Source organism: Callospermophilus lateralis, unplaced genomic scaffold (genome assembly GCF_048772815.1).
Source record: "Callospermophilus lateralis isolate mCalLat2 unplaced genomic scaffold, mCalLat2.hap1 Scaffold_550, whole genome shotgun sequence".
Lineage (NCBI taxonomy): Eukaryota > Metazoa > Chordata > Mammalia > Rodentia > Sciuridae > Callospermophilus > Callospermophilus lateralis.
Window position 1 is genome coordinate 458,824 of NW_027514478.1, and position 72,089 is coordinate 530,912.

General features: G+C 36.0%; 2 pseudogenes; both read left to right on the forward strand.

Annotated features, from left to right (window-relative positions):
- The first annotated feature begins 240 nt into the window (after positions 1-240).
- Positions 241-6,825, forward strand: LOC143389211 (leucine-rich repeat-containing G-protein coupled receptor 4-like; annotated as a pseudogene).
- A 4,862-nt stretch (positions 6,826-11,687) lies between these two features.
- On the forward strand, positions 11,688-36,078 carry LOC143389213 (coiled-coil domain-containing protein 34-like; annotated as a pseudogene).
- Positions 36,079-72,089: the final 36,011 nt, after the last annotated feature.

The window sequence follows — 72,089 nt, forward strand, 5'->3', positions numbered from 1 at the left end:
CTGCAGGTTCCCAGAAGGTGAAGAGCCAGAAGTCATTGGTGAGCAGTGCAAATGACTACCAGACTCTACAAAATTGGCACCATCAACTTTATTTCTCAGCAATACTTACAAGGTGTGTTCAAGGCCAAGTATAAAATATGGAGTGGGATTTCATTTTTTTTTTTTTTTTTTTTGGTTTGGCTCAGGGCCCTATTTTTTTGTTTTGCTTTTTTTTTTTAGTTTAATGAGGCTAGATGGTATATGGCATTAAACTTGGTGGTTAAAAGCCTGAATGTCCAAACCTTCAGCTCTGCCACTTACCAGATGTGTGAGCTGGACAAGTTAAAGACCATTTATACCCATCAAAGAGATAATCAAAGGATGTGAGAGGCCAATGAAGGAGGTTCTTTCTCAAATTGAGTGCTTAGAACAAGACAGCACTTAACTGAGTAGGACTGATGGGGAGAGGGCTATGTTAGGAGGTTTCACAGGAATTGGGGTGGCTCCAGATGGCAGGGAGGATGCGTTTATCCCTCATAAATTTCTGCCTCCCTGCTTGACCCAGTGTGAATGTTTGGGCTGAAGAATCAGAGAAGCCAACTGGAGTTGGTTTAACCACATGAATTAGCTAAGGAAAGGGAGTGTACAGGCTTCCTACAGATTCTCTCTCTCTCTCTCTCTCTCTCTCTCTCTCTCTCTCTCTCTATATATATATATATATATATATATATATATATATATATATATATATATATATATATATATATAATATATGAGTATGGGGATTGAACAAGGATCTTGCATGTGCAATCTACCACTAAGCTACATCTCCAGCCCTTTTAAAAAGGATTTATATTGAGATATGGTCTCACTAAGTTGTATAGGCTAACTTTAAGCTTGCCATCTTCCTAGCCTAGCCTTCCAAGTAGCTGGGAATACTGGCATGTGCCACCTCATCTGCCCGGGGCTCTCTCTTAAACCAGATAAATTTCTTGTACCACTGTCTCTAGCATGTTTCCCCAAAATATCCTGGGCTCTAATGGGCTTTGGCTTATGAGAAGCCAAAGCCAGTGTTTGGGGGTAGAAATACTACCTGCTTTAAGTAGAAATGGTATTTCATGAGAGGATGTCAGGCACCCCATAGAATCATTGTTAGGGCTGGAGAAATCATTGACCAAAAAAACTGTTTTAGATATGACAGTTTGGATTATAGGCCTGTGTCATTGCACCTGGCAACAGTTTTACTTTAAATTGCAGTATTATTATGAAACTTTATATATACTTGATTTGCATCCACCTTTCATAAGAGACACCTCATTGAAAGGGAGAAAGTTTGTGGTGTATATTTATGATCATTTTTATGAGCTTTACCAGAGTGTATAACATAGATAAGGTTCCTAGAGGATAAATTGTCAAGACTAAATTATATGATACTTAGACTTTTCTGACACGTAGGTTGGGGTTTTCAAAGATTAAAATGCTTTTTACAAAACAAAATTATGTCTATGAAGTTGCTACTCAGAGTGTATTTTACATTTTTCCCCCAGGTCTTTATCAGTATCATATGCTTATCAGTGCTGTGCATTTTGGGGCTGTGACTCTTATGCAAATTTAAACATAGAAGATAACAGCCTTCAAGATACCATAGTGTGACAAAGGAAAAAGGCAAGTACATGAACCTTTAGAAACAGAACACTCCCTAAGGCATTAATCAAAATGCATGTGTTGTAATCAGTTTGGGAAGGATCAATATGAGGTCTGTGAGAAAAATGGCCTTTCCTGTGTTACTGGCATATTTAATGTGTTATCAAGCCACATTTGTATACAATGAACTTTAACATCATGCAGGGGAGAGAAAATTGTGGGAACATTTGGTTCTTTTGAGCTGCCCACTTTTAATTCAACATACTTTGTTGTATATTCATGTACCACTGATGCAGCAAATGTCACCAGCACTGCTGAAAATGAAGAGCATAGTCAAATAATTATCCATTGTACACCCCCAACAGGTAATGATCAACCCATTTGGCTGTAATATTTTACTTTAAGTAAACATTGGGCAAATATATCTAATCTTCCTGGCGATGGATGTTATTTCTATTTTATAAGAGTGGGGCTAGATGATCCTGTAAGGCCTTCTGATTCATAGTGTGGTCAGTGTACCAGCATCTCTTGCAGAATCTCAAGCTCATACCACTGAATCAGAATCTGCATATTAACAAGCTCTTGCAGGGGAGGGTCATGTACATCAAGTTGGAGAGGGAATTTCTTGATGGTCCTTTAGGTCTAGAACTAGTTCTGAAGTAAGTCACAGGTCCATAATTTTTTTTTGTTTTTATATTATTCTTTATTTATTGTAGTGCCAGGGATTGAATCCAGGGCCTCCAAAATGCAAAGCTTGTGCTTTATTACTGAGCTTTGTCCCCAGTCTTCTTCTTCTTCTTCTTCTTCTTCTTCTTATTATTATTATTATTATTATTATTATTATTATTTCATTTTATTTTTGGGTATTGATTGAATCCAAGGTTTCTTAACCACTGAGCCACATCACCAACCTGTCTTACTTTTTCATTTTGAGGAAGGGTCTCATTAAGTTGTTTTGGGCCTCACTAAGTTGCTGAAGCTAGTTTTGAACTTGTGATCCTCCTGCCTTAGCATCCTGTGCCACTGGGATTATAAGCATGGACCTATAATTTTTTTAAATGCAATCTTGTCTATTATTTCTTATTTAATTCATTGAAGTTGTAGTTTTAGGAAAGTTATTAAATGATTACAATGTTTACTTGATTGTAATGTCATATTCTGCTTTGCCTACCAGAGAACTTTGATTTATACTTTTACCATAAAGGCAAGATTTTAAATATTTTTTGTTAAATCAGGTGCTACCAAATAGATTCCTATTAGTATGATGTCACAGGATGACCTGGCCATTAATTTTGGGGGTAGGGAGGGTGACGGGGTAACAGGGATTCAACTCAGGGGCACTCAGGCACTGAGCCACATCCCCAGCCCTATTTAATATTTTATTTAGAGACAGGGTCTCACTGAGTTGCTTAGCAACTCAGTGTTGCTGAGGCTGGCTTTGAACTCACAATCCTCTGGTCTCAGCTTCCTGAGCCACTCGGATTGCAGGTGTGTGCCACCATGCCTGGGTTGGCCATTAATTTTATAACTTAGAATCATCAGCGCTGTGAATTCACTAATAACTGATGCTGAATTGTGAGCTTCTTAAGGGTCTATGTATGTATGCTTTGAATATTTAACCCATTTCCTTGTGTGGAGAAGGAGAACAAACTTAATTTTAACAGATGAGTAAGTGCAACTAGCATGAATCATTTATGTAATTTATTTTATTGTGCAGATATTAATTTTTGACAGTTAGGAGTGCAGTTTACTCTTTTTCCCATGAATGATTCAAGTGTTGGAGATTTTACACAGAACTGATGATCAGTGAGAAGGAAACAACATACTTTTTGGAGGGGATGGTGGTACTGGGGATTGAACCCAGGGGTGCTTAACCATTGAGCCACAGTCTCAGCCCTTTTTTATATATATTATTTATAGAGGCAGGGTCCCACTGAGTTGCTTAAGGCCTTGCTAAGTTGCTGAGGCTGGCTTTAAATCCATGATCCTCCTGCCTCAGCCTCCAGAGCCTCTGGGATTATAGGTGTGTGCCATTTTGCCTGGCAGGAAACAGTATTTTTGTAGTACTGGACACACCTATAATCGGGTTCATTCTGGAGACTGAGGCAGGAGGACTGCAAGTGCAGGGCCAGTGTCAGCCACTTAATGAGACCCTTGCCAATTTAGAGAGATCCTGTCTCCAAATAAAAAGTGAAAAAGGTTGGGTATATACTTTAGTGGTAGAACACCCCTGGGGTTAGTCCCTATACTGCCCTCCCCGCAAATAAAATGTGAGAAAGAACTTTCATTCTAGCACTTCCTGACGGTTCAGAGTGAAAAGAAATTTGACTAAAAATTTTGTGTTCATTGAAAATCAGATAAATGATGCAGAACTGTAGTTCTATTGTATATGTCAAATTTCATGACAGTTCGAAAAGTTAAAACATCTTTTAGGCAATCATAATACATAGTTATCTTGCTCTTTATAGTCAAACATTTTCACTTCCTAATTATAAATGAAATATTTTTCATTTGCGACATTACCAGCATGTCAAAGTCAGTTATTAGAACCAGCAATTCAGCTACTAAGTGCATTCTTGCGATCCTATATATGTATGTATATAAGTATTAGTGTGTGTGTGTGTGTGTGTGTGTGTATATATATATATATATATATATATATATATATATATATATATATATATATGTTTTACTATTATATAGGGGTTTTGTTTTGTGCCAAGCTTTGTATGAATATTTAACATTGATTATCTACCATAACCAACTTCAGCAGTTTGCTGTTAAATGCCATAAGAAACTGGGTTTAAAATGTTACAAATCTGTGTATATACATACATATACAGTTATAAAATATATAGAGAGCTGGGGTTGTGGCTCAGTGGTAAATGGTAAAGTTTTTGCCATGTTGGAGGCACTGGGTTCAATTCTCAGCACCACATATAAACAAACAAACAAACAAATAAATGTTCATCAACAACTAATATGAATATTTTTTTTAAATGAAGTACATAGGGATAAGGAAGGAAGAAAAAAAAGCTAATATTTACTAAAGTTCCAGTATGTGCCCAGAAGCCTGCTTAAGTATTTATGTATACAAATTTACTTAAGCAGTCAACTGTATTAAGTAGGCATTATTATCTACATATCAGAAAATGCAACTTATTAGGCTTAAGTGGCTTTTTTAAGGTAAGAGTAGCAAGTTATGAACTATCTGATTCCAGACCCTCAATATTTTAAGTAACTTTATTTGGTAGATACTGTGCTTTGTATATTTAGTATAAGGAAAAGTAGAGGGCTGGGGTTATATCTCAGTGGTGGAGTGCTTGCTTGGCATGTGTGAGGCACTGGGTTCAATCCTCAGCACCACATAAAAAAAAGATATTGTGTCCATTTATAACTAAAAAAAATATTTAAAAAAAGAATAAAGTAAAAGAAAATGTAGAAAATTTCTTGGAAATATCTCTATATGGCCTTACCAAATAATAAAAGAAAGTTATCTGGTTATGTTTTGTTTCAGTACTGGTGATTGAACCCTGGGGAGCTTTACTACTAAGTACCCTCCCTGGAGCCCTTTTTATGTTTTTAGTTTGAGACAGGATCTTGCTTATTTGATGAAGCTGGCCTTGAACTTGCCATCCCCTCCTGCTTAAACCTCTTCAGTCCCTGGGATTATAGGTGTGTGCCAGCTACCCCAAGATATTAAGCTGCTTAATTTTTAAAGTAGCCTAGTCTGTGACTGAAATATCTTAAAAGCAATATTTTTTTTTCAGTTTGGTTCAATTCAATTAGGTAGCTGATTTATTCTAGATTCAACCATCATTAGTCATTCTATCAAGAATATTAAATAAAATATGGTATTTTCTAAATTGTCTTTCATGTTTCTGTTTCTTTTTAATGTTAGGTGCTTTTAAGCCCCGTGAATATTTACTGGGAAGCTGGATGATACGTCCCACCATGTGGTTCATTTTCTTAGTTGCATTGTTTTTCAACCTGCTAGTCATTTTAAAAACCTTCACATCTTGTACATCACTCCCTTCCTCCAAGTTGTTCATAGGCTTGATTTCTGTGTCTAACTTATTCATGGGAATCTATACTGGCATCTTAACTTTTCTTGATGTCGTATCCTGGGGCAGATTTGCTAAATTTGGCATTTGGTGGGAGACTGGCAGTGGCTGCAAAGCAGCTGTGTTCCTTACAGTTTTTTCCTCAGAAAGTGCCATATTTTTATTAATGTTAGCAGCTGTTAAAAGAAGGTTATCTGCAAAAAATATCATGAAAAATGGGAAAAGCAATCATCTCAAGCAGTTCCGGATTGCGGCCCATTTTGCTTTTCTGGGTGCTGAAGTATCAGGCTGTTTCCCCCTTTTCCATAGAGGGGAATATTCTGCATCACCCTTGTGCTTGCCATTTCCCACAGGAGAGACGCCATCATTAGGATTTACTGTGATTTTAGTGCTGTTAAACTCACTAGCATTTTTATTAATGGCCATCATCTACACTAAACTTTACTGCAACTTGGAAAAAGAAGACCTCTCAGAAAACTCACAATCTAGCATGATTAAGCATGTTGCTTGGCTAATTTTCATCAATTCCATCTTTTTTTGCCCTGTTGCATTTTTCTCATTTGCACCATTTACCACTACAATCTCTATCAGTCCTGAAATAATGTAGTCTGTTACTCTGATATTTTTCCCATTGCCTGCTTGCCTTAATCTGGTCCTGTATGTTTTCTTCAATCCAAAATTTAAAGAAGACTGGAAGTTACTGAAGTGACGCATTACCAAGAAAAGTGGATCAGTTTTAGTTTCCATCAGTAGCCAAGGTGGTTGTGTGGAACAGGATTTCTACTATGACTGTGGCATGTACTCACACTTGCAGGGTAACCTGACTGTATGTGACTGCTGTGAATCTTTTCTTTTGACAAAACCAGTATCATGCAAACACTTAATAAAATCACACAGCTGTCCTGCATTGGCAGTGGCTTCTTGCCAAAGACCAGTGAAATATTGGTCTGATTGTGGCACACAGTCAGCCCACTCTGACTATGCAGATGAAGAAGACTCCTTTATCTCAGACAGTTCTGACCAAGTGCAGGTGTGTGGACAAGCCTGCTTCTATCAGAGTCGAGGATTCCCTTTGGTGTGCTACACTTACAATCTAACAAGAGGCATAATCCACTTGAATCTAATGTATGAAATATGATATGTCAAGAGCTTTGTAATTTTTGAACAACCAATAAAAAATAAAAATAAAAATAAAACAATACCAATCAAAAAGAAAAACTAATTTAAGTGAACTTTATAAAATCTTGGTGAAATGGCAAAAAAAATTAAAAAAATAAAACAAACAAACAAAAAAAAGCGATCTACCAAGAGGTAAAGACTGAACTACTGTGTTTGTAACTGTTTCCCCCATCAACCAAATTCACAGTGTTTATAGAGTGAACCCTATTCTGTTCTTTCATCTGGGAAGCACTTCTGTAATCACTGCCTGGTGTCACATAGAAGGGAAGGTGGCAGTTTATTTCTCAAATCTGATATTTTTCAAAGAACAGGTGCCTAAATTATTAATTGGTGAAAAATGCAATGTCCAAGGAATGGTGGCCTATTTAAAACAGAACTTGAAAAGGATTTTGGGTGTGGTATAGCAATATAACTTTTAGGTTTTTTAGATCCATAAGGAGCAAATTTATACCTATTTCTGAATTAAGCACAAGATAAAGGACAGCTGTTAATATTTTTAAAAAAGGTAGTTCAAAATGTGACTTTATATAACTGACAAAAACGTCTTGCTAATTTTACCTAATATTTGATCATTAATCTCAGGACAACTTACTACAGGGCCAAAAAAGGGATTGTCTCCCAAGTAGAACTGTGAGAGTACTCATAGGTATCATTGTTTTCTATTTCCACTTTTACATGAGAATCACAAATTTTGTTCAATTGCTTTATAAATCTATATAAACCTGAAGATGTTTTAAAAACCATATTAACAGCTGTTAGAATAAAAAAATCAGTACATTTGTTTGGGGTCATTTTACATTGCTTTATTATGCTTACCATGATTTTCAGTGTTTTGCAATTATATTACTAGTACAAAATAAATGGCTAATTGATGTGTTAGTTTAAGTAGTTTTGGCTACACTACTTACTAATGAGATTTTAATAGTACCTAAGGGATTTGATGGCTCCATGTAATGTTCCCATTAATGAATGCTTCTTAATATCATTGGTTCTACTGATATTTTCCAGTTTTGTTCTTATGTCATCTATTTACAGTATGGATTATACAAAAAGTAAACTGGGGTCATTTTTTTTAATTGGAGGAAGCTGAAAATAAATATAACACAAAGCACTTAAATTTATTTCTTAGTGAACTGGATTCTCTTAAACTTATGTTATTACTTGGAAGCTTCTATAAAATTTTCCCATACCATGACTTACAAAAAAACCTATTCAATAGTTCATATGCTGAGTTCTTGTTACACTAGACAGACATATCATTAAGTGGGGGGGGAGGGGGAAGGATAAGGTTTAGTCCTATGTCTTTGAAAATTAAAAATTTTACCTGATTCTCATATAGGGTCTTCTGCCATGCTTTTTTGTGGAGTCTTAAAGTTATAATTGCTCAATATGTTTTTTGAACAATGTACTAAATAGCAAACCTACTGCCATATTATTATCCTGGATATACTAAAAAATTAAGCTAGATTACAGTTTAATAATTAAACTGTACATACTGTGCATATAAAAAAATTTTATCTTATGTAAATTATTTTTACAACACAAGTTGGGTAACATGGTTTCTGTTCATTTCATTTAATTAAAGCTACCTCTTATAGTGGCTGCCAGTAGCAGAATGTTAAATTGTGGTTTTTATACTTTTTTCATTGTAAATATTCTCGGTTGTACATTGTCAGTGTAAAAACAGAATCTTTGTATATCAAAATCATGTAGTTTGTATAAAATGTGGGAGGAACGTATTTACAGTGTGTTGTAATTTTGTAAGGCCAACTATTTACAAGTTTTAAAATTTTCTATCATGGTTTGTATATTTAAACATCTGATAAATATTAAATCATAACTTGGTAGTAATCTTAATTAAACTTGTTTTCTCAAAATTCAAGTTATTGAAAACTTTTCATTCATTTAAAAAATAGAAAGCAGATTTATAAAATCTGTGGTAAACTGTGCTATATATTGTATGAAATACAATACTCTACTCTATGTTTTGAATTATTAAAGTTTCTAGAGAGCAATATATTTTGCCTTAATTTGTAACTAAGTATGTTAATGCATTTATTAACTATTATGGAGACAAATTTAAAAAGTTTTAAATAGAAAAGACAGTATTAGGAAAAATGTTGGAAGTAACCATTAGAAAATATTGTTTGATAGTTATCTGTCAATATTTAAGAACACTTAAACTTAAAACTTTTATCCTGTCTTAAATCTGAACTATATTGTGGAAAACATATTTTGAAATATAAGTGAATACCACCAATTTAATCTTTATTTAAAAGCAAATGATTAAAAATATCTACATGATATTAATTGTAGTCAGTTGCCTAGAAATGCAGTATTACAATCTCCAAGCTCTCTTTGGACAAATGAGAAAACAAAGGGTTTAATGAAATTTAAGTGAATCCCTGAACCACAGCAAATTAGATCCCAATCAAAACTTAGTTCCTCTTAATTTTGGACACATTTTGTAGGTGTTAGTAAATGTGTATGCCTCTTCCTGTTTTAAAATTTATATGTGTTTGAAATTTTCACAATAAAAAGAATGGTTTAGGTACCCCTCTCCCTCTCCCTTTACCATACCCACCACCAAAACCACAACACACAATAAACCCTGTTTCATCTTCACCTTATTCACTAGCCCCTCAATCCTTCTGCCTCTTAGATTATTTGAAGCAATCCAAGACATATTGTTTCATCTGTAAATGTCTAGGAATAATTATTTTTAAAACTAATTGAAAATGGCATGATTTTTGTACAATGTCATACAGGAATTTGTAAGGAAAAGTCATTCTTCACTTACAGGTTACAGAACCAGTAAAAAAAAAAATCTCAAATATATCATGAAAGTGAAAATAAATGAGTACTAAGAAAAGACATTAGTAAGTAAAACTTATTGGGAAAATCTTTTAATGCTTTTAATACCCTTCTTTATGACTTCTTGGCCCCAATAATGTAAAGGCAGTATAAGAGACCACAAGACTTGACTACATTCAAATATGTGTACCTACAGTATGGAATTGCCCCATAGTCTTTGGGTCTCAAGTATTGTTAACATATAATGTAATTGTCATAATGATGACCCTGAAGCATGAAGGAAAGGGATTTTTTTATAAAGCATTTTTTAAAAAATAAAACATCTAAAGGAGGAAGGGAAGTATATAATATCTTAAATTCCCATACCAAAAAGTTACAGTGCAAAAGCTTTGGCATTCAGGTAATACAATTTACTTTTAAATCTGTCAGATCCTGAACTAGAAATTTTGAGGATTAATTAGACAGTATGACTGTGATGTAGATTATTTTCTTAATATTATAGAGGAGTAAATTAGGATCAGAAAGTTCAACAGCTTATTTATGGAAATTTATTAAGAGAAAAACCATTGGTTAATTTTTTTTCTTTCATAGATAAAACCTGTGAGTTTTCCACTATGCTTGCATTAGGTTTGTTGGGAAATTTCTCCTAAAGCTTTCTTCCTTGTGAAGTCCTAAAACAGTTTAGGGTCTTTTGATATTACTGATTCTCAAAATGTTCTAATGAAAGGTTTCAGCCAGACATGCCAATATTGAATTATTTGGGTAGAGAATGAAAAAAACTCTACTAAATAAGTTTTATTCTTTGATCAATTTATTACTCATTTGGATTGCTCTGATTTTCTTCATTTCACTGTTGTTACTAAAATTTAAAAATATTTCATTTAAGAAGTTTTAAGCATGCATATTTATTTATTTTTTTTTGTGGTAGGGGAATCAAACTCAGGGTCTCCCATGCTCCATGCCTCTAGCTGGCATATCATGTTTTATTATAGCTTCTACTTCCAGAATTGTCTTTGATTGTTAATATTTTTATCATATCTCATTGTCCTGTGTCAAATTTTGTAGATCTAAACTTCATCAAGGATGGTGTATTACTCTTTGATCAGTAACAACTTTATGTGCTATTTTTAGCCACTGTCCATTTTCACATTACCAGTTATACAAATTATGAACTAGACAGAGCTAAATTTACAACAGTATAAATAAAGCATCCAGCTTTATAATGTTTGTCATGTTTCTTGCTACCTTTATCCCCATCTCCAATCCCTGAGTTCCCACAAAATATTCTTTCCTCATAAAATACACATCACAGCATATTTTAATTAAATTTTTCGCCACCAAAAGATGAGGAATTTAGAGTAACAGCAGCTTTTACCCCAGTGCTTAGCAAAGGTTAGGGGCTTAGCACATAATAGAGGCTTAAAAAAGTAAAAACAATTCGCAGGTGTAGACAGACTAGTTGCCTTAAGACGCCAGGCAAACAAGATGTATCAAAACACTAAAAGATTGTCCTAAACCTGCATTATTTTTGGTAGCAAGGATGGAACCCAGGGCCCCATGCATGCTAGGCAAGCACTTTACCACTGAGCTACATCCCCATGCCACCTAAACCTGCTTTCTTGGATACACTTGTAAAGTTAAATTACCTCACCCTCAAAAAAGCATGACCTGTTCAAGGAAATCAAGACTGGTGCACATAATCCTGATTTTATGTGTGTGTTGGGGTGGGGGGTGGGGTGGGGGGGGTGGATGTTAGTCCTTAATTCTGCCTCTTTCCCTTTAAAAGGAGTTGCTTTATTCAGTAATAACGTATTTCAAATACCAAATGGTCTGCAACAACACCTCAAAAAAAGCCCAGGTCCCCGCGAAGGTGTCAGCTGGAAGAAAGGCAGAATTGAGTAAGTTCAAAAGCAACAGGCACCTTCCAGACACAGGAAGAAGGGCAGACAGAGAGGAAGCCACGCACTATAGGCCCAGACACAGCCGTCGCATCCTCCTTGCGTCGCCATGGCAACGCGGCACCTGGCCGGCCTGGATTGGCCAGGCCCAGCGCGTGGAGCCTGCTGGGAGAGCATGTCCCCACCTCAGCTCAGCAGGTTTGAACTTGACGGGCCAGACGCGGGCTGTGTGGCCGTGGAGTGTTGCTTCTTCCCCTCCTGGCATCCTGTTCTCTGCGGACTGCAGTTCCGAGTCTGAGGCCTCCGTGGCCTCCTTCTCCGCCTTCATGACGGGTCCCTGGGGGCGGTGGCGACGTCTATCTGTTGGTCGCCACTGCCTCAGAGCTGCAGCAATTCCACCATGTCACTGTTGTCTCCCCTCAGCCACCACAGCTTCTCCTTTGACGATGAACATGGTGAAGGAGAGAATGAGGAAGATGTGGACGAAGATGCCCATGACGTAGAGACCGAGGTGTTGAGCCTAAGAGGAACAGAGTTACCGGGGCGCGCCAGGTAAACCTGAGGCTGCCCGACCTATACAACCGGTCCCAAGGTTTCTTGGACCCTTCCAAGTACCTTCAGCAAACCAAAACCATCTCCTGTCTTCCACCTTAGAGGCTGAGCAGGCGCCTGCATCCTTAAATGCAGCCCTTTCTGCAGAGAGTCCTGGGCCATTTCTTACAGATGACATGTTTTCTGATTCTTACCTCTTTAATTGCTGCTATCTCAGTTTCCTTAAAAATGACCCGTATATAGTCTCAAACACACGAAACTGCTTCTATTTCAGGAGTTTTACGAATCCTCAGAAATCCAGATGGTGAACTGAAGAACTCTTGTCCATAATCTTAGTTCCAAAATGTGTTTTATGTAGTAGGTTGTAATAGTGTAAACAGCTGAAGCACAGATTTTAGTCCACGACAACATGCAGAGGCAGGGTTGTGTCTGATCTGAGGACAAACTTTCAGTGGAATAGTTATTGTTGTATCAAAGAATATTTGAAGCAAAGGGATTATTAAAAACCATCATAATGTTTATTTCTACAGTGATTCAGTCAGCAAACATCTATGTTTTGCCACATATTAGTTTAGGTACTGGGGATCATAAATAAAATATTCAAGATTTTATTAAATTAAAGCCCAGCTCGGTCCACTCTTTTACATGTGATAAAACTGCATCACAGAACACAAATAAAAAGTCTGACTCAAAGGCATACACCAATTTATTAGCAGACCTGGGCCTAGTAGTGAGGTAAACTGATCAGGTTCCCTCTTATACAGCATGACTATTTTAGGGTGTATAGAAATAGAAGCAAAAGGCCTATCACTGTAATAATGTAGGTCTATTTGGGGGTAAACGTCATCTTCAGAAGCCAATTTACAAGTTTCTGATCATCAAACTATATAAGGAACAATACAGGAGATCTAAAAAATGCAGACCAGAGAACCCATACTTTATGTGTGAGTGAAAAGATGGCCCCTCTCTGTATAAGGAATGAATGAATGGAATGTGGAACCATCTTAAATGACCCATACATGGTTACAAAAGTTACTCTTTTAAAGATGAGTGGTATGTTGGTGGAAATGTAAACCAGGAAGAGTAACCATGCAGGCTGTCCAGGCTGCTTGAAAAAACAAGAAAGAGGCCATCTCATATTAACCCCATAGACTCAGTGGTAAGAGTTAGGGTTTTAGGAGACCATTTTCATCTATGTTTTGTAGGGATTATTTAGGACTTAGTGGGTATTAGATATTTTTAAAATGAATTTTAAAGATGTGTGAAATACCTTCTGAACATAATTAACAGGACTAAACAAGGTGGACATAGTTTATCAGCCTGAGGAATAAATGACCATGAAAAACTGCAGCTCAACTACTGAGACCCTGCATTAGCTTCCACAAGCCAAAATGCTAATCAAATGGAACCTGTCAAGGGAGGAGCCAGACCTATCTATGTCTCACCCAAAGCCTGAATGAGCTAATAGGGCTAAGGCTGCCTAAGCACATTTCATTCCCCATGAGTCAAAAGAATGCTGAGGATGTGGGTCTAGAAAGATTGCAGAATTTGTTAGGTCTTGTGTGTGGCAAGTGTTAGATTTTTATTAGGTACTCAATAAATGTGTGTTGAATGAATTCCTGTTTCTCCTTCCTGGAGAATAGTTAGATACCATGATTATTTTCAAATGGTTCAGAAAAACTAGCACTTCTTTTCTTTTAGAAGATGACTGTGTTCCTTTAGTTGTTGTTCTGGATAGCTTGTATGGGATGAGATAAAGGAAGGCAGCCTGAGTCATAGCCCAGCCATTGTTTTGGGCTATCAGCATCCTCTGTAGAGTACAGAGAAACCAAGAGCTCTGGGATTTTATGCCTCTCTCTGCCCCTTACTAGCTACATCTGATTGTGGCATACTAGTAGAGTAAGGCTTCTTTGAGATAGACTCAGGCATTGGCTGCACATATCTATGTGCTCAGATTTGTGTGTGTGCTGGGCCTCATACATGCCAGGCAAGCATTATGCCACTCAGTTACACCCCAATCCCTCAAGATAATTTTCAGTACAAGTAGATTTATGCTTAAAAGAGGATTAACCTTCAAGTGTATTGGCTGGGATTGAGAAGATGATCAAAGATGACCTCAAGACAAGATGATGAAAAGTATTTTTCTGGAGTCTTTTATAATATGCTTTGGGCCTACTGCTTTTCTATTTAGTTCTTTTCTGTCTTTCATATAACTATATTTAGGAAAGTTATGCCTTAATAAGTTTCTTGTCATAAATAGCTAATTATGAAGCTTTTCTTTATTAGGAGTATATCTGTAGTTTATATGCTATACATTTTGAACACGTTTACTAAAAATGTTAAGGCAGGAAGTATTTAAAGTGTTATCTAAAAAAAAACTGATTTGACTAATTTCTTCTTTCAACAGTGTTTCATAATCTAGACCCTCAGTCAAGACATATTTGGTTTTCTTCCTTCCTTTTTTTTCCAGTCCTGGGGATTGAATCTAAGGTGCTTTAATCTACAGCCTACTAATCTACAGCCCTAAACCTTTATATTTTTCCGCCTCAAACATACAATCCTCCTATCTCAGCCTCCTACATTGCTGAGATTATAGGTCTATGCTATCACAACCAGCCATGTTCTTATTTATTTATTTATTTATTTATTCATTCATTCATTCATTCATGTACTTTTCTTTAAGGAACTCATGGCCGGTGGCAGAGGGAGACCAGTGACAGGAAGCTCAAGGCAGTTAATCCAGAAGTTTTTAGAAAGTTTCCCAGACAATATAGTATCAGAATAAATCTTGAAGGAAGAATAGGAGTTAGTTATAGTAATAATTATAATAAATGGCACAGCATGTACTTACTGAGGGTCCAGAACTATACTAAGTGCTTCACTTCTTCATGCAGCTACTACTGTCATCTCCATTTTACAGATGAGATCTCTTTTTTAGAGAAATTTTAATATGTGCAGAAACTAGGAAGAAGCAGATAGAGATTTTATCCCCAGGCTGTTTTACTCATGAAAGTAAGCTCTTAATCTGGCCATATGTGAAGGTAGAGGAAAGGCATTTCAGTTTTAGGCAAAAGCTGAAGAGTACAACACCATAGTGTATTTACCAACCCACAGAAGTTCAACATGACTGAAATGTAGAGTCTGGATCACCCATTTATGAAAAGAAAGGCAGGAGTCAATTTATGGATGTCAGGCTAAGGAGTTTGGATTTCATCCTGTGTGCAAATGGATCCTGAAGAACTTTGAGATGAGAAGTTACATGATAAAAGGATGCATTGGTAGGGGCAAATCTGGCAGCAGGTTTAGAGAATGATTTAAAAGGGAAGGCTAGGCACTGTTTATGTTTGGAGTGCTTGAAAGGTTTGAGAAGAGAATCACTTGAGAAAATTGAAGGATGTAGAACTGATATGACTAGTGATTGTATGGGCATGAGGGTAGCGGGAATCAGACATGGAGGGGTAACGGGTGGAGTCAGATCTGGATTTCTGGATTAGGTAACTGGGTGGATGGTGGTAACATTCATTTAGGATTATAAAAGGAGTAAAATTTTTCTTAGTGGGGAAGAAAGAGGGTGATGGATGCTGGAAAATGCTTAGAATTTTTTTTCAATGGACTGAGTTCAATATCCTGGAGCAGTCTATAAAATTGTTGGAAATAAGTCTGGAACTTAAGATAGAGATCTGGCCCAGAATAGCTGATCCAGATATCACCAGCATGTAGTGATAGTTGAAGCTGAGAACAGATGAGGTCATAATGCAAGACTGAAAAGGAAAGATGTGCCTAAGAAATAATATATTAACAATGTCTCTTTTCCACTTAGAATACAAGTTCTGAAAAGACATGAATGGATGATTAAATAACATAACCCCCCCAAAAAAAATTAGGGAAACTGAATCTATGAGGTATAAAAAGTGGTACAAAGCAGTTGTGAGGCAATTGTTTGTTAGAAGGAACAATGTTGAAGATACACATACCTGAGTCTATATAATAAACTTGCCCCTGGAGCTATGTTGGGTACTGAACAACCTTCCTATCTCTGAGTACTGTAAGTTTTCCATTAGTTTTGTGAGGCTTATGTATCCAGCCAAATCCTTCTGTTCTTTATTTACTCATATAGTTAATTTTCTGTGTACCCAGAAGAGTCACACTGATAGAAGGTACAAAGTGGAGATGAAGACAATGATTAGAGATAACCAGATTGGAGAGTCTTGTATATTCTAAGAACTGGCAAAAGGTCATCAAACAAAATATTAAATGTTGAAGGAGAGAAGGGCCACAGCAGTTGTGGGTGTAGCTCAGTTGATACAGAGTATACTTAACATGAATGAGGCTCTGGCTTTGATTCCCAGCACTGAAAAAGAGAAGGGTATATTTTTTTTCCATAGCTTTCTATTTCAAAATAATTTCAAATTTAAAGAAAAAGAATATAAAAAACTTTTATATTCTTTTTCTTTAAATCCTTTACCCAGAATTCCTAATTATTAAATTATTTGCTTTTCATCATTCTCTCAGTATATATGTACACATTACTTTTTTTCTATTCTATATAGTGGAGGGAAAGGAAAAGGTCTGCCCCAGGATCTGATTAACATTATGTGTATATGTGTATATGTGGTAGTGGAGCTGTAGATATAGTTCAGGAGCATGTCCAAGGCCCTGGGTTCAATGCCTGGTACCACACACACACACCTACAAAAGATTATGTGTACTAGTAGTAATTAGTGATTACTTGTATAGATAGAATTTTTATTAATAAAAAATAAAATTTTAGAAATAAATAATTTCCTCAAGTGACCTTGAGTTACATAGGTTGGGCTCAAGCTATTCCATTGGGTTTTTAAATAATTTGGTTTTTGAAGAGAGTGGCATAACTAAATGAGTAAAGTAATTCAAAATTAGATTTCCTTTTCCTGATTTTTCATTTTTTTTTGCTTTATATAATTGATTCATATGTTTTTAAAATAACAGTATTGAAATTATGTTGTTAGATTTTGTTTTCATTGTATAGTTAAATGATTTTTGACTAGTAAGAGAAGTATTTCGTGTACAAGTTCTACAGTATCCTTTCTTTCATAACAGTAAAGTTGAATCAGAAGATAACCAAGAAGAACAGAAACAGGTCCACTTAGGAGAAAGCAGCCTGACACCATGGGAGGTGTGGTTTGTTGGCAAAGAAAAAGAAGAACATGACCGGCTGCAACAGAAAGCTCTAGAGGTACAAGTAGACAGTATTCTTTCTATATGACAGTGAGCTCACAGAGTAGAGTTGCTGTTGTAAATTAAAATGTTAATCTTATTGTTCCTGAAAACAATGTGTGTGCATTTATTTGTATTTGTTTACTATATTAATCTTAATAAATCTAATTGTAGAAGCAGTATATTTATTAGAAGTACATTTAGAAAATATAGCTAAATATAATTAAGAAAATGAAAAGCTCTTTTAATTTCACCACCTAATAATAATCTTTGTTAAAATTATGGAATATAGCCTTCTAAACTTTCTTCTATGTAAGTTTTTTAAAAAATAAAAACAGTCATCTTAAGTATCCAAGAGGTTTGATTCCAAGACTTTCTTGGATTCCAAAATACTCAATGCTCAAGTCTTTCTATATAAAGGCATTTAACGTATATATCTCCCAATCTACTTTTAATCTTTTCTAATTACTTATATCACCTAATACAATGTGAACACTACCTAAGTAGTTATTATACTGAATTGCTCACAGCATAATGACAAGAAAACAATGTGTCCCTGCTCAGTATAGGCACAATTTTTTTGGCATATTTTCAATTTATGCTTGATTAAATCCATGGTTGCAGAACCCATGGATACAGAGGGCTGATTATATGTACAAATGTATATCTAGAGAGACATACAATAGAATTTTGCTCTTAGGTAAATTAAACTATATACTCAGGAAAAGTTCTAGGAAAGAAGAGAAAAATTGAAATAGAGACAGGAATCTATTCTACCTACCAAAGAGCATGTGCCCTGGCAAGTAAATAGATTTGTGTAACTTGCCATCACCTAAGCTCCCTATCCAGACTCACTCTCTGATTTCTTTTTATCACAGAAATGGTGAAAGATACTTCTTGTTTTTAGTGAAATAGTTTCAATCTTTTTAATCTGTTTTTTTGCCTGTTATATTATTAATATATTTCCATGTTATTTTAATTTTTTTTGTACTTTTTGGAGCTGCATTGGGGATCTAACCCAAGGCTTTGTGCTTGCTAGGAAAACATGTTACCACTGAGCTATATCCCAGCCCTCATTAAATATTTTTCAACATCACTATAAAATGATTGTTTATTATTAGCTGGGGATATAGCTCATTTGGTATAGTGCTTGCCTCTCATGCACAATGCTCTGGGTTCAATCCCTAGCACCACAAAAAAAGAAAAGCAAAGAAAAGAAAAAGATTGCTTATTATTAAAATATAATTAAAATGTATTAATGTGTATTAAAATATAGTAAACTGGTACACTATGGTTGGATATTTTAGTTTATTCTAGTCTGTTAGTAACCATGTTATTATAAAAAATCATGGGAACTAAAGCTTTGCACTTTCTTTGCCCTTTATGATCTTCCTTGAAATTTTTCATATTGGTTTTGAAATTAGTTGTTATTTTTGTGATGAGTTTATACCAGGTAGGCAATCATCTGTTCAGGAGACTTGGAATGATTCAAATGATTGTGTAAATTAGTATATTCTGGCATTTCCCTTTTACATGATACTTTGTATTCTAGAATACAAATTTATTCCTGGAAATGTACACTGTGACAGTAGTATTTATTTCCTCTTAGCAAGCACAGGGCTTGAAAAAGACTTTGTGGTTTGGTTTCAGCCAGGCTTAATAAAAGCTCTAGTTCTAGTCTTTTTACTTGCTGGATGATCTTAGCCAATTTATTTAGATTTCATACTTCAGTTTCCCCATCTGGACAAGGTGGGAAAAATAGTACCTGTCATGGGATTTTTGTGAGGATTAAATGAAACAAAGTATAAAGATGGCTGATTTGGTTTTTTATTGGTATTGGCATTTCTATCATTGCTAGTTTTAGCCTTTGGGGAAGATTTTTTTAAATTTGTTTTCATAATTAATGTTTATTTTTGAGACCCCAGTCTCTTCCCATTACCTCAACTTTAGATTTTAACATTACTAGTTCTTTTAACATTACTAGTTCCAATGTTTAGTGTGGCTTTTATTTTTCCTGCTTCTTTTTTTTTCTTAGACTGCTAGAGATCAAACCCAGAGCCCTGCACATGCTAGGCAAGGGTTCTACCACTGTTCATCCGTCCTTGGGTAGTGTTTTTGAAAAATATCTGTTCACAGTGAGAAATCTAATTTTTTCATGTTGAACATAACTATAAACCTATACATAGATGTATATACATATATATTTGAAAAAGTATCTTACTTTATTCAAAACATGGTATTCTTTTTTATGAAAGTCAATTATAATCTGTTAAATTGATTTTAGACTTACAACTTGGAAAACACTGGTAGAGTAAATTAGTGGTAAAGCACAGTTCATTTGTGTTTTCTTCTAGCTACTATAGAAGTCACTTGTAAGGAGAATCACTATCAGTAAAAGGGGGAGAATAATATTTACCTCTTATTGTTATTATGAGGTCTAAATGAATATCAGGATATGGTCTACTATATATAAAGAATTCAATACGAGTTAGTTATTACATATGAAAGTATATAATAACTACTCTGAAGATTTGTTTCAAGAACAGATTAAAATAATAAATATAAAGCCCTTACCACAACCATTAAGCATATCGCAAGGTGTAATTATTTGTATGTATTAAAGTCTTTTAATGTTTTGAGTAATTTGACATTTCTTATGGCAACTTCATTACTTAACTTTGAAGCAATTTAAGATATTTTTGAATGAACCTTGCCTGTTAGTTATGCCAAGGAATTGTACCTATCAACCATAACATACGGATCATATACTCAATGTTTTGTTAGCTTATTTTGAGCTATGATGGTCTTTATATTTTATTTCTTTTGAGTGAAAACTTTATTTATTTTTTTTCTTTTAAAGAATACTGCCTAAAACTATTATAGCTTTCTGCAGAAATAATATTTAACTTCTGTCATCCAGAAAGTGTAAATTGGAGGTACTTTCATTGGAAGTAGGATCAGTTTGCTTTGCAGGATATATGAGGGACATTTGGTGTTGGGGGACTGATGATATTGGTAGAAAACAATGCAGAATTAGAAGATGGCTTATCATCATAAATTTCAGCCAAAATCTATTTGGATTTTCATGCCTTTCTCTTTATTTCCTAAGTCCTGCTTTCCCTTATTTTTCTATTCCCTAATTTGCTTACAAACCATGTCATTAAAAGGACAGATTTTTGACCATAAGGAATTGTTTATTTCAGATCCTTATAAAAGCTAAGAAGCATGAAGGCGAGAGAAGTAACTTTGCCAAGGTTTCGGTTAGTAGCAGAGCTGGAACTGGTATTAAGTTCTTTAGATTTCCAATTTATGTGCTTTTTATTAAGAAACATTCTAGAAATAAATAGATCAGACTTAGTATTTGCTTTTTAACTTATTCTTGTTTTCTTATTTTCTTCCTTTAACATTTAAAGAAAATTTTTTTTCAGTACCACGCAGAGGTACTTAACCACTGAGTCACATCTCCAGTCCTTTTTTGTAGTTTATTTAGAAACAGGGTCTCACTAAATTACTGGGGGCCTCACTAAGTTGCTGATTGCTTTGAACTAGTAATCCTCCTGACTCAGCCTCTCAAACTGCTGGGATTACTGGCAAGTGCCACCATGCCCCACTTAAAGGAAAACTTAAAGGATAGTTGAATCAGTAAAAAGCTCATTTCATTCATGAATTTGTTTTCAGTAACAGACATTTAAATTTGTTTTAGACATCTCTGTGAGATTGAGTTTAAAAATCGTTTTAACCCTTTACAGTTACCCTATTAAAAATGTTATACATTTGTAATAATGTTGAAATGATAAACATGGTAAACACTGAAAATTAACATTGACATTATGCAAGCTAGCATATTGGTTTTGTAGGTTATTAAATATATTTACATTTTTATTATTTAAAATAATTCTTTAATTCTTCTAAGTTCTCTGTGGTCTTTGGCTAATTCTAATTTTTAACATTTGACTTAACATTTTAATGTAATCTGTTCAAAATTATAAAAATTATTTATTTTGTGACTAGTCCAGGTACTTTTTTTCCTGTTATTTTTCAACCTCACCATTTAATCTTCAGCTATTTAATTTATCAGCCATTAAGGAAGGAATAGGGTAGGATATAGAGTTGGTGAAACTCAAAATTGTCAGTTTGTTTTTTGTTTTTGTTTTTGTTTTTGTTACCTTCAATAGTAAAAAATCATTTGAAAATAGGCAAAGTGTATTGAAATAATGATGCATGTTTAGGACCCTCTTTGGAGTTTTGTTTTCCATTACCAAATGTTTATTCTAAGGGAAAATAGCTATAATCTTGTTGAAATTCAGTGGTGTGCCAGAAGAACACACATGGTCTTTTGGAAAGAAGACTCCTGCTGTATCCTGGAGGAGGCCTGCCTCAGTGGTGAATAGATGGAGCCATTCAGCATGGGAAATTTTAAGAGTAGCTAGCCTTGGAAGAGAGGGTAGTGTATGAGAATGTGATGTATATTCTGGGTAGGCAAATACTTAAATAGACATTATAAGAATACAGTACTATTCAGGTCAGTGGTAGCATTTTCTAGCTACTTTTGGATCTTTTATTTATTATCACCTATATCAACATTAACTAAAATTTGGTATTCATAAAATAGTAATGCAACATCTTAATTTTCCCCCTTTTGAGTTACTTGAAGACTGTTAAAAAGTATATAAATATAATCAATTATGCTTAATCATACACTTAAACTTTTTTTAAACAAAAATTTAGAACTGGTTTGGAAAATTTTGAATGTATAGTTGTCAGATTTATATCTAGCCTTTTACTATATGTAAATTTATACACATGTATATACACATACATACACACATGCGTATCAGCACACCCACACACACTCTGTGTTTTTCTCCTTTTACTTGTTTTCTGGCACAAGTCCAGAATGTCTTCCCCTTATAGGGTATATTGTCATAACCTTCTAGTCAATCTCCCTCAGAATAGTATTGATCATTTCAAACTCAGCCTTCAGTCTTAATAAGAGCTCTAAATCATCACTTTTGACTTTTATTCTTCATCATAGTGTTCAATTTACTGTCTTCAAAAAACCCCTTTCTATCTAAAGAGGAAATTAGTACCACACTTTAAATTAATCGTCATCCCCACCCACATCTTTCACTTCTTTTAAAGTCATCTTCTCTCACTATTTTAAGAAACTGCTCATTTCTGACTATCCTGGTTCAAACCATTTCTCTTTGTCTTCCCTTTTTGTTCTTTTCTCCAAACTCCTTTTTTTATACCCAGTAACTCACAGTGTAGCACTTTATTCTTTGGTATATATTGAAAAGATTAGATGAGAGACTTCTAAAATTTCATCTTTCTCTCTGTGTGTGTGTGTGTGTGTGTGTGTGTGTGTGTGTGGGTACATGCACAGTTCTTGTTAGATCAATAGCAGGCACTCAATTAGAGTGTATTGAGTGAGTAATGAAGGAATAACAGCTATGAGGTAGTGAAGAATCCTATCAAGGTGGATATTTGTTTTGTGGGATATGGTATTTCAAGGTTTGAAGATTTTCTAAGTGAGACAGGGCAACTATTTTCTTTGCAGTGGAATTTTAAGATCAGAAATCATAGTAAACAAGAATCTTTTGATTAGTCATTCTAAAATGCAAAAAAATATGTTCTTGGTGTAAAGTTTTATCTTCATTTAAGACCCTGGAATTAACCTGAGAGTTGGAAAATTGCCCATGGAGGTAAGTATTTGGAGAGAAAGGAAAGATGGGAAGGAGAAAGGGAGAACAATGGAAGATTCATAAATGTATCTGATTACTAGTATCTAAGGAAGAAAGAAAACTAACCAGTAATTATGATTGTAGAGTCCTAGAGAAGTCTAGTTTGAATAGCTTTCTCAACTAAAGCCATAATTTAGTTGATGAGTGACAGAGTGGTAGCATTCAACTTGTAGTTTTATTTGGCCGTACCTTCCACATTCTTTCTTCTAAGGAAATGCCCAGACGTGTACATTCTGGTGACAGCAAGACAGTTAAATAATCTGAGGTATGAATTTGGTTTTGTTTTATATCCCAGTAGCTATAAAATCTGTGAAGAAAACTGATTCTTTTTTTCTCTAAGGAAAACTGAATACCTTCTTTAGATTTCTTCTTGGGTGTAACTCTGATTTAAAATTTTAATTTAGGGATTACTTAATTCCTATTCTGTAGCTTCAGTAAGAATCTTGAACCTTTTTATAACAGTAAAAAAAAGTTGCAATTCTCTTGAGCCACTGCCAATAGCTTACAGTGGTGCCAAAATTTATGTATGGGAAAGTTGATTTCAATGAGGGTAATTTAGCTGAAATTTAGTCTAAGAAACTAGTGTTTTGCTGCCAAGCAATTATTTGCATTTCTAAAAAATGACTTATATTTTTACCAATGCTTTCTTTCATTGTAGACTAGTTACTTAAGTAAGTTATTATCAGTAGTGGTATATATTGTATAATGGAAACTATATTCTTGTTTAATTTGGTTAAGCTCAACCTTTTTTAAAATATGTGATTTGGGAACTTCCCTTAAACATTGCCTTTTGTTTAAATGAAATCCACAGGAATTAAATCAACAACTAGAAAAAAGAAAAAAATGGAAGAATGTGAAAAAAAAGATAATTGCTGAAGAAAAGCACAAGGAATGGGTTCAGAAAAAGAATGAACAGGTTAAAAGGAAAAAAATGCATACACAAATCCTAACATCTCTTTTCAAAGTCTTTCTTCCAATTAGTCCTTAGCTATATTTTTCTTATATTTCTCTTTGGTTCTTTCTCTTTTGGGGTTTTGCTTTTGTTTTTTACCCCTACCCTCATGAATATTTATCAAGTCTCTTGTCTTTTGCCCTTTGCCCTTTACTCTTCTTTTGTTTTTGGTACTAAGGATTGATCCCAGGCATGCTTTACCACTGAACTACATCTCTGCCCTTTTTATTTTGTTTTGAAACAGGGTCTCACTAAGTTGCTGAGACTGTCTCTAACTTGCCATCCTCCTGCCTTAGTCCCCTTGAGTCACTGGGATTAAAGGCATGCACTACAGAGCCTGGATGCCCTCTAATTTTATTCTTTTCTGTCCCTGTGAACTCTACTAGTGTCTGCCTGAATTCAGCAATTCTAAATATTTTAAAAATATTTTTAGTTGTATATGGACACAATATCTTTATTGTATTTATTTATTTTTATGTGGTGCTGAAGATGGAACCCGGCACCTCACATGTGCTAGGCAAGTGCTCTACCCCTGAGCTACAATGCCAGCCCCACCAAGTCTGAATCTTTAGACTTGAATTTTTTGAGTCTTGGATTTCTATCCATTAGATCATCAGGAAACTCCAAATGTGTACACCTAAAAAAAATACCTTTGCTCCATTCCTCTTCATAGACTTTTTCCTATTATTCCTTTATTTCTATTACTTCTACTGTGTCTTCAGCCACTTAATAATAATAATTATTATGTTGCTCCAAAACATCCCTTTCTTTACTATATATAATTGCTGCTTCTATTTTATTTTCTGAATGGTCTCATTACTTCCTTCAACTTTATTGTTTACTTCTTCACACTAGGATATAAGTTCTTATAAGATCAGGAATTTTGCTTCTTTTTTTCAGTTATCCAACAGCTTATTCATTACCACACATTAGAGGTACCCAGGAATATTTGTTAAATGAATAAACCCTTCCTGTATGTCTCTGCAAGATTAATCTTTGCTGCATAGATCTGACTGTCATTCCTTATGTCTATTTTTTTTATGTTCCACACCTGTACTGTCTTCTGACTGAGATTTTACCAACTCTAGACTGACTGGTTAAAGTGTCTCCACTCTATTCCCTGAGCCAAAGTAGCATTTCAGCCATGTCTACCATCTGTTTTCTCTTTATTCTATGCTGATTCTTTTTACTGAGATTATTTAGGGAGCTCACACAAGATAATCACAGCCGCCCCCAATCTTCTTGGAGTATTAGTTTTACTGGAAATGTTTTGAGAGGAAAATGTTATATTTTTATAGTAAAGCAAACATAGGTATATAAAGAAGTAGACTGTAAGTTTTATTTTTATTTTATTTTTCAAAGTGTTCATGATCAAACCCAGGGCCTTGCATATACTAAGAGAGCACTAAATTTTTTACATTATTTTAAAGATACAAATAAATTTCCTAGAAATCTTGAGCTTTTGGCTGTACTTCCCAGGCCTCAAGAGTATGTATTCTTGAGAAATTTTGAGAATACTTATCTTTTTACTATTTTTTATTTCCTAATTTTTACATATGGTATTTTATCAGGATGGAATCTCATCATATCCTCTGTTCTACTTTTCAATTTGTCATCTAACTCAGATTACTTTCTATATACAGATTGGCTGTTCACATGTTAGAGATTCTTCCCTGTGAATCTTTGTTCAATTTATATTAACTTTAATAGCACTTTATCATATGGTGCTTTGTATTTTCTATATGTTTTATAAAAAACGAAAAAAATGGCTGTTTTGTATTATGTACATCCCTTTGCTTTCCTTGTAATTTTAAGATCCTTAAGATCAAGAATTCTTTTTTATATTATTTTTTATCCATTACAAGGTTTATAATCCTTTGTATATAGTAAGCTTTTGTTAATTGAATGAGTGAATGAATTTTCTTTTTTCTTTTTTTTTTGCAGTGCTGGGGATCAAACCTAGGGTTTCACTCATGCTGGGTTTTACCACTGAGCTATATTCCTATTCTTCCTTTCAATTTTTGTTGTTGTTGTTGTTGTTGTTATTATTATTATTATTATTATTATTATTACTTTTTAACTTATGGTGCTAATTGAACCCATGGCCTTAAGCATGTTAGGCTAGCATGCAACCATTGAGCTATCCTTCATATCCCTACTTTCAATTTTAATACATTCTAATGTTGGATCACACATTAGAATTTTTTTAAAGGTCTTTATTTTGTTTATTAATTTTTATATGGTGCTGAGGATCGAACCCAGTGCCTCACATGTACAAGGCAAGTTCTCTGCCACTGAGCCACAACCCCAGCCTGATACATTAGAAATTTTAAAATAACTGGGCATAGTGGCACATGCCTGTTGACTCCAAGTACTTTAGAAGCTGAGATGGGAGAATCACAAAGTTGAGGCCAGTCTGGAGAATTTTCTGAGACCCTGACTCAAAATGAAATGAAAAAAGGTCTAGGATAGGGTGTAGCTCTGTGATAGACTGCTTATCTAGCATGCATGAGGGCTTGAGTGGAATCCCTAATACTGCCCCCCAACCTCCATTTAAAAAAATACTCTGCTATCACTTTGTTTTATATTGTGATTCTGTATGTTTCAAATTGATTTTATTATTAAAATATAACTATGAATTTAGATAAATTCTCAAATTATAGGACAAAGATTTAAATTTTTAATTATAGCTTTTGTCCTTACCTATTGTTGAATGTGATGCCAAGTGATATTATTATGAGTATCAAATAATTTCAGTAAGTTGAAGATAACATAATCTTCATCATCCAGGCATTAGAAGAAGGAAATTGGTTAGAGAGGTGTGTGTGTGTGTGTGTGTGTGTGTGTGTGTGTGTGTGTATTATAACCATAAAAGTATTCAATCCTTACTTAGATTGTGTTTGTTTAGAAATCAATTACTATGGATTGTGTTTGTTTACTTCATCCCCAAAAGAGTACTTTGAATAAATGTCACAATCAAAATAAGTCTATATGACCATTACAAAATTTTGGTTGACACATTTTTGAAGTTTATATAAAAATAGTTCTCCATGTATGGTGTGCTCTCTCCTCAAGAAGCTTCTCTTACCTTCTAACTTCATTAAGCTAATTTTACCATGCCAATCAAACATAATCGTTGTTTTTTCTAAGAATGTAAGATGCTGCTGAGGAATATCTGATATATATTCACTGTTTTAGTTAGTGGTAGTAGACCTCATCCAATTATTTTTGAGGTAAAAATTCTTTTGGAGTAAGTGGCTTGCCATGACATAAATCACTAATTATTGAAAGCAAGATTCCATAAGGTAGAAAATGATTCAGATATGAACCCTGAAAAATTAATTTACCTATTCTGCAGCATTCTTGTGCATGTTAAAAAATAATTGATCCCTCCTTTTTTTTCTTAAAAACTATCAGATTTCTTATTCAGCCTTAGTTACATTTACTTGTATTTGTAAAGACTGCTCTCCTGGTTCTTCTCTTCCTGTCTGCCATCTAGCTTTCTGTTTACATTTCATGGTGTGTGGTCCTCTGCTGCCTACAGCTTCATTTTAGTTTTATCTTGGGCTGCTATTTTCTCTAAATCATTTTCACTGTGTTTTATCAAAAAATCAGACAAAAGAATTTATGTACACATTAGTAAGATTGCTTTCTTCTAATATGACTGTAAATTGTGAAATTCTTTTAAAACAAATATCTTATCTCATTGAGTACACTTAATATTTGTGTTGCTATGCTAAATTATTTTCGAGATTAATGTTTTTACACATTAATACGAATTTTGAAAAAGACCTCTACTTTCAATGTTTTAAAAAGTTATTTAAAAATAAAATTGTTTTTAATTCTCAAAGCACACTGATATTTTATTTGAAAGACTTAATTCAAATCAACAAGGTGTATGATTGATAACACTGTTATCAGTGTATCATTCATGATTTCAACAAATGTTTACTTAGCTTTTTCTATGTGCCAAGTAGGCCCTATTAGAAGAATTAAAATAGAAAGTCAAAAACTTTAAGTATCCAGTTGTTAATTTCTTTTACTTGTAAGAAACAAAGGTTCTTTCAGGGCACCATTTTAGAAAAGAATGATTAATTATTGTCCTCTGTGATATAGAACCAGTGTGCTAGAAATTCCGAAACCACTTAATGGCAGACTGCTTTCTCAGTAGCAGTGACTATTCTGACTGCCTGCTGTGCAATAAAATACACCTATTTTAAGTTTATGAGTTTGACAGATGTGCATACCTGTATGATTAATAAGCACCACAGTCAAGAATACAAAATTTTCATCACTCCGGAAATTTCCCTTCACATCCAACCCCCATTCCCCTTCCCATAGCCAGCCACAGCTCCAAATATCTTGGTAATCTTTCTATTCTGTACATAAGATTGTACTGTCTATACTTTCTTAAAAGCAGAATGAAAGAATGTGTTGGACTTCTTTGTGTTGGACTTTTTTTGTTTTTAAATATATCCTGATATTTCATATATTGTTGATTCATTTTTATTGATGAGTAGTCTCCCATGGAATAGCACAAATTGTTTATCCATTCACTAGTTTATGGTCAGTGGATTGTTTTCCATTAGGAGATATTATGAATAAAATTCCATGACCATTTATATACAAGTCTTTTTTGGACATTTGTTTTCATTTGTTTTGGGTAAATGTTTAGGAGCTGAATTGCTGGGCTATGTGGTAAGAATGTGTTTATGAGAAATAGCCAAAGTATTTTCTCAGGTGCTTATGCCAATATATATTCCCATGACTATTTATAAAAGTTCCAGATATTTTACATCTTTGGCAAACCTTATAATGTCAGTCTTTCATTTTTGTTCTTCCAGTGTATGTGTAGTATATGCCATTGTTTTAATATTCATTTCCATGAGATCTAATGCTGTTTCACATCTTTTTATAAGCTCATTGTATTAGTCTTTCAGGGATGCCATAACCAAATACCACAGACTTTGGTGGTTTAAACAACAGAAAATTTTCTCACATCCCAGTGTCTGCAGGTTTGGACTCTATTTAGGCCTCTGGCCTGCAGATGGCTTGTCTTCTGGCTTTTTCTCTGTGCACACATATCTTTGGTGTATTTTCCTCTTTAAAGGACTTCAGTCTTATTGGATTAAGACCTCATTTAAGTTTGATTTACTCTTGGAAGGTTTTATCTCCTCACACTGGGAGATAGGCCTTCAACATAGGAGGTGAAGGGGCATAATTTAGTTTATTATACTTGTTGACCATGGTAGGCAGCATTCTACAACTGAGCTACATTTGTTGTTAGCTTCTTTTGGACTTGTTTTGTGTCAGTTTAAGTCTTTTGCCCATTTTTTTGAAGGGGTTACATGACTTCTTATTAAGATATAAGAATTTGTAAGAATTCACGGTTGAGTAAAACTTAGTGGCAGAGAGCATGCTTAGCAGGCTCTGGGTTCAGTCCTCAACAAGTCTCCTTTCTCCGTCAAAAGACATGTAGGAATTATTCTTTCTTTTCTTTTCTTTCTATCTTTCTTTCTTTCTTTTTTTGAGATGGGGATCTTGGTGACATCACTTTTTTACCCCAGTTGACCTCAAATTCCTGGGCTTGTCAGGTGATCCTCTTGTCTGAGTCTCCCAAGTAGCTGGGAATATAGGTACATGTGACACTGGGTGAATTTTGTACATTTCTCTTCAATTTTTCTTTTCTTTTTTTAATGTGGTGCTGGAGATTGAACTCAGGGCCTCACTCAGGCTACTCTAGCACCTATCAATGAGCTAATCCCCAGTCTATGAATTCTTTATATATTCAGACCACAAGTCCAATGTCAGATAAATGCATTGCAAATTTTTTCTCCCATTTATTTTTTTCTTCCTTTTTTTGCCAAGGACTAAATCCAGGGATGTTTAACTACTGAGTCACATCTCCAGCCAGTTTTTTTTTTATTTTTTGTTTTGAGACAGTTTCTTACTAAGTGGTGTAGGAGGGCCTTGCTAAGTTGCTGAGGCTGACTTTGAAATTGAAATCCTCCTGCCTCAGTCTGCTGAGTCATTGGGATTACAGGTGTGTGCCATCACTCATGGCCCATTTAATTTTTCTAAATACAATGTTTTAAAGAGCAAAATGATCTTCCTTCCTTCCTTCCTTCCTTCCTTCCTTCCTTCCTTCCTTCCTTCCTTCCCTCCTTCCTTCCCTGGGGATTTAACCCATGTAGTGTTTACCACTTAGATATATCCCCATCCTTTTTTTTGAGACACAATCTTGCTAAATTGTGTAGGGCCTCCCTAAGTTGCTGAGGCTGGCCTTGAACTTGTGATCCTCCTGCTTCAACCTCCCTATTCACTGGGATTATAGGCATGCACCTCTGTGCCCAACTTAAAGAATACAAGTTTTAAATTTTGACAATATTCCATATTTCAATTTTTTCCTTTTATGGTTATGGTTTGTATGTCTTTATTTAAGAAACATGGTGTAATTCAAGAGTATAAAATATTTATTGTTTTCTTCTAGAAGTTATAACTTCAGCTTTACCTGTATGTTTATTTTGAGTTCATTTTAATATCTTGTTGAGTTAAAGATTGGGGTTCATTCATTTGCATACATATATTCAATTGTTCCACTGTTAATTGAATAGATAATCCTTTCCCTTTCAAATTACCTTGGCACTTTGTTTAAAATCAATTGAACACACACACAGACACAAACACACACACACACACACACACACACACACACACACACATAGATCTATTTCTGAATTCTATTCTCTTCTATTGATTTTATATCCTGTGTCAGCAGTAATAACTTATTACTACACCTCTATAATTATTGAACTTATAGTTTTTAAAAAATAGACATATAAATCAACTTTTGTCTTCTTTTCCAAACTTATTTTAGTTCCTTTGCACCTTTCTATATGTAATTCAGCATCTGATTATCAGATTTGCTAATTATGCCTGCTTGAATAGTGCCTGGCACTATTGGGATTTTGTTAAATGTGTAGTTCTTTTTGGAGAAAATGGCTTTTAGTAATATCAAGTTTAAAATTTATGAATATGTTTTTTTCCATTTATTTGTCTTATTTCTCCTCAGTTTTATTTAGTTTTTGATGGTATTATGCCTCATTTGTACATGTATTTCTAATTATTTCACATTTTGGGCTATAGAGCAGTTATCTTGCCTTGTTTCTGATATTATCTTGAATCATAAAATTAATTTGTGTAGTCATTTGGTATTATTTCTTTCTTAAATGTACATTGCAAACTACCAATGAAGCTATCAGAAGCTAGAGTACTTTGTGGTAAATTTTTAAATTTTGATTTTTTTTTATAATAAATGGTTATCCAGATACTATTTCTTCTTAAATTAATTTTGAGAAGTAGTATGTTTTAAAAAGTTTTGACATTTCGCTTTGGTTTAAATTTTTTGGCATAACATTATTTTTAGCATTCCTCCATTTTGAAGTCTTTGTGGTCTATAGTGATCTACTACTTACTGTGTGATCTTAGACAAATTACTTACCCTCTTGTGCCTTCCTTTCCTCCTTTGTAAATAGGATAATAATAGTACCTACCTCATACTGGGATTGTAAGAATTAACTGATGGTCCATATGTATAATAAAGTACATAGAGTAGTGCGAGGTATAGATACCAATGAAGTGTTAGTTTCTGTCATTAAAAACATTGTAGGGACTGGATGATTTCTTGTTGGTGAGGTTAGGCAGGAGAGTCATAAATCACACAGATTAAGAGAGATATATTCCAAGACCATTTTCAGTTTGTAGATTTTCTGTCAGTGAGGAGTAATTAAAACCCATTATTGTTCCATTGGCTTTTGAGGTTTTGTTATGAAAGGATTCCTTTTCACAACTATTGACTGCAGAGCAAGAAAGATATAAATCAACTTGAGGAATGGTACAAGCCCTGATTTTCAAGACTTGCTTGTGCTGCTCAGCACTGAACAGGACATGTATTATATGTAACTGATGTTTATTAATTGGGTGTTAATTTATAATTCAGTATTTTACAAGATACTTTCAGGGAAGGAATTTCTCTTTTGGGATCATCTCTCTTTGCTCCATGAAAACTTACATGTATATATATATTTATATATATATACATATATACATATTTGTATTCCATATTCCTTTTATACCTTTCAGGTTAATTTCTAAAAGTTTGATAAAGAGAAATCTCCATGTCATTATTTATTTAAAATTTAACTACAGGTGGTAGGTTATCATTTGAGTAAGGAGAAGAAAAGCATTGAGTTATATTTTATGTCAAAAATTATTTTTTTTTTTTCTGAAAAGGGCAAGATCTTAAACATCTCAGGTTTTCTGCTCATGCAGTCTCTACGGCAACTATTCAACTTTGCTATTGTAGAATAAAAGAAACCATATGCAAATATATAAGCAAAATTAGTTAGCTGTACTTACATAGAATGTTGTTTACAAATACAGATGGCCTGTGGGCCGAATTTCACATTTAGCCTTGTTTGCAAATCTCTGATCTCTATAAAACAGTATACCTAAATATTTGCCCAATTATGTTCTTATATGCAATCTTCAGCAGGCATTATTCACTTAAATTCTATAACACACTTTTGGTGAATACTTATCCAAGTATTTGTATTGACATTCCTATCTAGGAAATGTGCATATATATGAGGGTAAACATCCATTAAAAATACTAGGATTCAGCAGTCTAACAGATAGAAATATTTATTCACTTATTTATTTAAAGAATATTTATTGAGAACCTGTTATTTACTCAGTACTATCCCAGTTGCAGGTATATGTTGGTGAGCAAGATCTTTGTCAGTGTCCTAATGAAACTTACAGCCAAGCAGTAACTATCTGTTATTGACATTGAACAGGTAATTGCAGTATGTTATATATTCTCATAAACCGCATTGTGCCAACCACTGTTACACCACTTATTTTAAGAATAATAGAAGTTTAGAAAATTATTGCATATAACAATCCTTCCTTATGTGAGAATAATTACAGGTATTTCAATTAAAATTTCTATTTTTATTTAAGAAAAGGAAAGAAAGGGAACAAAAAATGAATAAAGAAATGGAGAAGAAAGCAGCAAAAGAACTAGAGAAAGAACATTTGCAAGAAAAAGCAAAAAAAAAAAATATCAAGAATGTTTAAAGAAAAAAATTGCTGAAGAATGTGAGAAGAAGAAGAAAGAAAAGGTATTTTTATTAAAGTATCCAGTTAGAATATGTTTTTGGTGTTCATAGGTGCCAACTATATTTTAGAAAAAGTATAAGATTAGAAAATTGACCGTATCATAGCATAAAGATATGAAACTATCCTTACTTATATTATGCTGTCTTTAAGCTTCAAAATGAATATGTATTTTTGGTTTCCTTACATTGAGTAATTTCAATAAGCTTATATATTTTTCAGTCATATTCAAAATTGTTGTTAGTTGTTTTAAATATTTTTTCAATATACTTTTATCTAGTCATATTACTGTATAATAAATTACTTTAAAAAGAAGGTGGATTCCTTTTTCTTGGGTTTGATATCTTATTGTTTAGAGGAAGACACATTAATATCACATCCCTGATCATGTTCAATTTTACTCCCAAATTACAGAAATATAATTCAATATTATGGCCAGTAAGCCATTGAGAGAGGAAACAGCTGGGAGAAAAGACTCAGTAGAATTTGAATGGAAAGTTTAGTTATAGAATATCCTTGGGAATGCTTTGGTCTTGTCATTTTAAGGAAAAAGAAAAACAATGGCAAGCTGAATTGCAAGAGAAAAAGGAAATAGCAGATAAAAGTTTAAGGAATGGTTGGAAAATGCAAAAAGTAAAACCTTGTCCAGCTGTAAAGAGCTATGGGTATGCCAATGGAAAACTTACAGGTTAGTTTTAATGTTATGTGGCTTACGTAAGTATGGTTTGAAAAAGCAAATTTTATACATTTTGTTTCTTTTTCACAGAAATAGAAACATAAAATTTATTTTTCTTTCAAATTACTATCTTTTAGAAAATTATACTATGTTGGTAGGAATTTATTCATTCTCCATAAATGATATATAGAGGTAATGGTTGTAGAACTTCAAACTTACACTTTTAAGCAATGATTTCTAACATTTGGAAATAAGTTAAATTCTCAGGAATGGAATTGTAGTTCAGTCACAGAGAATGTTCTTAGCATGCATACAGCCCTGCGTTCAATTGTTAGCATCCCTGGTAGTGCTCTCACATTCTTGGATGAAAAAGCCTTACTCAGGATGTTTTTAATGGTTCATCTTGCCTACCCTTTTTCTAACCTTCTCTAAGGCAGAGCTTCCAGTGTCTTTGGCACATAATTTTTACAGGGTGGGTTATAAATAGCACATGATCAAACAAAACCAATTGGCCTTTAGGCTTGGTCTGATGATAAATGGCATTGCATATTTTTCGTTGTGTTTTATGTTGAAAGCTCATACCTTGATGACAGCTGCCTTCGCTTGTTTAAATGATTTATTTTTAAAAATACTCCCATTCTCTTTTGTTCACACAGTTTAACATATTCCAGACTTTGTTTTGACCATCTTGGTGAAGTGTGTGTTGACATATTATGCAGTCAAAGTGGGCTGCCAGGGTCTGAAAGAAACATTCCTTCTGTCAGGATTAGACCTCTCTTATATGTCATAGGGGTCATCCATTGTATCCATTAATCCATTTTAGCTACTGAGGATGGCTTCTTTGTTCTCCTTCTCCTCCTCCTCCTACCCCAACCTTCCTCCCTGCCACCCTCCCTTTCTTTCTTTCTCTCTTGCTTAAAAAAAGGGCAATAAGCAATGATTTTGACCTACTGATTAGATAGTAAAGCTAAGACTTTAGGTGGGAATATACATATTGACTAGAAATTATTTGCTAAAACAATGGACTATTTTATTAAATTACTTTGCTTTTTGAATGAGTTTAATTATTTTTTATTTGATTGGTTCTCTTTAGTCATACATGCTTGTAGAATTCATTTTGATATAACTAAACAAATATGGGACATACCATTCTTATGGATGTACATAATGGTGCAATTATATACATCATATGAAAATTATTTTAAATTCATTTCACTCTATTTTTTTCCTATCCCCATCCCTTCCCTTCATTCTAATAAGCAACATATTTGGCTGCATGCTGTACTTCTGTTAAGTCTTTATTCTTTATCCTATCATTTTTATAAATTATGAAATAAAGGAATTTGTGTGCCTATAATGACCAAAGGATTTGAAGATAATTTACAGAATGTTCTTCCTTCACATAGTTATTATTGTCAGGCATCACAATTTTTAAACAGTATGTTCATCAAAAGATGCTCTCTCTAATTAGTAATAAAATTTCACTGATTCTGTGAAATCTTATTAACTTGAATAACAATAAATCAAAATTCCCTTGTTCTAAAAAATCTGATTCACTTTAACTGTATAAGCAAAATAAATTTTCTGTAAATTTTAATCTCTGACAAGGGGAAACTAGTTCACAAATAAGTCATTTCCTAGACAGGGTTAAGAAAATGAAGGTTTTATTCAATATTATGGTTCTGAAATTAATTCCATATTAAAAACTTTGCAGGTGTTATTATTTGCATTGATTTTAACAATATTATTTGGGTTCTCAGCATTATTTTTTGTATATGTTTTAACTATTTTTTGGCTTCTCAGAATTATCTTTTACTACATTGCTATATTTGAAAGTGTTAGATTTTTAAAAGTATTCAGATTAGCTTGGTGTGTCAGTGATAGTTTGCCTTTTTGACAGTTTAATATTTTCTAGGAATTTTAAAATAAGTAATTATTGTCAAGAAGTTTAGTTGTTTTGTTTTGTTCTGATTTTTCAGTGATTGTAGGTTTTTACAGTGGAACTTCCTATCCAGAACCAGCCTTTTGTAATTCAATTCCATGGAAACCAATTCATATGCCACCTCCCAAAGAAGCTAAGGATCTATCAGGAAAGAAAAATACAAGACCTGTGATAGGTCAGCCACACAGGTAATCTCTGGTAATTCATAAAGCCAGAAGCAATCTCTGCCTGGGAACTCTGTGCAAAATGGAAAGATAGTATATGTGGAAAATACTATGCTTTTACCTAAAGCTACTTAATTTTGAAATCAAAAAGATTTTTTACCTCTCAATCAGCAAGTTAGTACTTGATGTGATTATTTTTGTATTTTATATAGAGTCTAAATGATTAATTGAGAAAGGTATTTTTTACATTTTGGTTTTTCTTCTAAGATTGATCTTGGCATATTGTTTTGCATGATAAATCTAACAATTTTGCTTATGTTTAGCTTATATTAAAACCACACTGTAATACTCATAAAACCAAAAATTTTTCCTATATTATTTCATACTCTATATTGTTTGCTGATGTTTATGTTCAAGAACATAACATTAAGATTAATTTGTCTAAATATGCATTTCTAAACTGCATGCTTTATTAAATGGGTTACAAACCAAGAATAATCAAAACAGTCTTTATTGATGTCTTTTAGTATACTTTTTCCATTTTTGATATTTTAAAAATAACTGAGTAAAAGTTTATTTTGTTACAGATATAAGAGTTGGGACTTCCAAAGGAAAATCTAAACACATTGTTTTATGCTCTGTGTCTTAGATTGATGTGTCATAATCTTGAGACCTTAGTAATATTGTGCTTTATTTTGTAAAAATAATTATACATTAATTGTACTTCTTTCTTAGCTTTGAAATTGGGATTGTCATTGCAATATTTTTTAATATTGAAAGGTTAATTGTCAAGTTTATGTTGCTGAGGTTAAAATCACAGATCTTATTCATAAACACATTTTAAGGATAAAAGTTGAAATGATTACTAAAATAGCACACAATTTTTATTAAATTTTATTAAATATGCTTTTTAGGAAAAGCCTGTTATCTTTTATAAGGCCTGAGAAAGAAATGAAAATTTATTCATTTGAAAGTGATTTCTATTTAGAATATATTCCATATTTTTGCCAGATTAGTCACCGGCCAAGTTTCTGGTGATCAGGTAATGTGTTGAACAATGCAAGAACACAATTTTTTAAGCATATTCATGTAATCACAACTTTAGAAAAATGCAATTCTAAGCATAGAACAATTTGTTAGCAATCAGTAGTGTTTGTTTAGTCAAAATGTTGGTGAGATTTAGGTTTAGTTTGTTTGTTTGTTTTCATGCAGTACTAAAGATTGAACCTAGAGCCTCACACTCATGAGCTATGCTGAGCTATGTTTTTGGCCCTTGTGACCCTTGACCATATTTCTTAGAACTCCTAAAATAGTGATACTTCCAGATAATCGTTCCATTTGTGTAAATTTGCCTTTATAGAAAAAATGTAGAATTTTTCAGGGTAGCAATATTTTTTTTCTGTTAAAAATATATGTGCATTTTCCCTATAAAAGCAATTTTGGCTTTATATAACTCTGTGTGTGTGTGTGTGTGTGTGTGTGTGTGTGTGAGAGAGAGAGAGAGAGAGAGAGAGAGAGAGAGAGAGAGAGAGATGTTTATCTGAAGTATCTGAATTTCTGAGGGTATCACATGTAGTTTTTATATCTAATAAACATTCTATTTCACAGCTGAGATTAACTGTTAACTATAACTATTGTAGCAAGACTTTTCATTCAGTCATTAATCATTTTAGTGTATATCCTGAGTTCAATAGATATCAGTAGTTTTAATTTAATTCTTTCTCTTTTTTTAGTACTGTGGATTGAACCTACAAGTGCTTTACTACTAAGACACATCCATAGCCCTTTTTATTTTTTTTTATTTTGAGACATTGTCTCACTAAGTTGCTTAGGGCCTCGTTAAATTGCAGAGGCTAGCCTCAAACTTGTGATGTCCTGCCTCAGCCTCCCTTGATGCTGGAATTATAGCTGTCCACCACTGTGACTGGATTTAATTATAATTGCCTCTGAATATTTTAAACAGGGAATTGATAAGGTGTGGTTTATTCTTTGAGATTACATTGGCTGCTCTGAAGAAAATTACTTAATTGGGAGGAGGGGAGAATGGGAGGAGGGAAATGTTTAGAAGATTTTTTATCATTTAGCAAAGAGATCATGATAACTTGGATTAAGATGGAAGCAGTAATAAGAAGTAGAGATGCATTTGAGGGGTTTTTTTCCAAGATGAAGCAAACAGGCCTGCTATTATTTGAATATCAGTTTGAGAAGAAGGAAGAATCAGATATGACTTCTAGTTATTTGGCCTGATAACTATGTAAATAATGATAATTATGACAGATATAGAAAGATTAATAGAGCAGATTTATGGGCTAAGATGAAGAAAGAGGGAGGTCTTTAAGAATTCAGTTCTGGATTTGTTAGATTTTCAGTACCAACTTAATATCCTAGTGGAGATGGTAGTTAATTATATGTGTCTGATGCTCAGAAGAAAGCCAGGATTGGAGATATGAATTTGAGCAACATCAGCACATAGATGATATTTAAAAACATGAAACTTGATCAGAATACCTAGGAAGAGTTTAGATAGTAAGAAGGGTGGGCTGAATATTCTAATTTTTAGACGTTAAACAGTCATCAAATCCTGAATCAGCAGCCAGTAGAGTAGAAGAAACCCAATAGAGTGTGATGTCACAGGATCCATGAATAGAAGTGAGTTGTGAACTCTATCTACTGCCTCTTAAGAACTAAGACAAAGAAGAGCCTTCATTATTGGATTTGGTAAGATGAAAAATGGTTCTTTGTTGAACATAATAGTGAACATGTATTGAATTATTTCTACAGTCCTGGTATTCTTCTGCTTTCATATGTGCTATTTAATCTTCACAATAATCTTATGAGATAGTTACTTTGATTATTTTCATTTTATACTTGAAGAAACCAAGATACAGAGAAGTTATATTGCATTTATTGATAGTAAATCACGGAACATTAATCAGAGCCCAAGAGGTTAAGGTTCAAGCTTAAAAATCAGATTTGTTTCCTTTCCTATATAATAAATATGAAGAAAAACTGGAATGAAACTATAATGAAATAGACTTCATAGAGAATCGGAGGTAACTTTTTGCAAAAGTTTTACAATGAAAGGAGAAGCTAAATGGGATATGAGCTGGAAGGAAACGTAAGGTCAAGGTCACTTTGTTTTGTATTAGATGAGTGATATTAAATGTGTTTCTGCTGATGGTAATGCTATAGTTGAAAGACGACTTGACGATTTAGGAGAGATTAGGGATGATTTGAGAAATGCCGTTCTTAAATAGCAAAAATGGTGGCCTATGTAGAAGTAAGGAAATTTCTTCTATTTTAATAGAAAGCACATTGTTGAGAGATTCAAATGTAGCTGGATTGAGAGTATTATAGGAAATTGATGTAGGTAATTCTTGTCATGTGGTTTCTTGTTTCTATAGAGAAATCAGAAGAGCTAATTGGCAATGATACTTTCCATTTGATATTTTTGGTTATAGGGTAAAACCAATTAGCATTTTTCTATCATGTTTTTCTCCCTTTCTGGAGAAGAGTTTAGCTATGTGGATTTAGGCCCAGAGTAAGGTTTATTTGGGATTATACAAGTAGACAGTTGGATGGAGAGAAAGAGGAACAAAGCAGTTAAAGTGTTTTCAGGGAGTGATTATAGTTCTGGAACATGATGTTTCACAAAGGATGGGTAAAGAGGGGTTAAAAAGAAGAGGAGATCTTTAATAGAAAGTTGTTTGTTAAGATGTCACAAAGGCTGGGTGAACTGGAAGGAGACTGGAGAGGCAAGGGCTTGTGGTAGAGAGTAGCAGTATATATATATATATATATATATATATATATATATATATATATATATATATATATATATATGAGAGAGAGAGAGAGAGAGAGAGAGAGAGAGAGAGAGAGTGTTGAGGAAATTAAGAATTTGGGAGGCCACAGTATGAGGAAGAGGATTATTATTTTTAAAGATGGGTACTAAAATTGCCGAGAATGTGACACAAGTAGTGGAAAAGAGGAAGACAGTAAGCCAGGTACTAGAATTTTAGTGAAATGAGGTCATGTCTTAGCCAAATGACAGTCAAGAGGAAAAGTATTGGCTAGTGTGGTCAGATAAAATAATCTTCAGAATATCTGGCAGTTTTGAAGGAAGAGGGGGGTTGAAGTTGTTTTGAAATAATATTGGAAACAAGGTAGGTGGGAAAACACCTATCTACCAGTATCAAGCCTCAAAGTTTCAGAGGGAAAACAGTATTTTCAGGAGGTTACTACAGGCATGAGCAACTTTCAAAAGCATGCCTGTAGTAGGATGGTTTGGATGGGTAGAGACCAAAGGTAGAGCCACCAGTAATAAGACTGTGGAACTATTTCAGGGAGAGGTGAGGATCAGACAAAGCCAATAGGGTTGGAGAGAGATGTTTGAAAGATCCATCAGAAGCATAACTTTCAGGACTGTTTTAGAAAAAAATGGTAAGATAATTGGTAATAATATTGGCAGAGAAAGAGAACACAGAAATGAGGGACAGATTTCAGGGGAGGAAACTGAAGGTCTTTTGGGGGGAGGGTACTAGGAACAGAACTCTCAGGAGTGCTCGGCCAATGAGGCACATCCCCAGCCCTATTTTGTATTTTATTTAGAGACAGGGTCTTGCTGAGTTGCTTAGAGCCTTGGTGTTGTTGAAGCTGGCTTTGAACTCTTGATTCTCCTGTCTGGGACCCCTCAGCTGCTGGCATTACAGGTGTGCACCACCGTGACCAGCTTTTTTTTTTAAGTCAAATAGTACTAAATTTTTTTTGTTAGGAAAGCAGCATTTTGTTTCACTTCTCACTATCTCTTAGTGCTTCTCTCAGGAGGATATTATATTTTTTTCTGTGGTAATTGTCTCCTATAATATTTTTTGTTCATTTCCCCCTTAGAATCCTGTTTGGCAGTTGTCGGCCTTTCTGACTTAATTCTGTATTTTAAATGTTGCTTTTCTTCTATCTTACTCCTACCACCATAAATCTCTACCTAGTGAGGAGACTATTTTCTGAGAGATTTCTTTAATATTATCTTCAAATTCTTAGATAACTTTTTATGGTACCTTATTTTTAAATTCCAAGCGTTCTTTTGCTTATTCCATTTTCATAGCATCCTATAGTTATTTATGGATATAACATCTTCTCATTTCTAAAGACATTAATTACAATTTTTCTTCTATTTTCATTGGCTCTGTTTGCTCTGTATACCTTTTTCCCTTTCATTTTATCATATTCAGAAGTTTCCCTCAATTGTTTATTAATCTCTGTCTGACTTTATATTCACAATACAAATCCCTATATGTTGGTATTTAGCAACAGGTCATTAAAGAGCTGAATAGAAGCAGTGTGGGCATAGGTAGGGCTTGTCAGTGGTGGATATTTTTGTTGTTTGTGGTGCCTCCAAACTTTGAGAAGTCATTCCCCCTGGGGCTGTCAAGTTTCTTGGAGAAGCAGCTTCTAATTTTCTAGGGGGACATAGGCCTTGTTCCAGGGCCTGGTTCCAGGTTCCAGATAAACTGACAGTTAAACTGAACGAGTTCATTATACGTTATGTACTGTCAGTTTATCTGGGTTTCTGTCTTGCCAGTACATAAACTGTGCTCTCCTTGGTTCTGTAGGCCAAATTAGTTGTTGTTCTCCTCCTTCTCCTCCTCCTCATCATCTTCCTTTCTTCTTTCCTTTAGTAATCAATGCTTAGAAAACTTTAGATGGTTAATGAGAAAAGCAAGGAAAAAAGCACCCTGTGGAAGCAACTAATTAAAAAGAAGAAAAAAAAATCAACTATTGTAAAGTCCTTAAAGATGAGAAAAAAATACTGCATTCATACTGACTTCTAATTCAGACATTTCACTTATATCTGCTTTCTTACAAAAGTTTGTTGGAATTTTTAGTTAACCACTGTATTCTCTTCTGTACTCTTTGTCCTTGTAAATTTGTATATATTTCCTTCAGGATATTTCTTAGCTATCATTCTAAGGAATGGGACAGATTAATCTGTGTGTGTGATTAATCTGCTATTTTTAATTGGAAATCTTAAGTTTCATTTTGAACATATTGCTATAGATATGCTTGTGGAGATAGAGGTTTGTTGCCAGAGTTGAGAAATTTCACTTAGTGATAGATATTTAGACCTAATCAGATTAATATCATTATTGAAGCATATCCCAAGGAGTCTGAAGCATGACATTATTTCATTTATTCACTCAACATGTAACTATCAAGCGTCCACTGTGTGCTGGCAAGAAGATGACAGACTTGGATGGAACGTGAGGAAGGAGCTAGAGGTAAGGCAGAGGCAAAGAAGCCATTGAAGAGCACCAAAAGTGGTGGGAGGAGGACACGAAGAGAGATATCCTATAGTGAGAGTGGGTACATTCAGTAAGGGTGAGCAGCAGGTGTTCTGTAGCACCAAGTAAAGCTAAGGTTCAGGGAGAATGAGTGAGAACTTCTGCTATTTACTGCATCCCTAACATGGTGCTAGATTCTGGGTGAACAAGATTGTCCTAATCTGAAAACTGTAAGAGCTTAATACATGCCATCAGAGATAACAACAATTAATCTTATACTTACCCTATGAGGAGGTGGCCCTAAGAGTTATTAAACAGACTCAGGATGAGCCACCAATCTAAACAGAACTTTGAAGAATTAATAATAGACTCAGAACTCAGGTGTATTTCCACATGTAATCTTTTTTTTTTCTTTCAAAGAACAACCTCAGATGATATGTAAGCTGTTGAACAACAAAGGGATTTTCAGAGGGTTTGCACACATTGACACATTAATACAAAATTACAAAGGAAATTTGAAAATTATTAATCATTTGTAAAGAAAATTTTAAGTATTTCATGGAAAAATATACTTTGAGGCTTTTAATGTTAAAAATAGTATATTTTGTAAATTATAAATACTATATTTCTGTGACCTCAAAGACTGAGGTGACAAAAATGGGCTATTTATTTGAAAAACAAATTTCCAGTGAACTAATTGGCAATTCAGTGTTTACACTCTCATTGACTTGCTTACTATGATACCCATGGCCCAGGGGAATAACAAAAGTATGGAGTAGTTTACAACAATTAGACTTTAAAACTAAAAACTAAATTTTCTTTATTCAAACAGAAAACAATATTTGTGTTCTTACTATTGCCCATTAATATCCTAAATTAAATCAAATGTTGGCTTGAGAAAAACATGCTCCACCCCAAAGCTACTTTACCTACCTACTGTTAATAATGGCAGTATGCCTGAGAGAAAATATTTTTCAGAAAGGACAGCAGTGTCATGGATTTCCTCTTAAAATTGAGAATACATATAATTATCTGTCAACCAAAAGAAAGCTGTGCTGTATGTGCAGGGACAAAAGTTGGCAAGGAACCCTACCTTATTTTTTTCCTAGAAACTGCAGAGCCCTTCCACCCACCCTGTTTCCCTTTTCTCCTTCATGTTCTTGTAGCTGATAGAATCATCACAGAACTTAGAAAAAGGAGAAGCCTCTCCAGCCTAGCTTTTACGACCCTGTGAAACACCTGAGGGCCAGAGGGAGATGGAATCTCTCATTGTTCCTTTTTAGTGGCAACAAAGGGTGGTGTGGGAGTGGAATGTTTTCTTAGTTTGATTAAATTTACCAAAACAACCACCTAACCCCTACCTGTCTACAGCTCCCACTTCCTCAGCAAAAGGCTTTCCTCCCTTGGTGTAGGCTGAGATGCAAAGTGCTCACACAGATAAATCTAAAAGGTGAATCAGAGAAAGTGTCTCTCAGTAAAATGCTCACCAATTTTATCTGTTCAATAAAGACCCTATCCTGGATGATCTCAAAACGTCTTTTGTATGCTAACACTTTATTATTCTGAGTGATTAATTTTTGTAATTTTAGGGTGCAGATGTTGGTTACTAATCTCTACTAAGGACAGAGAGAGCAGCAGCATTTCCTTTGTAGAAGGGTATGTGTGAAATAAAAACAGCTTCCTTCAGGGAGTCTTCCTATGGGCCATGCCCAGCTCCTGCTGGGAGGTAGCAGGACTCAGGAGAGCAGTAGCGACTCACCAGAGTTTGAGTACATGTTTTGTGGGGACTCAGACAAGTCTTAACCCCCTTAAGCCTCAGTTAATTCTTCTAAAAAATGGGCCCAATAAAGCTTAGTCCATAGTTGGATGCAAAGATTAATTATGTAAAGTACCTAATACAATGTTTGGCACATGGAATTGCTTATTATGTCATTTGATTGTACTTATTAATAACGGAAGTAGTATATGCCCTTCTTAGTTTGAATAAATTTACCAAAACAACCACCTAACACCTACCTGTCTATAGCTCCCACTCCCTCAGCCAAAGGCTTTCCTCCTTTGGTATAGGATGAGATGCAAATGCCCACACAGCTAAATCTAAAAGGTGAATCAGAGAAAGTATCTCTCAGTAAAATGCTCACCAGACATACCCATGTACAATTTTCCCAATATTTCGTGCAGTTACAGAGAATTCGCCATTTTTTCCTGATCCCAGAGTGGACCCAGCCTCAGTTTGCCATCACAAGTGCTTTTGAAATACTGTCAAGTATTTGACATTTTCTTCACTCAATTGTAGTGTCATTTTGCTGTTGTTTTGTAAAACATTGGGTCTTTGGAAGCTGCATGATCAGATATCTATCTGAAAATAGGTGATGCTTTAAGGATTGACTATCTTTTAATGATGTAGATAGAACATTTAGTATAACCAGTTTTTTTGTTTTTATTTTGTAGAACTCTTCCATTTGAATTTCATAAATTAATTCAGGAACATTTTGGTTTTCTCTGGCTGTTTTACCTCATTAAATTTGATGCTTGGTTAATATGTCTCTTGGAAACTTATGTAAGTTGTCTTTGGTGGAAATGATGGGAAATTATTCCTCACATTTCATAAGAATGAATTAAAAAAATTCTCAAAAGTTATCACTTTATTATGTCTGATTCGATACTCTAAGAAACAGACACTAAAATAATATTAATCATTCAAGAGGTTATTTGGGTCATCGTCTGGGGGTAAATGGGAATGAAGCCAATGAATCCCAAGAGATCATGATGCAAGTCTGGTCCCTGTGGAGGAGAGAAGAGAAGGATTACAGTTTGGTAGTAAGAGTCTTATTACAATGCAGTTCAAAGAAAAGTTCCACCAGTCTGATGAGTTTCCAACCAAAATTGCAGAGGTGTCCACTTGCAGTTATGGGCCTGCTTTAGAATCCCTTCTGTGCTGAACCACAAGCAAGAAGTAGGCCACTGGCAGGGTGGCCTCAGATAAAATCCTGCTTCTGCAGTAGATATGAGACTCCCATTTCCATGGCCACTACACTATTATTGATTGCCATAGCCTATGTTACAGTCTTATGTTCTTTGTAATTAATATATTCTCAGCTATTGGTTCACAAAATTATTGAGATACTTGACAGTATTTCAAAAGCACTTGTGATTGCAAACTGAAGCTGGGTCCACTCTGGGATCAGGAAATAAAGAGACAATTTCTGTGTAAAGAATTTGAAAATAATAAAGCTGACTAAAATATTCTGGTCTTTTTTTATCACCATGTGCTGGCAATTCTAAGTGATGTCACTGATAAATACTTCAACCCATCAGGACAGACGACTCCATCCATCACACCCCCAAACTTTAATGTCACTGCCAGGCTTTCTTTTTCTCTTCTTTTTAATTCCAGCCATGACAGTGTGCCAAAAAAAGTTGTACAGTTTTTCTCTCCAGATTCCTGATAGGAATGTACTTAAGAGCATCTTTGGGAATGCTAGATACTGAATGGCTTTAATGTTGCAGTACTATATGGTTTCAAAAAGTGAAGACATTACTTTATTTTATTTATTTATCTATTTATAGTTGTAGTTAGACACAATACCTTTATTTATTTATTTATTTATTTATTTATTTATTTATTTATTTATTTTTATGTGGTGCTGAGAATCAAACCCAGCTAGATGAGGGCTTTCATTACTGAGCCACAACCCCAACTCCAAAAGTTTCTTAAAGAGTGGCCAAGGAAGCCCTCAGGTGCCAGGCCTAGATTTTGAAAGATGGTAGATTTTGGCTTGGCAGAAAAAGGCACATTGTAGGCTTGTAGGGTATAGGTAGAGTATTCAGGGCTCAGAGGATAAGGAAGTATAAAATATATTTGGGAAATCATCAAAAAAATTGGTGTCATACTGGGTATGAATAGAAAGTAGGACTACAAAAGTAAGTTAGAATCAGAATGTTAAGATGTTTGAATGCCAGTTTGAGTAGTATGTGCAGACAAGTTTAGAAACCACTGTCTTAATTTTTTTCAAATATGACTTTTCTCTCCATACCCACTACTATGACACTAGTCACAGGTCACTTGAATTACTTCCTTTTCAGTTATCCTCCCCAAGGGAAACCTGGTGATCTTCCAGCAATACAAATATGACCATGTCAAATGCTTCTGCCTTTATCTTTTCCAACATCTTCAATCCTTTTTTACCTCCTTGCTCCAAAACTTTTACCACTATAACACAGGCAGGTCCTTCGATGAGTATTCTACATGGTGATTTTCAGCCTATATATTCCCCTTGGAACAGTGTTTAGAATCTTGGGAAAGAAACTCTTTGTTCTCTCCACCATTTCTTTTTTCCCTGACCCCTTTTCTCCATTCTGAGATATATTCTTCTACCAAAGGGCTTGACCCTTAATATGGTATACAAAGCCACTTTATGAAGTATCCCTGTTTCTCTAATCTCGTCTTTCACCAAGCTCTATTTTGTTACTTTAACTTCTTATACTCCAAACTTCTGAAAATTTCCAGAAGAGACCAATTATTCCTAAATTGTGTGCCTATGCTTAGTTTTCTCCTGTCTTTTTAGAATGCCTCGCCATTTTACCTTCTCCAGTGCGCTCTCTCTCTCTCTCTCTCTCTCTCTCTCTCTCTCTCTCTCTCTCTCTCTCTCTCTCTCTCTCTCTCTCTCTCTCTCTCTCTCTCTCTCTCTCTGTTGTAAATGGACCTTTTATTTAATTTATATGTGGTGCTGAGAATTGAACCGAAGGTCTCACACATGCTAGGCCAGTGCTCTACCACTGAGCCACAACCCAGCCCACTCTAGTGCTCTCTCTTAAAAAAAAAAAAACTTGAAGTTTTGAAAGCAATCAGCAAATCTCTCAATGTGGGGATTATCTCTTTGGAGATTACTCTGACTCCTTACTCTGCTGGGTTTGGACTCTTTTTTTATTATCAAGGTTGCTATGTATTTTTCTTACTAAGCTTGCTGTGTTATACTATAATTAATTGTTTTAATAGGTCTATAATTGTTACCTATGTCCTCTAGATTTTAAAATTTTATAATACTTTGATTTAATTTAGTTTTTTGACTTCAAGAAATTCAGAGAATTATTCTTAACAGAAGCTAACATCAAAATACGTCAATATTGAAAAATATATATATTTTTAAAGAAACTTTAACTGCTACATAAAACCATATATATTTATGGGGTACCATGTGATGTTTTTGTACACACACACACACACACACACACACACATACACTCTTTGTGTCATGTTCAAATGGAGGTAAACATATCTATTTCTTCAAATATTTACTATTCCTTTATGGTGAAAACATTTAAATCTTCTAGCTTTTTAAAATATATAGTACATTATTGTATAGTCACACTATTATACAGTAGCTCATGAGAATATCTTTCTCTTATCAAATGGCACTTAATATCCCCATCCTTTCTTCTCCCCTACTCTCCCTGGCCTCTGGTAACCTCAAACCTACTATGAATTTCTATGAGATTAGCTGTTTTAGGTTAGACAGACCTAAAACAAAAGTAATTTATTTTGTTTAATCACAAAAGTGTGTTTTATACTTGCTGAATTTGGGGAGGGTGCCATCTATCCAAATGGAAACATTGCAACATGTTTTAAAAATATGAAATTACACTACATGCTGGAAAACTTAATTAAAAAAAGGTAGGTGAAACTCCAAAAATAAAGTATATATAGGAAGAACAAAGGACTGAAGACCAATCATTAGGGCAACATCTGCCTTCAAAAAGCAGACATTCAGGAGTTAAGTAGACAAAAGATTTGTAGAAGGAGAGCCAGCATAATGTATAAAAACCAGAAAAAGGAGTGTTTTGAAAGCAGAGATGTGATGGAACTAGTATTCCAGGTGGCAAGGGGTCTTGTGAAGTTTCTCTCTGGTGACACCTACTCTGGGAAGCAGCATCCACAAAAAAGGAACCAACATCTCCAGGAATCAAACTGGATAAATTAATGGAGGCTCCAATCCCTTTAGCAATAATCTAAACCCAAGTAGTTCTTGGCCTTTTTGAGACACATAACTTTTTGAAAAATCTCATAAAATCTAATGACTATCTATCCCTAGGAAAATGCACCTGGGTACACATACATGTGCAATTTTACTTATAATTTCTCATGGTTCTCTCTACCACTACCCCTAAACCATCCCCACTCAAGCTTTTAAATGGACTTCCACATTACAAGTATGGTTCCACCATCAGATCACAAACAATGCTTGGTCTCTGAGGACAGGTGATATGCTTGAGGATTAAGAATTATTATCTCTCTTCAACTCTTAGTAGGTTTAAACTCATGGAGGCCTTAGGAGAAATCCTTTTTTTCCTTACCATTCTAAGGAGCAATGGACTCAGAAGAAGTATCCCTTGGTGCCTGCTAGTCTTTCCAGCCTGCCAATTGAGCATTTTCTGGATTTCTACCTATTGACTAACCAAGTCACTAACTTAGGCTTCTAGCTACTGTGGTTCTACAAGCCTTGGCTTCCTAAGAGATCTCCTTTAGATTTTTAACCAGAAAATAATTTATTTCATCCATGTCTGGCTTTTGGCACCCCTTCTTTTAAAGGACTCACCTTCATTTATTCACTTTTTGAATATAAGAATTTAGGAAAGCAATGAAAACATTCTGACTTCGAGAAAGAGTTGTTTAAATTTTTAAAGGAAAGGTGAACAGAGTGATAATCAACTTTTGTCAATATTAGCTCAAGGAAAGAGCAGTGATGTGAGAGATTCAGAGAACTGGACAATAAAAAATATTATCTTTGACTGTGATTTATATTATGAAGTTGCTTTGTATGTATTTTATGTTTTTATTTTTTCTGAATTAGCATAAAAATATTTTTGCAATAACTGTTTCAAGAGAGAAATCAGATGTGTTGGGAAATTGTTTTGGGATTCTAAGTGTATTTATTTGATCTATATGTGTCATTAGTGATTAAGTCTTGATATCTCTTCAAGAGAGAATTTTAGAATTTGATAAATGGAGATTCCTTTAAGTAGAATATGATGTTTTGTGGGAAAAAAACTAAATGTAGTGAATGTGAAAGAATATTAGTCTAGAAATAATTATTATAGTCAATATTATATTTGATTTTTAAAGAGTAAAGTGTTTGCATAAAAATGCTGCCCCATTTTATAAGAAGTCTTGGGGGTGATGGGCTAGTCTGGTGCCATGCTGTTGAATTACATGACTCTGCATTTTTCAAAACACATAGAACTGTATACCCCAAAAGTAATTTTTCTTGCATGCAAATTTTAAAAATTAACCAGTATGGAAAGCAGACTAACAAATGGATTGAAATATGTTACAAAAATAACCTCTCTGGAAGGGACATGGAAGAAAGGACTTAACCTAAATAACTTTGGGAAACAATGTTTCATCTAGATAGTACAAAGGATCCAGAAGTAAAGACTAAGAAACCATTGCAGATCAAAGGAGTCTTAGGAGGAAGATAAAAGCAGTATAGTAGCACAGGATAGTATAGGCCATCGATGGAAAGACTGCAGAAATTCAGATGAAGTCTGCAGTTAAGTTAACAGTGTTGTGCCATGTTAGTTTCTTAGTTTTGATAAATGTGCCTTGGTTATATAAATGTTTATACATGGTTATGTGTTAATGCACCATGGTTATAACTAAGAGGAATATGGGTGAAAGGTACAGGGAAACTCTCAATAATAGTATGTGCTCACCTGTTGTAAGACCAAATTTATTTTCATATAAAAAGTTTAAAAGTGCTGCCTCAAAATCCATAAATTTAAAAGTTAGGCTTTGTTGATTCTAGTAAATACTGGATATTTTGGTATTCTTCTACTTTAATATGATAGGTTGTCATTTGGTAGAAGACCATTTAAACATAGATATAAATGGAATTTAATTAAAGAAATAACTTTATTTTTAGGTCTTAAATAGAAACTAAAACCAAACTGAATAATTTATCAAGACTAAAACAGGTTATGAATGTGCATGTGTGACTGTGTTTCATCCAGCATAATGCTTTTGCCAAACAGAACAAGTGTTTGAAATATTTCCAATAGAATATTATTCACAGAGAACAATGCATGATTTCACACTAAATGCATGAAAAGAAACTGTAATTTTATGGTGTCAGTGGGGGAAAACAGCCTATTTTTTATGTCATTGTATCTTCTATTTTAAAAACACAGGGCTGGTGATATAGTTCACTGGTAGAGTGCTGGCCTAATGTGCACAGTGCCAGAGATTCCATCCCCAGCCCCTACACAAACACAGACACACAGTTCTTAACACTGCCTATTGCCTCCCATCCAGGCAGTGATAATTACTTTATCATCCTGCCCCTCTAAGCTTATGCATTTACATTATCTGGTATGCCATTATGGTTTGGATGTGGAATGTACCCCAAAAGCTTTTGTGATAAAATCATGATCCCCCCATGCAGCAAGGTTTAGGGAAGGGTTTTAAAAGCAAAAAATAAAAAAGATTAAAAAACTGTATCTGGCCCTGGCCCCTTCCTCCTTCCCCACTCCTCCACTTCTGCCACCTTCTTGAGCTGAGCAGTTTTTCTCCAATATACTCTTCCACCTGATGTTTCTGCCTTGGAGCTGTGGACCATGGACTGAACCTCAGAAACCTTGAGCCAAAATCAATCTTTCCTCCTCCAAGTTGTTCTTTCCAGGTATTTTGATCTCGGGGATGAAAAGCTGACCAACACACCTACATAATGGGAATGGGAATAACTGTTTCCCTACAATTCCTGCAATTTTATTCAGTAGAAATCTTAATAATTAAGTTTTTACTTAAATTTACTGTAACTATATTTTAACTCTACAATAGATTTGTTTTTTTTTTCCTCCCTATAAGTGGTAATTTTCTGATAAATACTGATAACAGATGAGCTCTCTTTAAATTTTTGAATTTAAAAAGTTGTACAGTTTCAAATCTAAAACTAGAGATAGAACTTTGTCCCCTTTATACTAATCAGTGGCAGTCCAAAAGTATAATCACTCAAATACAAAATGACTCCTCCAGCTTTTTTGTAACCTGGTCTAAAGGTCTGCCTTACCTCCCCCTCTCTGCCCCCATACTCCTAGTACCCCCTCTGATTTCTCATTACTTACCATTTAATCATTTACTCTAAGTAACATGACTTAACTTCTGTATGGTTGTGTCTTACCTCCCTTTTTAGATTGTAAAGGCCTACTGAACAGATTCAACATTTTAAATTTTTTAAAAATGTTTTAGTGCAGAAAAATGGAATATGTGTAAATATTTGAATTAGTGACCCACAAAACCAAAATATTGCCCTTTACATTGTTCCTAATTTCCCTAAAGACCTAAAAAGAGCATACTACAGGGATACTGCTACATCGATGTTCATAGCAGCACAATTCACAATAGCTAGACTGTGGAACCTACATAGATGCCCTTCAATAGATGAATGGGTAAAAAAAATGTGGCATTTATACACAATGGAGTATTACTCTGCATTTCACACTTTTAATCAAAGCTGACTCGATTGGTGTAGTGCTCAATAAAACAACAATCACCAGACTTCCCTTCCTCCTTGGTTTCTGCAATAACAAGCTCCAAGCTTGTAACACCTTGGGCACAATAAAGAACTGAATGGCAGCGAGTGGCTTCTCTCAGTTCCGCCTGTTAAAGAGCAAAGGAGGGTATTCTCGTTTATACTTCAGGGGGCTCCATCTGTAGTGACCACAAGTGTCATCACAAGCATTTAGCTACATGAGGAGGTATTCAGAAGGTGGGAGAGGCCAGACTTTTTCCCTTATTGCAAAAGGTGAATTGAGAAAACTCAGGCTCACGTTTAAGCAAAAATGAGTTAAAAGCTTGATTCTTTTAAAAACTTGATTGGGGCGAGGGTGGTCACATTCTGAGAATCTGAATATGGCAGAAATAATCACCCTTTCATTTCTGCACTCATATGAATGAAAAAAAGAAGGAAAGAAAGAAAAAGAGCCAGAAATAATGGTACATGCCGACAATACCAGTGGCTCAGGAGGCTGACGCAGGAGGATCACAAGTTCAAAGCCAGCTTCAACCAAAGTGAGGCCCTAAGCAACTCAGGGAGACCCTGTCTCTAAATAAAATACAAAACAGGGCTGGGGATGGGACTCAGTCGTCAAGGGTCCCTGAGTTCAATCCCTGGTACCTAAACCTCCCCCCCCAAAAAAACAAAACAACAACAACAAAAAAAAAACACTTGAACCCATGTCCCTCAATTTCACTGAAGTTAAAAGAATTCTAAGAAATCATTTGGTAGTGGAATTTGCTCTCTTAGCTTTAAAAGAATGAATCAAAAAGGATTATAGTACATTCTAATGCAAGGCGAATTTTTTTTCTTTCAGTGGAAAACAATATATTATAAGACATAATAAATTTTCATGTGGAATCTTTAATAAAAGGAGAAAAGAAATTACTTTGACATCAGAGTTTTCACTGTGATGCAAAACAACTAAATCCCTATTTTGGTTCTCAATTGCTTGTAACTGTTGTAGTTGAAAAAAAATATATATATCATATATATATGATATTTATGTGTATTTATAGAATGCATATGACATAATAATATGCATTATATGTACTTCTCAACTACAGCAGTATAATATATATTATATGTAATGTACAATATTATATATTATATTGCTATAGTTGAGCAATATGTAATATTTATATATGAACATGTATTCATATATAATAGCACTTATTATATAATATATTAAAATATATCATTAAATTTTGTATATATATTTATATAATGTATCATATTATCATATTATATGTAATACATATTTATATATTACATGTATAAATTATAATCATAATACATTTATACATCATATATAATCATATGTAATGTGTATATATCAAAATATAAATGTTCCCATATTTTATGTGTAGATACACAATATATTAAATATATATATATATAAATAAAAGTATATATTTAAATATATTTAGTATATTAAATATATTATATATGTAATATATTTATATAAAAATATAAATATACAAATATATTTATATATTTAAATATATAATATATTTTAAATATTAGATAAATTTATAATTGATGGATTTTATATATTATATAATTATCATATATTGTATTTTTTATATATCATATAAATTCATAAAATATAGAAATACATTTATATAGAGATACAGAATATATAAAATATTATATATCAAATATATAGATATGTAATATGTAATACATTCTATATTAAATATATAGATATGTAATATGTAAACATATCTATAAATCATATATACTCATATATTTAATATAGAATGTATTTTATGTATTATCTATTTATATATTATAAACTATACGTATAAAAACTATATGTATAAAATACTGTTTATATATTTATTTATGTATTTGTCAATTTATCTATTTATATATTTACATATTATAAACTATATGTATAAAAACTATATGTATAGATACCTTTGTATACACCACGTCCCATCATTTCAAAGTCATCATCATCTTTTTCTACAAGTGGGTTCAGTAAGGATGACTAATTCAATAGGGCAGTTGGGGTTAGCTCCTGATAAAGCCCTTTCTTGCAGGCCCAAGGTCCACGGTTCAAATCCCAGTCCTGCAAATACAAAACAAAAAAGAAAAAAAGAAAAACAAAATCTCCACCTTGGGTTCTGCAGAGTGGCCATTGCCCCAGGCTGACTCGTTGCCAGCTCCCAGTACGATACTCGGGACGATGTGCAGTGAATTAAAGGGGGTGGACCCAGGCGCGTCTTTCTCCAAAGCTCCACTTCTTCACTGATGGAGGAAAAGATCCCAGATGGGATGGAGGCGATGCCTAGGGAACTGGGAGGGATTCTTCAGAAGCACAGGGTGCTCCTGGGCCATGCAACTCCACAGTGCACTCTCCTGCGCTGCGAGGGCCAGGGGTGAGTGTGCAGGAAGATGGACACCGGACATCTGGCCGCTCGGGTGGCCCTTGGTGACACTCTTCCCAGGCACACCATCTTGCTATTCTGCAATTCCTCCTTTCCTGCCTCAGAAGGTTGCTCTCTGGACACAGAGCAGAGGGCGCCACCTACTGGTCAGCTCTGGTTGCTTCATGGAACCCGTGGCATGGAATTGGTGTTTGATTGATGGGTTTTGTTTTGTTTTGTTTTATTTCTTTGCTAAAAGATGTTTCTCATTGAAATATGGATGTATAGGCGTGAAAAAAAATAGAAACAGATAAATATGCATAGGATGTTGATATCACTTATGGATCTTATTGATATTCCTATCCTAAAATCTTATGAGGAATCAATGAAGAAGGTCAGTCAATTATCCAAAGTTAATCAGGCAGGATCTAGACCACGCGCTCTCCTCGCTCCCAAAATATTGCCTCCAGATGTGGGGAGATGAGAATGAATGAGCAAATCATTGTCCCATGTTCTTATTGGGACAGCTATTTAAAGGACCTGCATAAAGTGATACAAAGTATCTTTAATGGCTTTCGAAAATACCCTCCAGACCCACAAGAGGTGAGACTCTGTTCCCTGATGTATACACCAATGGCTTCTGCTTTATACATTGGCTTTGGCTTATGGAAGGCAGAAAGAACATGTTTTTACCAGGAAATCCTTTTTTGTTATACTTAGTCTTAGACTGACCTTCCGTTTTGAATCATTGGAACAAATGGGGTTATCAATGATTATATGTGCACATATGTAATTATAGATATAATCATGCATGATTGTAAATCCATGCAATTTATCCTCGTGAGGCATACATGCTGTTTTCTTGTACTAGATCGTTTGCACACATGCATGTGGTCAGCTGTAGATATGGCTTATGGGCACCCTGAGCCATTAAAAGTCACCTCTGCCAGAGGAAGGAGAAGACCACCTTTGGTTTTCTTGTAGGAGGTGACATACATGTCAGTTGAGCTGGAACATGCAAGTGGTCCTTTATACTATGGTCTTCTTATATTAGCAAAAAAATGGGATTTATGTGACTGGGGCAATAATGAGAAGATGAGAAATTTGCTACACGTGTGTCAACTGATCTCTTTGTGGGTTGAATGATACCGTGTCCATGTCACTAGATGGATCCCAAAGATGCTAATGCAGAGAGACTCAGCACATGTTCTATGTGACTTTGTTTTCTGTGACAGTATAGCTTTGAATAATGTTGATATCAAGAATAACAACAAATAACCCAATAAGGAAAATGTACTATAGCTACAGAATGGAATTCTATTCAGCATTAAAAAAGACATTCTGGCCAGGCGTGGTGGTGCAGTCCTATAATCCTAGTGGCTCAGGAGGCTGAGGCAGGAGGATGGTGAGTTCAAAGCCAGCCTCAGCCAAAGCGAGGCCAAAAGCAACTCAGGGAGACCCTGTCTCTAAATAAAATGCAAAATAGGGCTGGGGATGGGGCTCAGTGGTCAAGTGCCCCTGAGCTCCATCCCTGGTACCCTCCTGCAAAAAAAAAATCTTACAAAAATGCCCTAATATGTATCTATGTCCTCCTTTCCTTCATCTCTCAGGGATACCTTCAGAGGATATTTAGTGGGGAGACGAGGAAATTGGGGTGAGGGAAGTATAGAAAGGAGAAAAAAGGAAGAAGGAATCTGATTCTTCCATCTGAACACCCCAAGTGAGTAACTGCATGATTCTCAGGAGAATCCATGTCTGCCCCAGTGTGACCTTGACGGTGCCTTGGAAATGGTTCAGGGATGTGGGTTCTGGGTGGAGTGAGCTTGCTTCCATGAAGTGCTTCGGTTTCTACCTCAGAAAGAAAGTGCATAAAAATAAATACCACAAAGAAAATATCTTCCTTGATTAAGTTGTTAATATTATAAAGAATTTTTGCATGATTATCACATATGATTAATATGATAACCTCATATGCAATTATATATGACTCTATATCTTAATACTGAATATTTTATTGTTTTATGGCAGATAATTGTGTTTTAATATTATGTAATTGTATTATTAATATTGTATTTAATCATATTAATACAATATATAATTGCATTGTTAAGATGATCTATGATATTTTTAATGTATGTGATGGTACTAATATTACACTTTATTATTTATGTAAAAGTCTATTAAGATAACACCTAATTACATTATTAATGTATGAAATTGCATTAATATATCAATTTATTCTTTACATATACAATTACACCATTAAGATAATATATATAGCCAGATGCGTTGGAGCACGCCTGTAATCCCAGCATCTTGGGAGCCTGAGGCAGGAGGATCGGGAACTCAAAGCCAGCCCCAACATCTTGGTGAGGTGCTAAGCAACTCAATGAGAGCTTATCTCCAAATGCAATAAATACAGAAAAGGGCCTAGGGTATGTCTAGGTGGTTAAGCACCCCTGGATTAACTCCCCAGTGCCAAAAACATCAAATGCAATATCTAATCTCTTGGGTGACCTGAACCTTTGTTCTTCAGATATGAGGGACCCCTTGATCCATGCCATATCGCCTGGTGCCAATGGAACTGGGGACCAGGGTTCGACCACAGGCATATTTTAAATCATTTCCGTTCCTGAGAGGGAGACAGACAGGCCATGTGTGTTTTTCCCCTAGCCCCCACGCTGGCTAAAAAGGTTAGTGTCCTTCCCCCTCCATTGGTTCAGCCTGCAGGTTGCTTAGCAAGGAGGCTTCAAAGATTGGAAGACGTCAATCTTCCCAGGACACAGACAGAGAAGCTCCTCTTGCAGTAGCTCTTCATGGGAGGGTCTCTGCTCCTGGATATTCCTTCCAAATGTGTACCCCTGAGAGGTCCCCTGCACCCACTGTCCCCCAAACAGACGAGCAGGTAGGCAAGTTGGCAGCCTGTGACTCTCTGTGATTGCATGTACTGTTTGGAGTGGCCAGGAGACTTCTTCCCACCGGAGGAATCCGGTGGAGATATTGGACTTGGGTGCTCACCCTGTCTCTAAATAAAATACAAAATAGGGCTGGGGATGTGGGTCAGTGGTCAAGTGCCCCTGAGTTCAATCCCTGGCCTGAGTTCAATCCCCGATACCCACCCACCACCACCAAAGAAAAGAAAAAAAAAAAACAGTACAAGACAGTGGAAGAAAAATACTTGAGTTAACAGCTCAGAATATGTAACTATAAAATTTGAAGCTACTTTTGGGGGGTACAAAAATGAATGCCAAAAAAATGGTCAGAAGCAAAGGTTCCTATTTATTTCCCCTGTTGCATATGTGTGAAATATTTTATGTGTGTGTTTGTGTTTCCCTATCTTTAGGGAATAATACTTTCCAATACGGTATCCAGACTGCCATAGGGTAATGTCTTACATGCAAACAAACAAACAAACAAAAATCAATAAAAATAAAAAAAAATAATGGGACCCCCTTGGTTATACTTGCCATAATTCCTGACAGACTGCAGAGGAAAAATTCAAACTATTTAATGAGAAAGGCAAAAGGCAAAGCTCTTGATTATTATCTGACTCAGCCAATTTGTCAGGCTTCACCACTTTCAGTGTTCTGCCTCTTGCCTAGTAAACCGCCAGCTATGAATGCTTCCATGATCTCCGTTGTCCTCCACTACAGTAAAATTTTTCTCTAAGAACCTACCCTATGTCAATAAAAGCTGGTCACCAGCTCCAGTACTTCTTTACACACCAGGCCCTCCTCCATTCATTCCAAGTCCATCAAGAAGTTCCCAGGCTTCATAGTCTTGCCACATCTTCACATCTCATTCTTTATGAAAGTGAATCATATGCATATCAAATTCTAAATTGTGGATGAAATGATATATCATATGATGTATATATACTGAAAAAATAGGAATATAACAATTTTGAATAAAAATTTAAATCAAAATACACATCATGTCCCATATGAATATACTTTCATTGATGTTAAACTGGGTCACTGACAGTAGAAATATGAGGGTTAGTACTCAATATTCACTGAAGTTCATTTTGAGTATTCCGAAATAAATATGTATGTCAAGAAAATGAATATTTCTGAAAAATATCTCGTGAAAAGTTGATTATAAATCCACGCAGATGGACATGAAAGAATCAAGGTAGTATAAGTATATGACACATATATTTCATGTTTGCAAAACACATATGTACCCAAAATATTCATTTTCCTCTACATTGTTTCATGTCTAAACTTGTTGAAGTATACAGCTCACCACAGATTGAATTTTCAGTTACCTCAGTGTATTGGGGGGCAATGGTCTCTTCATTAAATTCATATTTTCCAAAGTGAGAGAACTCTCAAGAATATACCTGTGATGGCAGTAGGATTATATATACGTATCCAAAAATATACATTGTGACCCAGGTGACAGAGACAGAGAGTCAGGAAGTTACATATTTGTTAATTTTGAAAATTCATGGGAAGTAAAATGAGAAAAATATGTCACAGGTTTTATAATATGTATCTCTGATGAAGCAAAAGGCAAGTCCAAGTATATACCATGCCTCCTATCAAATGCCCCTACTTCTATTCTTTTAGGATTATTTTTATAGATGTTAGCATACGTAGTCAAAGCCTAGAAGGTTAGTGTCAGAGATTCAATATTTCAAATGGCAAAACGGAAAATGAGTCTAATATATATGTTAACACGTGGCACATAAAAATCTTCCACTGTCATCCACCACAATGCCTGGACATTACTATCACCCCAAAGAAGATATAATGAGAGAAGAAGAGGAAAAAATGTCTATGAATACATATCTGGAATTGGAAATTCTGAGGAGCTCACAAACATGGGTGTGGCAGAAGAGATCCAAAAAGTAGAGGACAGGGCAAAATTTCCACAAACATGGAACTTTGCTGGCCTAATGACTTCTTGACTATCTGCCTCTGACATTTGTGCACTCGAAATATAGCTTTGTGCTTTAGCTTCCTTTGTAGTGAGTCCATCAAAGCTTGGTCTGAGTCCATGTGAACAGGAGGACATAGGCTCATATTTTCCAATACGAACAGGAGGCAGCAGAGCTGAATCCTCTCTTTGTAGGTAACTGTGGCCATTGGGGTATGAATGTCTCCCTGGGTGGATTGTGAAGCCCTTGGGTCACCCTCAAGTTTTAATGGCATTTCTTGCAGCTTCCCTGGAAAATTGGTGTTTGTTTTTGAAATACAAAAAGTCTACTGGGACACAGTGCTGGAGGGAGCTCTGTCAAGTGGGGTGAGTCAGGGTCTGAAGGAAAAAACACAAACTGGGCTGCTATCCTATATATCTTTCCCACTGGAGCCAAGCAACTTGATACTGAGCATCGCACCCAATCCTCTCCCCACAACAACATGCCTTTACATTTTAGGGTCTGCTGGCTGCACCCTGTCAGTCACATGTCATTTGGAAGCCAATGACAGAGCCACTGGGGCCCACCATAGATGTTGGATCACACACCTGCACTCCATTGCTCCAGGCCCAGTTCCCTGCTGGATCCTACTCACTGGCATCTCTGTTCTTCACCATGGTCATGAATTCCACTCAGTCAAAAATGGCACTCGCTGGTTCAGTCATGATGAGCAACAGGAGATCTAAAGGTTCTCCAGGGAATTCTGGTCATGGGATTCTCAAAAACTTCAAGGTATTGGCCTAGCCATATTTCAAGAATGAAGAAGTTGGCACTGTGGGTTTTGATTCATTCAGGAGCCATTAAGTGTTGAGGAATCTCCTTTCAGTAAAAGCTCTGGAGATCCCATGCAGGCAAGGCTTTTCAAGGAGTGGCAAAAGGTCCCAGGAATCCAGGCCCATTGGGGTCTAAAATGTGAGGTTCATGTGAGTTTTGGCTCTCAACTCTAGCTGAAAAGGTTTTAACTGTAAAATCATGTAAACTCCTGGCTGAGATTCCCAGTGCTCTGGAGAAAGCTACCCTTGGCCTAGATCTCAGTTTCCAAAGGCTCCTCAAATGCCTGACCTTGTAAAATCCCAACTCAATTCATGGCAATAGTCTCTGAGATCAGTTCCAGAACTCAGTCTCTAATGGCATCACACCAGAGTTCAAGCTGAGCTGGACGCAGTCATCTTTTCCAAACACCACACAAAAGACCACTATTCTAAGACAAACACTCCCACATGGCCCTCATCTTCTTCCATACAGACACTCATCATAACATTCTGGCTGGGGGTTTCCATAGTGGGAGAAGTCTAAGATGGTGTGCAAAGTTAGCTCTCATGCCCATCATATGCCAAATGTCATGGTGGCCTGGACAACCTTCCTGAGAAACAGGATAGCTAAAATGGTTCTGTAGTTAATACTACTCTGCTTCTCAAATTAGAGGCCTCCTGCCTGCCAGGGGTAGATTCTTTATGTGAACTGGACTCATGAAAAAACCCAAACACCTGTGTGCTAGTTACTGGAGGGCTTGCAACAACTCATTTGACCCAGAGGATCCCTGTTCTTACTTCATAGGGGTCAGGAGCCTGACCAGAGGAAGGCAAGAGACTTCATCCAATATTACACTTCTTTTTCACACTTTTAGATTTGGATGGACACATGGGATTTTTCTTGAGTTTCCTGGGGTGCTGAGAATGTGATTCACAGCCACACCCAGGGCCAAGAGTCTGATTCAGACACAGCTTTTACAAAGCACTTTGCCTAAAAAGGCACAAGTTAGGCCTCTTAATTTTCATTGAAACTGTTTTCTTGAGGATTCCCACAGGAGTGCGCCAAAGCAAACACCTCCCTGACATTCCGGGGAACAGAGCAATAGGTAAGAAAGAAGCCTGGAGAAAAACTTTTCTTTAATTGAACACTGTGGCACTGACAGCTCCTAATCATGCAACTTGGGTTGCTATCTATCCAAGCAGGGATTCTCCAGAGAGATCCTTACCAGTCATGCTAATTTTTGAGTTTTCTGAGATGCTTGGCATTCCATTCAACAATGCAGTCCATGGCCATGTCACAGAGCTTGAAGGTGGTACGCATCTTGGACACAAAGCCAGGAACCCCTTCAGAGAGTGGCCAAAATTCAGGAAGAATACAGGAACTAAGGATCTTGGTAGGTGTTGCCCATCTGCAAGGCCAGCAGCAGTCCATTCATAAATTGGCCATGAGGAGTCCTGCAAAGATTTCCACTAGACAGGACACATTCACGGCTGCATTCTTCTCTCTACTCTCGTTAACCACAAACCTAGTGGGATCCACTGACATAGAAAGACTCACTAGTTAACAGTCCATTTCAAACCAACAACAACAACAACAACAACAATAACGATTTGCCTTCATGTTATCAGAACATGAGACAAAATGACAAATTGAAACACACACCCACTAAGACACACAAACCACCCCTGTATTTGGTCTGCATCTATCCACTCTGTCCTCTGACTGGTGGGTGAAAATATGTTCCCTAGCAGTGGCCTGTCCTGTCTCCGCTCTGGTCTCCTTGGCCATCTCTGTGTAGTTGTCAGGAGCCAGCAATGAGCCAACTCTTTTTTCTCAGGAAAGGCCCCTGTTCAGACCATTCAAGGCATTTGGCTATCCACACATCACTAGGTGTCATGAAAGAATGACTCTGGCCTTGGTACAGACAAACAAGTGAGCCCACTGGGACTGCAACTGCCTCTGGGTGCCTCGCCTCCTGGATTCCAAGTTCAGAGAGTTCCATCACCAAGGAAGTGAGGTGAGGTCACTTCCTTCAGGGAAGTGAATGAGGTTACTGTCTTGGCAACCACTTTGTCCTAACAGTTGTTTCCAAGGGTCCCATGAGATTGAGGCTGCCCCACCTTCCTGGGACATTTTCACAAGACATAAAGGTCTATACACCCTAGGAGCCCGGGATCAGCAATCCACACAGGCCTGACTGAGTCCATCTTCCCTGCATTGAGAAGAGAGAGGCTGATTCAGCTTCATTCCTTCATCCTGACTGGGTTGTTGGCCATGGAAGATGACTTTAGACTCCACAGGTCCTACCTAGCTGCCTACATTTGCTCCAGGGATCATTTCTGCATCTACCTTTGAGCTTCTCAGAGCTGTAGGATTCCCACATACCTGTATGGAAAGATCAACTCAGGACATGCTGTTATGTGAAAATAGATAGAGGGAACAGAGTATGGTTAAGGGACATATCATGTTTGATTTGGATTAGGAGTCATTCTGCTGAATGAATACAGGAATTTTGCAACTGGGATATTTATAAGAATGTAAGGTGAACTGTAAGTAGGAAATTAACTAGGTAAAAAAACTAGGTAAGATCTGAAGCACACAAAAGTGTTGGGCCCTTGGTTTGGATACATAGTTTTGAATTATGTTCTGCAGAGATGAATCCTCTAAATCCATAGACAATGGCATAAGATCATGTACCGGGGACTACTGAATGTAAAAGAGAACTGCCAGTGAAATAGAGATAGTAGGCAGGATACCAGTGTAGGCTAAAGAAGAAGAGTGAGTTTAGGATTCGGACCAGAGGCCCTTTTTGCCATCCAATAAATTTCTATTAGAGTGTAAATGGGAATGTCAGCACAAATGAAGAGTCAGTCACAACAAGGCACTTGGGGAAATATCAATACCGATGTTAGTTGATCTGGCAAAGTACAAAATGAGTGATAAGATCAGGGATATTTTCAAAAGGGGGTGGTTGAATACACTATAATAGGAAGAAAAATGTGTATTATCACCATGGGATTGAAATTTGAAAACAATTGGCAACGCAGATGTAGATGATTTTAGTAATCCATGCTCTCATTAAAATTAGTCTTTGGTAGAAGAATAAGATAACTGTGAGTTTTGCATTTTGTGTCCAGAAGATGATGTGATGAAAGGAATACATGGAGCAGGTGACATGCGTATTTCTTCCATCATTTCTGGGAGCATGTTTTGAAACAGTATCATTTAGAGTTTGGGGATAAAAATAGGTGTACCCTGGGTCTACGTATATAGAGATGATGCAGGAAGAGACCATACGGTGAATACAAAATATAACAGGTTACTATTTTAGATAATAGATTGAATTGATATTTTAAAAAATACATGAAATCTGGTCTTCACATGCAAACACTCTATCCAAGGAGTTATGCATCTAGTGGTAATATTAGGATTACTAATTATAACAAACTGTGTTTGAGTTTTTATTCAAAAATGATGATGGAATTCAAAAGCAATGTGTTATAAAAGAAATCTCTTGAAAAAGCAAGTAAAGCAACATGGAGAAATACATGGATTCTGATACAGGGAGTGAATGAAAGTGAATCATATGCATATCAATTTGTGAATTGTGGATGAAATGATATATTCTATGATGTATATATACAGAATAAAAAGAAATATAACAATTTTGAATAAAAATTTACTTCAAAATACACATCATGTTCCATATGAATATACTTTCATTGATGTTAAACTGGGTCACTTACTGTAAAAATATTAGGGTTAGTACTCAATATTCCCTGAAGTTCATTTTGAGTATTCAGAAATGAATATGTATGTCAAGAAAATGAATATTTCTGAGAAATATCTTGTGAAAAGTTGATTATAAATCCACACAGAAGAACATGAAAGAATCAAGGTAGTATATGACACATATATTTCATGTTGGCAAATCCATACTATATATATATATATATATAGTATGATATTGAATACATTAAAATGTAATAGGACGTATGCCAATCGAAATTCATAAAGGGATATATATCCTTCACACATGTACCCAAAATATTCGTTTTCCTATACATTGTTTCATGTATAAACTCTTTGAAGTATAAAGCTCACCGCAGCTTGAATATTCAGTTACCTCAGTGTATTGGGGGGCAGTATTTTCCAAAGTGAGAGTACTCCCAACATTATACCTGTGATGGCAGTAGGATTATACATATGTACATAAAAATATACATTGAGACCCAGGCAACAGAGACAGGGAGTAAGGAAGTTACATATTTGTTAAATTTGAAAATTCATGGAGAAGTAAAATGAGAAAAATGTGTGACATGTTTTATAATATGTATCTCTGATGAAGCAAAAGGGAAGTCCAAGTACACACCATGCCTCCTATCAAATGCCTCAACTTCTATTCCTTTAGGATTATTTTTATCGATGTTAGGATAAGTAGTAGAGTCTATTAGGTTATGGGTTAGTGTCAAAGATTCAATATTTCAAATGGCAAAAAGGAAAATGAGTCTAATATATATGTGAGCATGTGGCAAATAAAAATCTTCCACTGTCATCCACCACAATGCCTTGACTTTACTACCACCCCAAATAAGACACAATGAGAGGAGAAGAGGAAAAAATGTGTGAATACATATCTGGAATTGGAAATTCTGAGCAGCTCACAAACTTGGGTGTGGCACAAGAGATCCCAAAAGTAGGGGACAGGGTAAACATTCCACAAACATGGGAGCTTTGCTGGCCTTATGACTTCTTGACTATCTGCCTCTGACATTTGTGCACTCGAAATATAGCTTTGTGCTTTAGCTTCCTTTGTAGTGAGTCCATCAAAGCTTGGTCTGAGTCCATGTGAACAGGAGGACATAGGCTCATATTTTCCAATACGAACAGGAGGCAGCAGAGCTGAATCCTCTCTTTGTAGGTAACTGTGGCCATTGGGGTATGAATGTCTCCCTGGGTGGATTGTGAAGCCCTTGGGTCACCCTCAAGTTTTAATGGCATTTCTTGCAGCTTCCCTGGAAAATTGGTGTTTGTTTTTGAAATACAAAAAGTCTACTGGGACACAGTGCTGGAGGGAGCTCTGTCACGTGGGGTGAGTCAGGGTCTGAAGGAAAAAACACAAACTGGGCTGCTATCCTATATATCTTTCCCACTGGAGCCAAGCAACTTGATACTGAGCATCGCACCCAATCCTCTCCCCACAACAACATGCCTTTACATTTTAGGGTCTGCTGGCTGCACCCTGTCAGTCACTTGTCATTTGGAAGCCAATGACAGAGCCACTGGGGCCCACCATAGATGTTGGATCACACACCTGCACTCCATTGCTCCAGGCCCAGTTCCCTGCTGGATCCTACTCACTGGCATCTCTGTTCTTCACCATGGTCATGAATTCCACTCAGTCAAAAATGGCACTCGCTGGTTCAGTCATGATGAGCAACAGGAGATCTAAAGGTTCTCCAGGGAATTCTGGTCATGGGATTCTCAAAAACTTCAAGGTATTGGCCTAGCCATATTTCAAGAATGAAGAAGTTGGCACTGTGGGTTTTGATTCATTCAGGAGCCATTAAGTGTTGAGGAATCTCCTTTCAGTAAAAGCTCTGGAGATCCCATGCAGGCAAGGCTTTTCAAGGAGTGGCAAAAGGTCCCAGGAATCCAGGCCCATTGGGGTCTAAAATGTGAGGTTCATGTGAGTTTTGGCTCTCAACTCTAGCTGAAAAGGTTTTAACTGTAAAATCATGTAAACTCCTGGCTGAGATTCCCAGTGCTCTGGAGAAAGCTACCCTTGGCTTAGATCTCAGTTTCCATAGGCTCCTCAAATGCCTGACCTTGTAAAATCCCAACTCAATTCATGGCAATAGTCTCTGAGATCAGTTCCAGAACTCAGTCTCTAATGGCATCACACCAGAGTTCAAGCTGAGCTGGACGCAGTCATCTTTTCCAAACACCACACGAAAGACCACTATTCTAAGAAAAACACTCCCACATGGCCCTCATCTTCTTCCATACAGACACTCATCATAACATTCTGGCTGGGGGTTTCCATAGTGGGAGAAGTCTAAGATGGTGTGCAAAGTAAGCTCTCATGCCCATCATATGCCAAATGTCATGGTGGCCTGGACACCCTTCCTGAGAAACAGGATAGCTAAAATGGTTCTGTAGTTAATACTACTCTGCTTCTCAAATTAGAGGCCTCCTGCCTGCCAGGGGTAGATTCTTTATGTGAACTGGACTCATGAAAAAACCCAAACACCTGTGTGCTAGTTACTGGAGGGCTTGCAACAACTCATTTGACCCAGAGGATCCCTGTTCTTACTTCATAGGGGTCAGGAGCCTGACCAGAGGAAGGCAAGAGACTTCATCCAATATTACACTTCTTTTTCACACTTTTAGATTTGGATGGACACATGGGATTTTTCTTGAGTTTCCTGGGGTGCTGAGAATGTGATTCACAGTCACACCCTGGGCCAAGAGTCTGATTCAGACACAGCTTTTACAAAGCACTTTGCCTAAAAAGGCACAAGTTAGGCCTCTTAATTTTCATTGAAACTGTTTTCTTGAGGATTCCCACAGGAGTGCGCCAAAGCAAACACCTCCCTGACATTCCGGGGAACAGAGCAATAGGTAAGAAAGAAGCCTGGAGAAAAACTTTTCTTTAATTGAACACTGTGGCACTGACAGCTCCTAATCATGCAACTTGGGTTGCTATCTATCCAAGCAGGGATTCTCCAGAGAGATCCTTACCAGTCATGCTAATTTTTGAGTTTTCTGAGATGCTTGGCATTCCCTTCAGCAATGCAGTCCATGGACATGTCACAGAGTTTGAAGGTGGTACACATCTTGGACACAAAACCAGGAACCCCTTCAGAGAGTGGCCAAAATTCAGGAAGAATACAGGAACTAAGGATCTTGGTAGGTGTTGCCCATCTGCAAGGCAAGCAGCAGTCCATTCATAAATTGGCCATGAGGAGTCCTGCAAAGATTTTCACTAGACAGGACACATTCACGGCTGCATTCTTCTCTCTACTCTCGTTAACCACAAACCCAGTGGGATCCACTGACAGAGAAAGATTTCACTAGTTAACAGTCCATTTCAAACCAACAACAACAACAACAACAACAAAAAAAAACGATTTGCCTTCATGTTCTCAGAACATGTGACAAAATGACAAATTGAAACACACACCCACTAAGACCCACAAACCACCCCAGTATTTGGTCTGCATCTATCCACTCTGTCCTCTGCCTGGTGGGTGAAAATATGTTCCCCAGTAGTGGCCTGTCCTGTCTCAGCTATGGTCTCCTTGGCCATCTCTCTGTAGTTGTCAGGAGCCAGCAATGAGCCAACACTTCTTTCTCAAGAAAGGCCCCTGTTCAGACCATTCAAGGCATTTGGCTATCCACACATCACTAGGTGTCATGAAAGAATGACTCTGGCCTTGGTACAGACAAACAAGTGAGCCCACTGGGACTGCAACTGCCTCTGGGTGCCTCACCTCCTGGATTCCAAGTTCAGAGAGTTCCATCACCAAGGAAGTGAGGTGAGGTCACTTCCTTCAGGGAAGTGAATAAGGTCACTGCCTTGGCAACCACTTTGTCCTAACAGTTGTTTCCAAGGGTCCCATGAGATTGAGGCTGCCCCACCTTCCTGGGACATTTTCACAAGACAGAAAGGTTTATATACCCTAGGAGCCCGGGATCAGCAATCCACACAGGCCTGATTGGGTCCATCTTCCCTGCATTGAGAAGAGAGAGGCTGATTCAGCCACATCCCTTCATCCTGACTGGGTTGTTGGCCATGGAAGATGACTTTAGACCCCACAGGTCCTACCTAGCTGCCTACATTTGCTCCAGGGATCATTTCTGCATCTATCTTTGAGCTTCTCAGCAGCTGTAGGATTCCCACATACCTGTATGGAAAGATCAACTCAGGACATGTGAAAATAGATAGAGGGAACAGAGTATGGTTAAGGGACATATCATGTTTGATTTGGATTAGGAGTCATTCTGCTGAATGAATACAGGAATTTTGCAACTGGGATATTTATAAGAATGTAAGGTGAAATGTAAGTATGAAAATAGAAATCTAGGTAAGATCTGAAGCACACAAAAGTGTTGGGCCCTTGGTTTTGATACATAGTTTTGAATTATGTTCTGCAGAGATGAATCCTCTAAATCCATAGACAATGGCATAAGATCATGTACCTGGGACTACTGAATGTAAAAGAGAACTTCCAGTGAAATAGAGATAGTAGGCAGGATTCCAGTGTATGGTTTATATACTTATAAGTATGCTAATAATCTTTTTTTTAAAAAAAAAAAGTAGAAACAGATGTCATTCTTCATCTGAAGCACATAGATTGCCACAGTGCCTTATCATTGAAATGTCAAGTGGTCACAGGCACGTGTGCACACACACACACACAGGATGGGAGAATCTGCCTTCTCCTCAGAACCACAGCTCAGGTCTCCCACAGGTCTCGGATCTAGAACAATTAACTTGGATCTGGAAACAACATATTTTGCCCTTTCTTTATGCCATTCTTTCACTTCACTCAATGGAGAAGTATTTACTGAGTCCCACAAATCAGAGTGAAAGGAAATTCTTGTTCTTACATGTTCTGGCTGTAGGAGACAGACAGAAATCAACCAAATAAATATGATAAATAGTGATACGTGTCATGGAGAAAAACAGAACAGGGATGAGACATTGAAAGTTTGAGGGTAGAAGGACATCAGCAAAGGCTTTCCTGACACGGGACACTTGAGCAGGGATGAAAAAGAGGAGAGAGGGCAAGACCTGGGCCTTCCTCTAGAGGAAGAGAAAGTACAAACGTCAAAAAGAGGAGGCCAGAAGAGAGGCAGACCAGTTAGGAGGCTACTGTGACAAAAGGTCAATAAAGGATGATGAGTGGCTTGGGACAGGGTGATAGCAGTGAGGTGAGGACTGGTATGATCCTGGGTATATCTTAAAGGTATGACCAACAGTGTTGGTGGATGAATTGGATATAAAGTGTGATAAAAGGTGTCAAAGAACTACCCTAAACTGGGAGAATGGCATTGCCATTTATTCACAAGGAGTAAGTTTGGGGATAAGATTAGGAGTTCAGTTTTGATAATACTAGTGGAGATACTGGGAAGTCTCTTGGATATGCAAGTCTGGAATCAGAGGAGGTAGAGCTAGAGATAGAACTATGTTTCGATGATGATATTTAAATCTTGAGATTGGATAAGATCATCAGGGCTCCAAGAAGTGCATGCAGATAAAACGACCTGAAGATTAAGCCTCAGGACACTGGAACAATGAGAGGTCTAGCAGAAGAGAAACCAGCAAAGGAGTATGAACAAGAGAGTTTAAGAGGCAAAAGGAAAATCATGAGAAAATCCTGCCTGGAAGCCAAGGGAGGGCAGTGCCATGAGGAGGAGGTGGCCAACCATGTTAAATTCTGCTGATCAAGATGAAGGCTGGGGGGCTGGGATTGTGGCTCAGTATTAAAGTGCCTGCATAGCATGCATGAAGCACTGAGTCTGATGCTCAGTACCACATAAAAGAAATCTAAATAAAAGGTATTGTGTTCATCTACAAATATATATATAAAATGATGAAGCCTGGGAAAAGATACCAGAAGCTTTGAAAAAAGAAGCTCAGGCGTTGTGGACTTAAGGGCCTGGTTGCAAAGGACTCAGGACAGAACAGAAGTTTGTCCTAGAGGATGTAGATATATTTGAAATGGGTGTGCTTTTTTTATTTTTGAAATAATGGCACAGAGTCACATAGTGGCATCTTGTTGTTTTAGGATACTATATAAGATGATGCAGGAAAAACTACAGATCTGGAAAGGTCCATCTGTAAATGAGAAATGTGAAGTCCATGGAGTCTGAGGCACCTGTCCAAGGTGGCCCTACTTGGTAACATTGGCGCTGAAGCGAGAAGCCAGGTGGTCTGATTCCCAGCTCAGTTTTCTTTAGACTGTACCAATTTGTTGGCCTTCTTTTACTGAATTTGAGTTTTGTGAATTAGCAAATGAATGTAATAAAATCAAGGACTCTGTGCTATGAAGTGTATTTTGTTCATTTACTTTGACAAGGGTAGTTCAGCCTCAATTATTTATGTAACTTGATAGTATACACAGGAGAATGCCCTGTGGTGTATTTGGGAAAAGTAATGAATTTCTTCTAAATCAGCCCTCCATTTACTTTCCTGCAATTAAATCTTTGTGAAGAAGTGGGGCAAGGCTGTTGGGGTTTTAGGACAGAGGGAGAATGATAGGGTGCCAGTGGAATGAGCCAGTTTGAACTGCCAGACCCCAGGTAACTATATCATTTATTCTTGCTTGATGCATTTATAATTCCACCAATACATTACTTCTAAATTTTGATGTTATGCAACTGCAATGAATGCTCAGTTTTAATGTGCTTCAGCATCCATTTTGAACATAAGCTGAATTTTCTCATATGTAAAGCAGGGCTCAGTTGCCCTGACACAATTTCCAGTTCTTACACATCCCCCACTCTAGTTCCTCAATCTGGTCCATCTAGGCACCTGCCCTATATAGCTGCTCCCTGATGACTACTTCCCTATGGGACATCCAGGCATGGCCTGCTGAACTGGCCCCATGACTCTCCCACCCTGCATGGACTGTGGGGACATATGTAGTAGCCACCACCAGTTACAATAAGACAAAAGGAATTCTTGTCTGTTTGCTTTAAATCTGCCAATTAAAACTCCCCAAGGAAAATCTGTTTGGAAGAAAACCCTGGACTACCAAAGGTATTGACTTCAGTGTCCCCTCCTCTTGGTGACTGTGCTCCCTGACTTCTGTACTACAGGCATGCAGTGCACCCCTCAGGACCTATAAGTACTAGAACTTGTAAAATTTCACATTGTGTTTGTATAACTGCAGCCATTTCTGAGATTTGTCTCCTGAGGGTAAAGCCTCTGTGAAATGACCCATGCAGGTGGACCTCTGTGAGTACTCTACTGCCTGGGCCTCTAAGTTGATAAAGAAACCTGAAAGTTCCATTCACATCAGTAACTTGATGAGTTTTTAGGAATAGTCAAATATCAAAGATATTACATTATTGTTTTCTTCCAAAGCAAATAAGAATCTAGCATAAGCATAACACTTTATTTTTTTATACAATTCTATGAAACAGCTGCCGTTCCCTGCAGTACCTATTCTACAATAACCCAGATGCTCTTCTCAAGGGTCTGACAGATCAGAGCACACCAAGAAGGCTAGGGGGCACTAATATTTTTGTTCCCCACCTTCTTTTTAAAATTATCATGATTATTATGATTATTATATTACTATGATAGTGGGGATTAAACCCAAGGGCACTTAACCACTGAACTACATCTCTAGTCCTTCATATTTTGACACAGGGTCTCATACTCTGTTTGTTTAGAACCTTGCTAATTTGCTGAGAGTGGCCTCAAACTTTGGATTGTCCTGCCCCAGCCTCCTGAGTGGCTGGGATTACAGGCATGTGTCACCATGCCTATAGTCTTTTATTTTAACCTGGTTGTACTACTTGTTGGAATAAGTTTTTCTTTTTAGGGCTATAAGCCACCTTAGAGAATGAGAATGCTATGGACCGATTTGAGTCCCATTCCCAATCCAGGTATTGATGCCCTAAACCTCAACGTGATGTTATTTGGAGATGGGGCCTACAGAGGTGGTTAGGATTAAAGGAGGTCAGAAGGGTGGGTCACTAGTGATGGGATTAGTAGCTTTGTCAGAAGAGGAAGAGCGAAGTGTTCTATCTACTCTGTGAGGACACAGCAAGCAGGCCCTCTGCCAGACAGAAGGAGAGACCTCAGCAGGAATCATTCTGTGGGCACCTTCATGTTGAACTTCCCATCCCCAGAGCTGTGAGTAATAAGTGCCTATTGTTTAAGATACCCACTCTGTCGTATTTTGTCATAGCAGTCTGAGCTGATGAAGACTGCGAGATTCCTGGAATTGGTGAGTCTGAACAATGACTTGGTTGCTAAGACAATCCATTTATTGATTCTGCAACACTTCTTCCTCCCATGTGGACCTTCTTCCAACTCCCCTTGGAAGAGAAGTACTTGAGGGCTTTCAGCTGCTGCTACTGTGGCTGCCATGGAGTCAGATGGAGAACTTTCATAAGACTACAGTAACACGAAACTTAATTTTAAGAATTTCTAAACGTAGTCTGTATAATATTAACCCAGACAAGAGAGTCACCAAAAC